Source organism: Ambystoma mexicanum, chromosome 13 (assembly GCF_040938575.1).
Source record: "Ambystoma mexicanum isolate Mex_15411 chromosome 13, UKY_AmexF1_1, whole genome shotgun sequence".
Lineage (NCBI taxonomy): Eukaryota > Metazoa > Chordata > Amphibia > Caudata > Ambystomatidae > Ambystoma > Ambystoma mexicanum.
Window position 1 is genome coordinate 824,099,319 of NC_090938.1, and position 72,089 is coordinate 824,171,407.

Below are 72,089 nucleotides of genomic sequence, written 5' to 3' on the forward strand. Positions count from 1 at the left end.
CCAAGAAACCCTCCAAAAAGCAGGGAAACACGAGAGCTCGGCAATAAAAGGAGTCCAATTGCCGAGCACCTATGTTTCCAAGGACTCCATATTAGTCCAACCTGTTAAAATGGAGGTAAATTTCAGGTTATCACAAGACAGGAGTGTTCAAGCCACAGCAATGATAGATTCTGGAGCTACAGGAAACTATATTGATACCATGCACGCCAAGGATCTGGGCATTCCTATCATTGATAAAGTGAATCCTGTTATTGTGAATACTGTGGATGGATCTACCCTGGTTTCTGGAATGGTGATCCAACAGACAGAGGATTTGGCAATGGAGACTATAATGTGACATTCAGAAAATATTTTCTTTGATCTTATAGCTGCACCTCAGTTCAGGCTAATATTAGGAATTCCGTGGCTACGGTTACATAACCCTTCCATTGATTGGCACACAGGCAGTATCGAATTTATGTCAGAATATTGTGAGAACTGGTGTTGGAAGAACAAGTCCCCAGCGAATAGTCCTTGCCATCCTCTATTGGATATTGCTTCTACTATATGGGCAGTTATAACCAGTGTTTTGCCTACAGAATATTCTGAATTTAAGGATGTGTTTGATGAAGGAGGTGGTTCGGTTTTGTCCCCGCACAGCTCTTACGACTGTCCTATTGATTTGATCCCTGGGGGGAAATTACCATCAGGTAGGATCTATTCCTTAACCCACGAGGAAGATCTCATTCTGAAGAAATAAATTGATCAGTCTCTGAAATCAGGGTTCATGCGCCCCTCACGTTCACCTGCGGCTTCTCCCTTATTTTTTGTGCCCAAAAAAGAAGGGGATCACCGTCCGTGTATTGACTATAGGGCTCTCAATTCCATCACTGTTCGGAATCAATATGCCATTCCTCTCATCTCTGTGCTCTTAGATCAACTGGGATCATCTGTTATCTTTACCAAATTGGACCTACGTGGTGCTTACAATTTAGTAAGAATCCGTAGCGGAGACGGGTGGAAAACGGCCTTTGGGTTGTTTGAATACAGAGTCATGCCGTTTGGGCTCTGTAATGCTCCCGCTGCGTTTAAATATTTCATCAATGATGTTTTTCACGACATAATGGACCAGTTTCTAATTGTTTACTTGGACGACATACTGATATATTCCACATCCTATGAGTTACATGTGAAACACGTTTCTCGCGTCTTACAAAGACTGCGTGAAAATAATTTGTTTGCTAAATTAGAGAAATGTATTTTCCATACTTCGGAAGTGGAATTCCTGGGGTATGAGATAACTTGTAAAGGAATTCAAATGAGCCAGCCTAAGGTTAAGGTGGTTTTGGAGTGGCACACACCCACATCTTTGAAAGCCCTGCAATCCTTTTTGGGGTTTGCAAACATTTATAGGAGGTTTATTAGAGATTTTTCTACTTTGGTCGCCCCATTGACAGCTTTGACAAGCAGTAAAACAGATTTTCTTTGGGACAGTGTTTGTGATCAAGCCTTCCAGAGTCTCAAATCTACATTCACCAGCGCTCCTGTGCTCCAACACCCTAATCCTAATCTACCATTTGTGGTAGAAGCTGATGCTTCGGACATTGCTGTTGGTGCCATTTTGTCTCAAGAATGTCTAGAAACCAAAGGGTTGCATCCGGTGGCATTTCATTCAAGGAAATTGACTTCCTATGAAAGAAACTATACTATCACTGAAAGAGAGCTGTTAGCAGTACGGGACTCTTTCCTGACCTGGCGACATCATTTATGGGGTACAGCATTCCCTGTTCAGGTTTTCACTGACCACAAGAATCTAGTAGCTCTACAGTCAGTTAAGTGTTCTACTGCCCGGCATGCTAGGTGGCATGAGTTCTTTTCGATGTTTAATTTCACCATTACGTACCGGCCCGGTTCATTACACACGAAGGCCGATGCCCTCTCACGCATCCATGGTGAGTCGTCTCCTCCAAGTGCAGACGGTCGTCCTCTATTGCCACATCAAGTGATCTGTGCTTGTACTTTACAACCTACCTTGCGTGATGAGTTACAGGAATGGGTGAGAGAAAATCCTGCAGAATCGACCAGACTTAATCTTGAAGTCATACATGGTTTGCCTCATATCAAGGGGTTGCTATTCCTTCCAGATGATGATACTCGAAAGAAGGCCATCAAGTGGTGCCATGATTCAATGTTAGCAGCACATCCGGGTACTAAGAAGACCATAGATCTCCTACAGCGGTGGTGCTGGTGGCCTTCTATGGCTAAAGATGTTGCCGGACACATTGCTTGTTGTTATGTATGTGCACAATGTAAAAGCTCTCATTCCAAACCTGTAGGCTTGCTTCAGTTTATGCCAGTCCCTGACTATCCGTGGTACATGATTTCCATGGACTTTGTGGTGGGTTTGCCTCCGGTTTCTGGTTTCAACACCATTTGGGTGATCATTTATTATTTTACCAAACTGGCGTTGTTCGTACCTTGTCAAGGTCTACCTACTGACCCAACATTGGCGGAGTTGTTTCTAAAAAGTGTTTTTTGTTTTTTTGGTCTCCTTTGTATTATCATTACGGATAGGGGCTCACAGTTTACTTCTCGTTTCTGGAAATCCCTTACCACTTCTTTTGGAATTGATGAGAGGTATTCATCCCCAAACAGACGGACAGACCCAACGTCTCAATTCAACTATGGAACAATATCTTAGATGTCTTACTCATCAGTATCAGGACACCTGGCTGTCATTGCTTTCTATGGCAGAATTTGCTTATAATAATTCTCTCCATTCATCTACGCGCTCTTCACCATTTTTTGCCTTGTATGGTAGGCATCCTAGGTCTATGCCTCTCTCTCCTGTTCTACCTGCACATCACCCCGCGGCCTCCTCTTGCATTCAGCAACTTGTTTCGATACAGACGCAGGTTAAACTACACCTTGAAAATGCTCAGTCTAGTGCCAGACGCTTCGCTGATGCCCATCGTTCTCCAGCCCCAACGTATGTAGTGGGGGGAAAGGTTTGGCTATCCACGAAGAATTTGCATATTCCTGGTAGAAGAGCGCTTCTCCCATACTACATCAGTCCGTTTGTTATCACGGCAGTAATAAATCCTCTCGCCGTACAGTTGTCTCTTCCTGCCAAGTGGAGAGTACACCCTGTTTTCCATGTATTCCTCGTTAAAGCCTTTCATCCTGGTACCTCTCTCCCTTCACGTCCACCTCCTCTGTCTGTGAAAGGTGAAGATGAGTATGAAGTACACAAGATTCTGGATACCAAGGTATCCAGGGGTGTCAGGATGTATTATGTGGATTGGAAAGGATATGGTCCGGAAGAGAGAACATGGGAACCTGTCAGTCATATACATGCTCCTCGATTAATATCTGAGTTTTGGGCCTCGAGGGGACGGGACCCGTCATTAGGGAGGGTACTGTTATGTGTACAGGTTTTCGTAACGGTCTACGTACGTTTCATGTAACCAAAAAACACAGGAGAACCAACCAAACATCAGGCAGTGGATGGCAGGGCAGATTACTTCAAAACCCGGCTTTCCGAGGCGGCTGGGGGTTGCCATGGAAGTTAGGCAATACGTTGCTAAGGAGACACAACGTTCGTGCTGGATCACGGTGGTGATCATGTGATCCTGGATACTTAACCCCGCCTCCCTGCTTGCTCAGTGCTTCTGATCAAGCATTTTGTGGCACTACTCGTTTCTTGACTTTGTTCTTTGACCACCTGGTAACTTTGATCCCTTGATTTGGACCCGACCTTGATTTTGGATCTTCCTAGTCTGTTTAGGTAACTCTGTGCTGTTCTGGTATTCAACCTCCTCTTTCCGCCCCTGGATTCTGTTTTGCCTACTCCTTTGTCTTGTCTTGCCCATGTGATTTCCGACCCAGCTTTGCTTATAGGATTTCTTTGGATAGCGTTGACTTCACGTAACTCTTGTTCTTCTGTTCGTACTTTCTTGTACTGGTTAACAGCCTCAGCTGCACTGTGGGACAGCCTCTGCTGCGCCGCGGGACAGCATCCGCTGCTCCGTGGGAAAGCATCTGATGCCACGTGACACAGCCACCGCTGCACCGTGGGATAGCATCCGCTTCATCGCGGGAGTTGTAACAACCGTTGTTATACCGCGGATATTCTTGCTTACGTATTCCTTGTAAATCAGACAGAGGTTTGGTTTCCTCGTTTCATCAATAACATTTGCCAGTTATACTTCGTGTTCCACCATTTTGGAATCCCTCTGGTAAGAATTTCAGTGCAGTTACGTATTTGTTGGCAGTCTTGTTTCTTGTACATCAGTGATTGTAAAACCAGAGGGGTTGTTTGTTTTTCAGGATATTCCTACTATATACGCCCGTACTCAGCTCGTGGTAAATCTTCTTAGGATCAGTTCTTTCACTGATCAGGTTAGTCTGGGAGGAGTGTTAGTAGATGCTTGGAGCCAGAAGGTATATTTGGATACTAATTGTGCTTCTTTCCTTCTACAGCTACGTTGGTCTCGGAGGGAAATCCAAACATCTTTCAATTAATTGATCCCTCTGTATGGGTGTTTGTACCATTCAGAAGGGTACATTGGTGGGAAGAATTCTTCTTCTACACTACGGTGTCAACCAGTGAAGAGGAATTCTGACACTGGATTTATCAGGATTCACTTCAGGCCTCTATCAAGCATTGGTTTATCAGGATTCACATCAGGTCTCCCCTAGACATGGGTTTATCAGGGCTAACTTCAGGTCTCTCTCAGACCTTGAAATTATCAGGACTCGCATTAGGTCTCTCTCGGACCTTAGATTTATCAGGATTCACATCAGGTCTCTCTCAGACCTTAGTTTATCAGGATTCACATCAGGTATCTCCCAGACCTTGGATTTATCAAAGTTCACTTCAGGTCTTTCCCAGAGCTTGGATGTATCAGGATTCCCTTCAGGTCTCTCTCAGACATTGGTTTATCAGGATTCACATCAGGTCTCTCTCAGACCTTGGATTTATCAGGATTCACATCAGGTCTCTCTCAGACCTTGGATTTATCAGGATTCACATCAGGTCTCTCTCAGACCTTGGATTTATCAGGATTCACGTTAGGAGTCTCTCAGACCTTAGTTTATCAGGATTCACATCATGTTTCTCCCAGACCTTGGATTCAGCAGGATGCACTTCAGGTCTCTCCCAGAGATTGGATGTATCAGGATTCCCTTCAGATCTCTATCAGACATTAGTTTATCAGGATTCACAACAGGTCTCTCTCAGACCTTGGATTTAGCAGGATTCACTTCAGGTCTCTCCCAGAGCTTGGATTTATCAGGATTCACATCAGGTTTCTCCCAGACCCTGGATTTAGCAGGATTCACTTCAGGTCTCTCCTAGAGCTTGGATTTATCAGGATTCACTTCAGGTCTCTCGCAGGCCTTAGTTTATCAGGATTTACATCAGGCCTTTCACAGACATTGGGTTTATCAAGATTCGCATCAGGTCTCTCCCAGACCTTTTGTTTATCAGGATTCACTTTGGGTCTCTCTGAGACCATGGATTTATCAAGAGTCCCTTCAGGTCTTTCTCAGACCTTGGATTATCAGGATTTACATCAGGTCTTTCACAAACATGTGGTTTATCGAGATTCACAGCAGGTCTCAGCCAGACCCTCGGTTTATCAAGATTCACTTCGGGTCTCTCTGAGACCTTGGATTTAGCAGGATTCACATCAGGTCTCTCTCAGACCTTGGATTTATCAGGATTCACATCAGGTCTCTCTCAGACTTTAGTTTATAAGAACTCACATTAGATCTCTCTGAGACATTGGTTTATCAGGATTCACATCAGGTCCCTCCCAGACCTTCGATTTATCAGGATTCTCTTCAGGTCACTCCCAGACATTGGTTTATCAGGATTCACTTCAGGTCTCTCTCACACCTTGGATTTATCTGGATTCACATCAGATGTCTCTTAGAACTTGGATTTATCAGGATTCACTTCAGGTCTCTCCCAGACCGTGGATTCATCAGGATTCACTTCAGGTCTCTATCAGACATTGTTTTTTCAGGATTCACATCAGTTCTTTCTCAGACCTTAGTTTATCAGGATTCACATCAGTTCTTTCTCAGAGCTTAGTTTATCAGGATTCACATCAGGTCTCTCTCAGAACTTGGATTCGTCAGGATTCACATCAGGTCTCTCCCAGACCTTGGATTTATCAGGACTCACATCAGGTTACTCCCAGAGAAGGGTTTTTGGTGTCCTCTTTTCACTCGTGGGTGTTTTGCTTTGTTTCTTTGCCTGGGGTCCATTTGACTCATTTGTTTGTGAGAGGTTGTTTCGTACATTTTGCTGTAATTTTCAAGCTGTTTAGTATTAATGATACTTTTGACCTCGGTGATACTTTTGACCTAAACTGCAGTTCACTAATGTGCCCAACATTGGGTGAAACACATCAGTGGTTATTGTGAAATATTTGTTTCACCTCACATAAAAATCCACATGACTTTAACCAATGACATCCTTAAGAGCTTTGGCTTGGAATTCTAAAATTGAAAAATAAGTGTCTGGAGTAAGAAGCATCATCATTGGCTTGGGCTCAGGCTCCACCAGTGCCCTGAACCTGCAGGGAATTATATGGTTAACTCCCTGCAAAGTGTTTGTGAGTAAGCAGAGAGCTGTTGGGAAGGCTCTGTGTATGGGGCATGTGACAGAATAGGCCCATCCTTCATGTCAATTACTTGTCATTACCTTGTAATAGTTTTGGGAGACGTTTGTAACTGACAGCAGTGACTCACTTTACAGCAATGTCTTCGATTTCTTTCATATTAGGACTCTCCTCACCTGCGTTCCTCTGGATTGCCTCATTTCCACTCTCTAGCCGGCATGTGCCAGACCCAGATGACTATATAACAAACTATAATGAGGCTTTAATTTGAGCTTGATTTCTGGAATTTAATTGCTCAGGAGTAGCTACCCACTGACTTTAATCTTCTATAAATGCCCATACGGTGCTTGAAAGTGGACACAGCAGCACAACTTGTCTGGGTTCACGCAGTCCGGGAGAGGATCCTTGAAATTGAGTATTTTTTTCCTGTGAGCACCGTGGGCGATCATGGATCGAGGACACAGGATGCTGAGGATGGCACAGAGGGTCAGCCTCATCGTTGTGGTTTTGTGGATCTGCTTGGCAGGTAAGCCCTTTTAGTCTTCACTGGGGCACGGGTGCCCACTTCAGTGGGCGATTATTTGGGCAAAGAGGAAGAGTGCACTTAGGCACCCCCGCATCTTCTGCTTGAGGTTTGATTCAGGGTTTGGGTGAATAGCTCCAGGGTATGAGGGAATGATGATTTCTGTGTATGTGAGAATGTATCCTTTTCGACTCCATGTCAACAAAAAGTAGAACTGTTTAGTAGGCGGGACATGAGGTTGGAACCATTGAAATTCGAGTACATAGGCATAATATTTCAAGCGAAGCGAAGGGCACATGACGGGCAACCTTGAAGAAACCCACTGCTCTGCAGAAATAAAGGGGGTAATTCATGGATTATTTGCACTGAAAAAAACGGGATTTGTGCGCCATTCTGCCCGCAAATCCCCATTTGTTAAACAGGGATTTGTGGGCAGAATGGCGCGAAAATCCCGTTTTTTTCAGCACAAATAATCCATGAATTACCCTGAAAAGCTGTAGGTGGAGATCAGAAGAGATGTCAGACAGGAGTAGGCAAAAATCTCCCTCCCAATGACCAAAGTAGGGTTCCACTACCAGATCCTAGGTGCAACCTTGACACAATACGGCAGGAAAGTATGGCTGCTTATACCAAAATGCACGCAAGGAGATCCAGACCTGTGCCCTGAAGCAAAATTGCTGGGCAGCCTGGCAACACGATTTAGCAGAGGAGCTGCCAGGCAGCTAATTGAGAGCTGTGATGATGACAAGCCCAGAAGACTGAATTATGTGTTTGAAGTGAGTAGGCTGCTTCCATAGTGAGTGTAACATCTGGGCACAGCAAACTCAGGAGTCGGAGTGAGAATGGACGTGTCGCGTCTGTTAGGTGCAATCCGAGCACAAGCACTGATAGACAGCACGGTCAGACCCACTCTAGTGCAGTCTTATGTCTGTGGATATCTTTCAAAATAATGTTCGAGAGACAGCAGTGTCTGCTCAAATGGAAATGAGGGCCTGCAGGTAGCCAGCTAATCCCGATGGTGATAGACTTTTCATGTTGACCTCCAACGCTCTAATGTCCGAAGATCTCTTACATGATAACAGGCATAGAGGCATGGATAGTTTGGCTGAAATGGCCTTCAGGTATGAATCCTGGTTGTCCAGCCATGATAGGAATAATTTCAATACTGTGTCCACATCCCACAGTTGAACGTATTTTTCCTTGGGAGGTCTGGACATTTATTGAAAAATCATTGAGAAAGCGCTTGCGAACCAACACCTTGATCCAATCACCCAACAAGGTCTGCTCCATGCCAATCAATCAGGTTTCAGAACAGTGCCCAGGATGGAAACCACGACCATCCAGACCATAATCAATGCGCTCCACTTAATGGACAAAGGAGACCCCGCCTCCTGGTCCTCCGTGACCTCTCTGCTGCGTTCGACACAGTCAGCCATGACTCACTGAAGAGCCTTACCACTCACAGAATGGGGTTCCAGCACAGTAGCCACCGGTGTACCTCCTGCCTCTCAGAGAGGTATACCCAGAAATACAGATGGGCACCTCCAGGCTGGACCATTGCTCCTCCCAAAAAGTTCAACCTTCGCCCAGTCATTTTCAACCTCTATCTGGAGCTACAGGGGTGACTTCCTGGGGACCCAAACATCTCAGCTCACTAACCCAATGGAACACTAGCTCCTTTACAATGAGGGCAGTCCCAGCACTCGTGCAGTTCTGGAAGGCATTCAAGACCCAGCTCTTGAGGGACCACCAAGGGAACACTAAGGACCCTCAGATCCTCCTTAGGGGAAAAGCACCACTGGGGCCAGTACCTCCCAGACCCACAGCTGAAGTGTGTGCCCTGTGGAGCCAGTTTCCATGTGTGTTGCAATCCTCGCCCGCCATTGTACAGCACCCAGTACAAGCCAAATTGCACATGCAGGGCAGAAAGAAAAGAGAAGGAAGGTGAAAAGAAGTGACAAGGAGAGATAATGGAGCAGGGATAGAGAGTGAAAGGGTGAGGCACAGAGAACATGCAAGCGAGAAGAAGGGAGTAAGGCAGAGAAGAGAAAAGGATTGCATCTGGAGGATGGAAGAATAAAGAGGGAAAAGGGGGAAGGAGGAGGAATGGGCTCAGGATGGAGAGAAAGTGAGCAAAGCATGTCCAGGAAAAGGGAGCACAGCAGGAGTATGGAGAGATGAGGGCCTCCTGCAAGAAAGAGGCAAAGAGGAGGAAGGGTGCTGACAATAAGATGGGGTCAGTAGGATACCCAGAGGGCTGCTGGGTACTCAACTACTTGTACACACAGGACTCCCCCTTTGGAGACGTGCCGCCACCCCCCTCCCAACCCTTCCTTCGTACTGCGCAACAGTAGCTGGCAAGATAGTTCAGTGGGTTAACCCGTTTCTGATGCCGAGAGAACTACTGAGTGTGCAGTGTGTGCTGAGGGAGGTGGGTCTGTCTGCTCAGTGCACTGATGTGCAGTGACTGACGCGGAACAAGTATTGGGGGGGTGGAGATCTGAGCGTCTTGCTCTTTGCCTCTGGTGCAAGCATGCACAGCTTATTCCCAAGGGACTCTGGGTAAATGAGACCCCAGTGACTAATGCCTGCAGGATGTGTAGACCTGCATCGCTCAATGCCCGGTGTACCCACGAGTCCTGAGGGAGACTCAGACCTGTGTGGTGGTCGTAGTTCTCTCCATTATGGATCAGGCTGCCACTGCACCTTAGCCCTCTCTCCCCCCCGGACTGGGTTCTGTTTAGGGGGACACTGTTATTCTCCCAATCGTAGGCAGTCCAGGGAGTTCCTAAAGATCTCCTGTGGAGTAGCAACCCCATTCCCACCCCAAGATGAAGAGGGCCTTTTCATAAACGGAAACTCTCCTCGCCCTCTCCTATGATAGCCTCGGTTCCCACTGTCTGGCCTTTTCCACTGTCCACTGTTCCCGCATTCTCTGCTCTTAGGGCTGGAGTGTTGTTTCCTCTTCCCTAACCCTTCAGGAAAACCTTCTATTGGCCCCACTGATCTGCTGCTATTAAGCAGAAACCTGTGCAGTTCCCTCTGGGACCACTGCAAAAGATTTAGGCCTACAGGTGTTTGGCAGTAAACCCACTTGGTAGCAGTCTGTACCACACAGATTCACTTGGTAGCTGTGGCTGAGCAGTCAGACTTCCCTCAAGAAGAGTTAGGCAGTATGTGGAGTATACAAGATAGGGCAATTTACACAGCAGAACAAGCAGACACGGAACAGAGCTTGGTTGTAAAGATATATAATTATTTATTTATGAAAACACATCTATGAAAAACACACTGGCACTAATACGGCAAACAACTTCAATTACAATTACTATAAGTATATCAGTCCCCTAACAATATTTCGACAAGTCTAGGTTCAACGGCACCACTTATTTCCAGAAAGAGGTGAATGCTTTAACCTAGATGGCACTCTAATATTCGTTAGAACGGGAGAGAAAAGGCAGGGTATGAAACCAACTCGGTACCAACACTTTTTCGAAGCAAATGCAAGGCAAGTAAGGCAGGGTCTACTGTAGATCACAAAGTTCAGAGGCCAGGCCCACTCGGAGAGAGGCAAGGCGATATGTCCCAAAAAGTATCCCAGTGGAAATGCACTTCGAGTCTTTGTAGCAAATTGTCACAGAAAGGTTGGACCAGTTTAGAACAAAAAGTTAAGAAGGTCTGGAGGCGACCCAATGGCAAGGTAAGGATTTAAGACACCTTACGCTAACCGTCACAAGGGAAGCCAGGCGGACACAGTACCTTGTAAGTGAAGAGACTGCTCTGGCGGGGGCAGTTGTTCCTGGTGGTGGATGCAAGTCGGGGCTTTGCCAAGAGATGAAATGGTCTCGTCGTCGAAGGAAAGTTGAAGATCGTTGCACCACCAGGGAAGAGACCAGCCACGGAGTGCTCCGTCACAAGGCACCACCTTTTGGTCGCCGTACGGGTTAGTGGCTATCCGGTTGCCGGGGTGCTTAGCACGGGCAATTCGACCACTACGCCCTGGAAGAGAAGAAAAAGCAAAGGGACTGGTTGTTCCCACCAGTCAGGGGAAGAAGACTCTCCAGCGGGGAGATCTCCTCTATCGTTGGGAAGTGGTGAGTCGGTTCAGCAGGGCTCCACTGGAGGTGTCGTCATTGCAGGTCGGCTCAGCTTTACCCTCGTCGGATTCTTAGGTCCTGTGGCGACTTCTGAAGATCCAGTCCCAAAAGCCCTGCTTTTATGCAGAAAACCCCCATTCATTCAGCCTAGCTGTCAATCAAAACACGCTAAGTGGTGAGCGGGGTGGCTCACCACTTGGGCCAATCACACCAGTGTGCGACTTGAGTTGGTAAGGCAACTCAGTCCCGGGTGCCTAAACCCCCTCCCACACCACCTATGGTACCCAGACAGAATGGCACCACTTTGGAGGGCCTCTGTGCAGAAGCCCGCCAAATGTGGAACAAAGGGCTCAACCTTTGGTTCGGAGTTTCAGAGGCGAACACAGACGCCATTTTAAAAACCGAGTTCTGGCAGAAAATACCATCCGTTAGATTTATTTAAGACAAATAAACCGGCGGTATGTTAGAGACTAATGTGAAAAAGTATTAGCCTCCAACAATGGGAAGAATCCCATAGAAGTATATTCGGGGTCGAATATAACAAGTAGTTTCCACTGCCACCAGCCAAAACTCGACGAAGGGGGACGGCACAGTGCCCCCTCGAACAACAGACCCAGGGGTAGTAAATTACCCCTACCAGTACGTCCACAATAGGATGGTTTGTACTAGTTCTGTTAGTAAATTTAGGTCTAGTAAAGCCAATGGTGACTTTACATGCCCTGGGAGACAGTAGTCAGTCCCAGGGTATGGAGTCTATGATGGGGATCCTCTAGGACACCCCAGTGTTACGGCACGGAGGGTGCGGTGTAACACACATAATAAAACACATGAGACCCTATGGAGTAAAAGACCCCATAGCCCATAGAACACATTGACATTCAAAGGAATTAAGCACATTCATGTCCAATAGTGGGAGAAAAGAGTCTCACTCTTGGCAGGATGGAAAAAAACAAACTCCAGAAATCCAGCAAAGCTGCTGGGGGATTCACTAGGTTAGGAAATTCAGCCTAAACAGAGAATTCTCCCTAACAGCTGCCCCCTGCAGGGTCACTTCAAGCCTTATAATCAAGCATTGCTTTTTTATTTGCCAAGTCCCCTTTAAGAGTTGCTCTCTCACCTCACTGATGCTGCTTCCTCTGCTCTACGTTCTCTGTGATCGATTATGAGTCCTTATTCTTCTCACATATCTGCATGTACTCTCTGACTCTCCACTGTCCAGAATCCCTCCATCTGCAGCCAGGATGTCTGTGCCTCAGGTATACTTGTTGTCCCTTCAGTCCCCCTGGTTCCCCCCCGGTCCTGTGTACAGCCACACTCTGCTCCCATCTTAGCTCCACTCTCCTCCCCACTGGCTCCCATCCCTGCACTGGCCTTCATGCAGGTGCCCACTTACCTCCTGGAGCACCTACCATTTCATGGGCTCTCTTTACCTTTCCAAGTCTTTCATACTTCTCTTCATGTCTCTATCCCCTGCGGTTCACGATTGCTCTGAACACTTTCAATCACTTTTCCTAGCAGAGATTGCAATAAATAAATAAATAAAGGGGTGTTTTTCTTGCACATGGGATCTGCTTCTATATCCCGAATTCTGCACGAGGTTCGTGAATACTAAATGGGTCACTTCCCAGGGCCTTGACTGATCCTTGGTTTTCTTTCTGCAGGTTCTCACGTCTCCAATGCGCAGACAAGTGCCACCACTACTGCCACCACTGCTGCCACCACTGCTGCAACTACTGCAGCAACTACTGCATCAACAACAGCTGCCACCACTGCTGCCACTACTACAACAGCAGCTCCCCTCACCATCTCAATCACCCTCAACCTCCCCACTCTCACACCTACTGCCACAACTACCACTACTACAACAGCAGCTCCTACCACTACTCCCACAACTGCTCCAACAACTGCTGATACTACTACAGCAACAACAGCTATCACCACTGCTGCCACCACTGCTGCCACTACTGCTGCCACCACTGCTGCAGCAATTACTGCAGCAACAACAGCCGCCACCACTGCTGCCACCACTGCTGCCACCACTGCTGCAACTACTGCTGCAACTACTGCAGCAACAACAGGCCCCACCACTGCTGCTACCACTGCAGCAACAACAGCTGCCACCACTGTTGCCACTTCTACTGCCACCGCTGCTGCAACTACTGCTGCAACTACTGCAGCAACTACTGCAGCAACAACAGCCGCCACCACTGCTGCCACCACTGCAGCAACAACAACCGCCACCACTGCTGCCACTACTGCAGCAACAACAGCTGCCACCACTGCTGCCACTACTGCTGCCACCACTGCTGCCACCACTGCTGCAACTACTGCAGCAACAACAGCTGCCACCACTGTTGCCACCACTGCAACAACAACAGCCGCCACCACCACTGCTGCCACTACTGCTGCCACCACTGCTGCTACCACTGCAGCAACAACAGTCGCCACCACTGCAGCAACTACTGCAGCAACAACAGCCTCCACCACAGCTGCCACTACTGCAGCAACAACAGTCGCCAGCACTGCTGCCACCACTGCAACAACAACAGCCGCCACCACTGCTGACACTACTGCTGCCACCACTGCTGACACTACTGCTGCAACTACTGCAGCAACAACAGCCTCCACCACAGCTGCCACTACTGCAGCAACAACAGTCGCCACCACTGCTGCCACCACTGCAACAACAACAGCTACCACCACTGCTACCACCACTGCTGCCACCACTCCTGCCACCACTGCAGCAACAACGGCCACCACCACTGCTTCCACCACTGCTGCCACCACCACTGCAGCAACAACAGCATCCACTACTGCTGCCACCACTGCTGCCACCACTGCAGCAACAGTAGCCACCACCACTGCTGCCACCACTGCTGCCAATACTGCTGCCACCACTGCTGCAACTACTGCAGCAACAACAGCCACCACCACTGCTGCCACCACTGCAGCTACCACTACTGCCACCACTGCTGCCACCATTGCTGCCACCACTGCTTCCACCACTACTTCCACCACTGCTGCCACCACTGCAGCAACAACAGCCGGCACCACTGCTGCCACCACTACTGCCACCACTGCTGCCACCACTGCTACCACCACTGCTGCTACAACAACAGCTCCCACCACTGCAGCCACCACAGCTACTACTACCACAGCAACAACAGCTCCAACCACTGCTGCCACCACTACTACGGCAACAACAGCTCCCACCACTGCTGCCACCACTGCTGCTACAACAATAGCTCCCACCACTGCTGCCACGACTACAGCAACAACAGCTCCCACCACTACAGCAATAACATCTCCCACCACTACAGCAACAATGGCTCCCATCACCACAGCCACCACTACAGCAACAACAGGTCCCACCACTACTGCCACCACTACTACAGAAACAACAGCTCCCACCACTATTGCCACCACTACTACAGCAACAACGGCTCCCACCACGACAACAACAACCGCTCCCACCACTACAGCAACACCGGCTCCATCCACTACTACAGCAACAACAGCTCCCACCACTACAGCAACCATGGATACCACCACTACAGCCACTTCTACAGCAACATCTCCCACCACTACAGCAACAGGAGCTACCACTACTGCTGCCACAACAACAGCTCCCACCACTACTGCCACCACTACTACAGGAACAACAGCTCCCACCAATACTGCCACCACTGCTGCCACAACAACATCTCCCACCACTACTGCCACCACTACTACAGCAACAACAGCTCCCACCACTACTGCCACCACTGCTGCTACTACTACAGCAACATCAGCTCCCACCACTACAGCAACAACAGCTCCCACCACTACAGCAACAATGGCTTCAACCACTACTGCCACCACTGCAGCTACTACTACAGTAACAACAGCTCCCACTACTACTGCCACAACCACAGCAACAACAGCTCCCACCACTACTGCCACCACTGCAGCTACTACTACAGTAACAACAGCTCCCACCACTACTGCCACAACCACAGCAACAACAGCTCCCACCACTACTGCCACCACTGCAGCTACTACTACAGTAACAACAGCTCCCACCACTACTGCCACAACCACAGCAACAACAGCTCCCACCACTGCTGCCACCACTGTCACCACTACTACAGCAACAACAGCTCCTACCACTACTGCCACCACAGCTGCTACTACAACAGAAACACCAATTCCCACCACTACTGCCACAACCACAGCTACAACTACTCCCTCCACTACTGCCACAACCACAGCAACAGCAGCTCCCACCACTACTGCCACAACTACAGCAACAACAGCTCCCACTACTACTGCCACTACTACTACAGCAACAACTGCTCCCACCACTACTGCCACCACTACAGTAACAACAGCTCCCACCACTACTGCCACAACCACAGGAACAACACCTCCCACCACTACTGCCACCACGACCACGGCGACGACAGCTCCCACCACTACTGCCACTACTACAGGAACAACAGCTCCCACCACTGCTGCCACCACTGCTGCCACTACAGCAACAACAGCTTTCACCACTACTGTCACGACTACAGCAACCACTGCAACCACAAGTTTGACCTCTACTGTCAGCACTGCTGGAGCAACAACGTCAAATGGTGGGTCCACCACTACAGCCGGTACCGGTGTTACCACTACTACTAGTGGATCCACCACTGTAACTACAGGAAGCACTACTGCAAGCACTGCTACAAGCAGCTCAGACACCACTACGACCGGTGGTAAGTATGCATACTAGAGCAGGCCGTGATGCAAACCTTAACTACCTCTTGCCACATTGCGAGTTCAGTCTTGAGGCGGAGTGTAAGTACCTGCAAAGTGTTTCTATGCCGAGGGGTCTTTGGGAAATGACCCAAGGTGAGAAGAAATAGCAGGAGTCAGTCTCTATGTGGCATTCAGTCCCAGGGTGGGTGGGAGTCGCTCACAGGATAGGGCCGCCTCTGAGAGCAGTCTCTGTGTCTAATCCTGTGTGGCACTAGTCGAGTGGAGAAGGTGGACTTCAGGGGGTATGCCCTAGAGTACACAGGTGGCTGACACAGGGACACTCTCGTGTCGTCCACCCCAGTGGCTTTCTCTTGCCCATGAGTAAGCACCGGCTTATTTTCTGAAGCATGGATGTGCTGCCATGTTTAGTGTTTGTTCCTCTTACACACTGAGCAGTATTGCTATGATGCAGTGTTGGTCTTGTATGTGATAGGATGAGGGCATGAGTTGGGTGAGTGCTTCCCTACATTGCCTCAATGTAGGAGAGGGTGTGTGCTTCTTATCTGACAATGCTCACCATGGTTTCAATATTACTGTCTTTTTAACATGCTAGAACTTTCCAGATAGACTACATTAAACTACATATGGATGTGTATTGCTACATATAGCAGTGGGGCTGACAGCATGGACACCCATGCCCAGAATGGGCTCAGCCCCACCCAGCAGCAGCCTCACGCTGCTCCAACCAGGGGAGGTCCTTTGCTTCCGCTGTTGGGTTCAGTTTTGAGTGTTGTTTGGGTTCATGCCCTTTCTTAAGCCTCTTTCTCTCATAATCTGAAGCAATAATCCATGCGCGCGGCACACAGCCCACATGAGCCACCGTATGCCACTTCCGTCTTCCTAGGCGCCTCTTGGCTCCCAGCATGCCACTCAGACACGGCACAGAGGTGCCAATCGGATGCCAGCTGGAAGTTCCCAGCAGCCTTTGCAGCTCATTGGCAGGTTGTGTGGGCATGAGACTCCAAGGGAAGCCCTCTGGGCCAGGTGCAGGGAATGCTGGGAAGGGGCGGACAATCAGAGGTGCATGGAAGGGACTAAGATGTGAAATGGGGGGAGAATAGACAGAACCTTTAAACACAAAAGGAATCAGATGCTCTGTGTTCCAGGGTTTCATACTCCGTGCACAGAAGAAAAAGCTCTAATGGAACCTTATACCTGAGTACCATGAGTATCTGCCCCAGTGTGAAATACTAACTGGCTCTTCCTTTCATTCACAGTGTCTGGAATACCTGGCTCAGGGCAGGGTTTGTCCGCCGGGGCTATCGTTGGCATCAGCGTGCTGGCCGCCCTTCTTGCAATTCTCCTACTTTTGGCAGTCCTTGCGGTAAGAAGAGGAAATCTAACTCCTCTTTATCTGTGTACATTCTTGCCCTCATTGACCATAGAGACCTATACAGGAAGGCAAGAGAGAAGACTGCACTTCTGGGAAGCTTGGGGGCGGTAACGAGTCTAGCAGCAGACCTCTGACAGGCGGGGTCATGGAGACAACCAGCTCAGAGATTTAGGAGTACTAGAAAAGGAAAACGTCATTGCATGAAGGAGAAGGGTCTCCAAAGGGTTTAATACTTTGTGTTTCCACAGGCTTCCCCAGGGCTTTAAGTGGGCCGGGGCCTGCCGGGGCTGGGCCCCGGCAGGCTCCGAAATTTCGTTTTGAGGCGGGGCCCTGCCGGGGCCCACTATTCTCCCCTGGCAGGCCCGGCCACTACACGAAAAGGCATTTTTTTCTACAGCCTGAAGCTCTCGCTCGTGTGCGAGAGCTTCAGGCTTCAGAAAAAAATGCCTTTCAGCTATAATGGTGGCGCCGCACCTGCGAGGCATCCCTTTAATCAAGGGATGCACGTGGGCCGGCACCACCATTATGGAGAAACGTGAGGCCGCTGGAAGCAGAGGCCTTGCTTTCCAAATACTGAAGCTCCCACGGATTCGCGGGAGTTTCAGTCTTTAGGAAAAAGGCCTCTGCTTCCAGTGGCCTCACCCTTTCAGCCTTAATGGTGACGCTGGCCCTCCCCAGCTGGCGAAGGGCAGCACCACCATTAAGGCTGAATAGGCGAGGCGCTGTCCCCTGCCAGGCAAGCCTATACAAAATAAATGCAGAGATCAGCACCCTCTCCCCCATAGGGGAGAGGGTGCTAATCTCTACAAAAGGCTGCCTGGCAGGGGTGCCAGTAGCCCATTGAGCCGGGGCTCGTCAAGGGGGCGTGGCCTAACGGCCCATCAAGACCCCGTTGTTAGGCCACGCCCCCTCGATGGGCCCCGGCTCGATTTGTAGTGCCACTTAAGGCACTGGGCTTCCCAGTGTGTCTGGCTACCCAGCATGCACCTCTCCTCAGTCCTCCTTTCTAGCCATGGAAAGTGGCACTTTCATGGGACGAGTGTGCCTGGACACTTCCCTCACTATTCTGCTGCACGAGGCCACTTTGGCTTTGCCACCTAGGACTAAATACCCACCCAGCAGCCAATATATTCTAGCTCTTTTGGCTCGGGATAAGGTGTAAGATCCTGCAACTAATTCTTGTAAACCCCCCTCTGCAGGTCCAGCTGTCCCTTCCTGCAGAGTCCTTGACTGCGTCAAAGGGCTGGTCTGCACAGGAGCGACCTCTCCTTGCCACTCCTGGCATTAGTGTGGAAGGAGTGTCAGACTCTGAAAGGAGGTGCCCATTACCTTGGCACTGGGCTATTTCTCTTCCTCCTCTCACAGATCCAGATGCCCCCCCCCCCCCAGCCCCTCGGGAAGAGCTTCCTCCTGAGGGAGCCCCCGCTTGCTTGAGGTCACTCAGACCACAGCGAACACCTCCATTTTAGGTTATCGGACATAGGCTAACGGTGCAAGCCACAGACAACATGTCTGATTCTTTCCAGCTCCTCCTGGAAGAGATGTCAACAGCGCCAGCATCATTAGTGTCCCCTGTGTACAGCTGCTTCATCACAAGAGAGTGTTAGAGTGCAGCCAATGGAGGAGTTGGGTGGGAGCTGGGGAAAGCACCTCAGAGCTCATCCCGAGATGGACGCAACTAGCAGCTTAACCAGGGAACTGGTTGGGAACCGTGGCACAGAATGGCCCTCTGTCCTGAACAGCAAAAAAAACTAAGGGTTCCTAGAGGTGCCAGAAGGACGGTGTGCCTGAAGCACAGAGAGACTGCTGGAGAGACACTCAGGAACTCTCATGCATGGTTGAGAGGTGCTTGAAGCGCAGAGAAACTGCTGGAGAGAAGCTCAGGAACTCTCACGCATGGTTGAGAGGTGCCTGAAGCACAGGGAGACTGCTGGAGGGAAGCTCGGGGACTCTCTCGCATGGTAGAGAGACTGCTGGAGCCCCAGGTACTATCACACATGGTAGAGAGACTGCTGGATCCATGGGTACTCTCACACATGGTAGAGAGACTGCTGGAGCCCCAGGCACTCTCACACATGGTAGAGAGTGCTGGATCCCTGGGCACTCTCACACATGGTAGAAGGACTGCTGAAGTCTCGAGCACTCTCACACATGTTAGAGAGACTGTTGGAGCCCAGGCAGTCTCTCGCATGGTAGAGAGTTGCCCATATGGTGAGAGTAGCCACATGTGTAGCATCTATACGATTTAGAAGAGAGGTGCCCAGCTCAGACCCACAGAGACATGATATGTACATAGCACGGGTTGCTATCTTTGGTTTTGTGCTTATCTGTATTTTTGAATTTTGTTTGCACAGGCTATCCGTTTCTTCAGAGGAGGGAGGTTTTTAAACCGGTACAACTTCAACAACCAACGCAACCAAAATGTAATCCCCCGGCAGACGAATTGCAGGAGCCTGAACAGACAACAAGATTGCGAGGACCGCTTCTAGCTCGCTTCTGTGGGTGACTAATGCAGCTTGCACCCCTCTGGCATTCCCCTCAGAACGTACCTCCCTACTGGCTGCGAGGCACAGAGCAGACCTGGGCAGGAAATCTGCCCTCCCGCCTCCTCTCTTCCGTCATCTCTGCTCTGAGCAGTGCTGTCCAAACAGACTGAGCAAGAATGGAGCTTGGTGAAATGCTGCTCCTCACCGCTAGGTGGCAATCATGTACGAAGAAACAACAGTGTGAGCAAGAAGACTCTTCTGTCTTATGAAGGAACTCCATACCTTGACAATAAGTGCTCTGGTTTGTCATTTTTAGGTCTGGCACCTGGGACTATAAAGCTTTAGCTCTCCACCAGAGTCCTTGCATCAATGTATGTAGGCTCCAATCAGCGGCTCCGTGATGCATGTCCCAGTAGATCACAGGGATTTCTCTGTTACGGGGTTGGCCATGTTGTAGAAGGTGGGGGGCTACTGTGCAAACTTGTGCCACATGTATATTTATCCGTCTTATTTATTGTAAATGGCAGAGTCTGTGCACACCTGGCACCCGCACACCTTAACGTGGTCATCATTTCATTTGTTAAAAGCTCTTGAAAACATTTATGAATTACAATATCTGTCCATTTTATTTTTGACATCTGAATTTTAAAATGTGTTGGCTTGTGTTTTATATGTTTTTGTTGTATAATTATCCGTACCTACTTTTTTGTGACATTGTCTTACGCTACCGCCTCATCCTAAACAGAAATGGATGATTTCTGAATAAAGAGATATCAAGAACACAAGTATAAGGCGCTTTAATCGCGTTTCATTTTAAACAAAGACATATATAAGTCTGCCCTTTATTTTGAGCATGTGCCAATTAAATGGGGTGAATAAGAAAGGGGCTACAGGCAGAACTATAATAATTCTTTTTTTTTTAATATACATTTCTATCCCTCATTGGATTGATTTGTGTTAACATAGTACAAGACTGTACATAAGGATGAAATGCTGTGGTGTTCGCCCAATGAACATTCCCCCACGGAAAGCAGAGGGAATTGAAGGCCATTGACCCACTGGACTAAAATATCGGTAAATGGTGGAAAACACAAATAAAATGGGGCTACTCTTTTGATACACTTTCTTTCTGGAAATACAAACATAGTTAAAAAATGTGTTTGCACCTTATGAAAACACTTTATCCAAAGGCTTAACCAAGTGGGGCTCCATTTTCCCCTGATTTAGTGTCAGATCTCAAGCCCCCACACCACCCTCATTCAGATTTATATTTGATTACTTCCCAATCTTAAATTGGGTGACCCCCCAAACTATAATTGTTTGATGTCTTAACCCCACCAGCATACAATCTCTGCCTCTGCTATTTGATAAACCCCCAACCCTTTATACCTCAAGTAACTCCACCCATTCCATAAAAAGACGACTCCAAAGGCACTGGCGCTTATACATGAGTTCTGTGGATATTTATTTAATTTTCAATTCTGTCGTCTCTTGTGATTCAGGCACAAACAGCTGATCAAGAAAAGGGGGGTTGAGATTTCAACTAAACAATTGGAGCAATGGAGCAAGAGGAGTTTGTAAAAACGTGGTGTTTTTTAAGTTTCAAACGTGAAAATAAACTTCAACCAGAGCAGTAATTGTGGAAATACATGAACAAAACATACATGATATGTTGCTCCTGTTAAGTAACTGTTTACTGTGTCTTCCACAAAAGCAATAACACACACATCTAACATCAGTTCTCCAAATGAAGACAGAGAACCCCCAAACTTACATGTTTCTGTTCTCCAATAATTCACAGTAACATCTGATATTTAGGGTGTTAGGAACATAAGGACAGAGTGACACACACAGCTCCTGATTCTGTGGGACAGTGTGTACATGGTCTCTTCCTTCCATTTGGTGGCAGTCCAGCTGTCCTCTCGCACTGAGCACAGGGCAGTTACCAGGCTGGCATTTTCTTTCCCCAGCCCATCCCCTCTGTTACAGTTGTTTCTTCTCATATCGCTTTCCTAGCCCCCTCCCACCCAGCTCTTCATCTTCATTACCCCCGTGCCCCCGAGTTGCGGTAGTGGAAGGGGTCATTTGACCAATTTGCCCGGGTGACGCCAACCCAGCAAGCAATCCCCCACATACATTTTAGCTCTTGTTATCCTGTCACCATAGGGAATATCTCCCCATACAAAACCGAGGATGTCTATTTCCCCACCACCCTATGCACGTGGCCTTATATCAGTGCTGTGCAACACATGACGTTTCTCGCCCCAAATCTCGTTGTACTTATTTTCAGAAATAATGGTTTAAGGAGACCCTGAATCATCTAATACTTTTAAGGGACACCCTGCCATAATGATTTCCACTATGGAGGGAAGGTATTCCTCCTCATCGTCCTTTTCAATCTCCCCCACTATGTTAACAATCCTATTTGCCCACTCTCCCTTCTCCTCCCCCACAAGCTGCACATTCCTGGCCCCTTCCTAGGACTTGTTGAATTTGCATAACCTTGCAAAATGTCCCATGTTGCCACACCACCTACATTTAACCCTCATTGCAGGGCACTCTTTTGCGTTCATGGCATGGTTTTCAAATCCGCACCTAGTACATTGGCTCTTGTGGTTGTCACGTGCAGGTGTGTTGTTGCCACTGGTAGTTGTGGCCCATCCCCCACCATTGTTGCCCCTACCAGGCTTGTATGCCTTTTTCATGGCACATACCGTTGTTTCCTCGAGCTCACATGTATTTTCACCCACGTTTTCTACAATGGCTTGTACAGACTCCTTATTGCCTTTTGAATTTACCTCCTTAAGGCACTTGCTAGTTAATTCCATCCCCTTGGCAATCATCAAGGCCTCGAGTAAAGGCGGATCCTTTGCCTGCCATAACTGTTCCTGTATTTTAGGGTTTGACGTGTGCATCATTGATTGGTCTCCAATATACTCCTCCTCATTCCCTGTAAACACGCACAATGCCAATAACACCCGAGGTCAGCCACAAAAGAGTCCACTGCCTCCCCCATACCCTGCTTCCTTCAGAAGAACTTGTACCTTTCCAACACTATTTTGTGCCACATAAACCATCTACATCCCCTCTCCCGCCATCAGCACCGCCAATATCTACTAAAGTGGAAGTTTTTGTGATCATCCTCACTGCTTCTGCGCCCAAACATGACTTTAAGGTAGAACATTTTCACTCATCAGAATACCTTTCACCGCCAGATGCCACAAAGTAAAGTTTAAATACATCTCTCAAATTGTGCCACGGAATTGGTGGTTCCCCTGGTGTTGCCAGAAACCGGGGTGGTGGTTCTAAATTGTGCATGGTGTATCACTCCTCCAGAAGATATGCCACGTGTCCCAGCAATCTTCAGACAGGAGTATCTCCCGCTGTCCGTTCCGGATGGAGCTGGGAGAGTATCGCCCTGTGTACCACTGTCGTGAAGTTCAACCGCTCTGACAAACAATACTTTCCTTACATTAGTCTCAGCAAAAGAGTGTACACCTCATGTAGCAGAATGTTTGTGGTGGGTACAAGGATATACCAACTAATACAATGTTACTGTAAGGCCAGAGCTTACCGCCAAAAATAAAATTCACATGTCCTAGCAATCTTCAGACAGGAGTACCTCCCACCGTCATTTCCAGATGGAGCAAGTACAGTCTCACTCAATGTGCCACAGGTAGTTCAGAACAACCCCTCTGCCATACTGTATGGCCAAAGCACCAACAATTGAGCTGATCCCGTAACACTTTCTTTTAGACTTCCCAAAGTACATGGAATAAAGGGGGCCCATAATGCCTTAGACCACCAAAGGAGGGTGCATCTCATAGCTTCTGACAGGGAATACATCCCGAAAAGCTTTTTTCTTGACATGCTATAATCCACAAGAAACAACACCTCCCACACGTTAATTAACGGGACGCACTATCTCCGCCACACTGAAGCGTGCCGGCAAACCGTGACCCTTGCTTGCCGGAACTACCGTTGGTGGCTACCAGAGGTGACATATCGCTTAGGAACTGCCAAGGAATGAGGGACTGGGGCCAAAACAAGCAGCATGTGTGATGTGGAGCCATAGCTGTAGTGACACCACACCGGCTCTGACTGCAGTCCGGGTGCTAGTTCCAGTCACAGCCGCTCATACACCTCCAAGAGCCACTTACTGGAATCTATCTTGCGCGGTAAAACATTTGTATCAGCATATAGATCAAATGTTTTCTGTAACGATTCTACCGCAGCATCGCAGTATCAGCTGTCTGCCCATTTGGTTGTCCTTCCTCGTTGCCACAATTGAAGTAATACGGGATGAATGGGTAAGTGATGTCATCTTCTTTATTGGATAAACATATTAGTATAACAGTAGTAAGACCCCAGAGGTGTTAGCGAAGCCAGCATGAAGTGACAGTTTATTGGCAGCATAAATTACAGTTGATGACCCTCACGCCACAGTTACGTCATATCCTCGGTACGCGAGGTGAGGCAGTGACGTTCGCCTCGCGCACCCGAGGCGCATGCTGAGGATACCATACTCTCTTCCCTAACATTGAACTCACAAGAGGTCTTGATCTCCCTAGTGCGCATGCTGGTCCTGGGTCCTGTCCTCACATCTCACTCCACATTGCCTATATGTGGCAAAGATGGACATAGAATGAGATTGTGATGATACCAAATGTGGATTTGTCGCTATTTGAACAAGAATTCTGCTTGCACAGGATGTACTAATTCTCTATAACCTTCATGATATTTACTGGCTCCATTGTCACCATTGGGAAGGCACCCCTTGTTGGTTTCTTTACTTTCTTTGCCTGGCGAACGGTCCCGGTTAATTGTTAGAATAGAAGATGACTACATGGAATCGATGCATTTTGCTTTCCTCAACACTCTGCCAAACAGGTGAATTGCAACGCATTTGCATATAATTGCAATTCAATATACACACAATGTTGTACAGGTTCTGATACATAGTTTCTGTTTACCTTGTAGATTGAGATGGAGTTTTGAAGAATTACCATTGAATTGACTGAATTTGAAGCTTACTTGCTCCTGGTGAAGGGATATAATTTTCCTGAGACGCGTTGAGCTAGATATAATGTTTTATAGGTTGATGTTTAATAAAATATTGTTTGTAACATATTATTGATTTACATTTTCACAAGAAGCATTAACTTGATTCAAAACCATGAGGTCACCTTCATACAGAAATTGAGTTACCACGAAAACATTATTTTGAATTTCTGACTGATTTTACAAGTAAGTAAGGCGTGCAGGGGGTGGGAGTGTCCGTCAATTGAGGACCCTAGGGGCCTCATTCCGAGATTGGAGGTAGCCATGGCGCTAATAGCGCCATGGCTGCCTCCAATAATGGTACCGAGTCCGCCCTCATTCAATGGGGACTTACCGGTCTAGTCGGACCTTTGCGGGACCAGTAAGTCCCCATTGAAAATACCATTCCCCAATCCCATTTGAGCCCCCATAGGGCTCAATGGGAATGGGAAAGGTGCAAATAACGGTACTGCAATTTGCAGTACCGTTATTTGCTCCCTGGACCCGCAAAGGGACCTCGGAATAGGGCGCAAAGGGATTACCGGCACCGGTGTCCTTACCGGTGCCCGTAATCCCTTTGTGCCAGCCTCAGAATGAAGCCCTATATCTTTTGCATGTTAATCCCTATGGCCATTTTCACCTGCTTTCTGCTCTTCTCAACCCAAAACACGTCCTCCTGGGATGTTTGTGAGATAACTTAATCAAGCCTTACCCTCAAACGTTGTGCTTAAAGTGCCTGCCAGTGTAATAACTCCTGGGCTTCAAAGGTTTTTGTTCCAAGTTAATGCACCGTTAATGAGGAAACCTGACCTTAAAGGTAATTTCTGCTGGATGTGTTATATGCATCACTGCAGTTCAGATCTCTCTTGCAACATTTCTTTATATTTTTAACTGAAGCTGCAGGCCTGTTTCCTGGATGAACCCAGCCAAAAGGTCTGCGGGGGTCGCAGTTCCAGATAGAGCCAGTTCATTTACATGCACAATTCTGAGAAATAGCATTTACATTTAGAAAACATATCTACACATGACATTTTGTATTGCATCCAAGTTTGCTGCCAATAAATAAACTCTTTCTTTACAGAATGCTTGAACAGAACTAAGTCCGCTCTTGGTATATTTACACAGATAGGTCATAGTTACATAGGAAGCCAGTGTTCACCGCAACAAAAACAAAATAGGCCTATCTCTTTACAGGCTGTCATTTTATATGATGACAATTACATCTGTTTATTCCTGATGAACACAATCTGTCACTTGACTTTATTTCTCAAATGTCAACCATCATTTCTCCTTCTCTTCCAAATATGCAGTGTTTCAAATGTATCTTTTCTTTCCACGTGCACTGCTGCAGTTTTCCATCTGTCAAAGGTGCCTTTTCCCAGTATACACAAAGTCAGTATTTGCAGCACACAGGTAATTTTACCCATTCATTGGGCATATCGAGCAGTTTGAAGCTCTCAGGTAGATTCCGCTTCACTTGTGCCTTTGTCCATTTCAGTGGAGTTCACCAGGCCCATTTCTTTCCATTTTACTAGGCCTTATGTGGAAATCACTGTTTTGTACTGGCTTTTATATTTCAGTGGCCAGCTTCACTTTTACAATAGGGGCCTAGCATGGCCTCTCTATCTCTGTCAGTCTGGGGCTGTCTTTTTACTTCACAACATATCAACACATATGCACATTTGGCCATCCAATTTCTTTTGGGCACAGCAAAAACAGTTGTGATCCATGGTGTTGACCCACTCGTTGTCTGTTGTGGACTCTTTTCTCATCATTCAGGTCAGATCTACCTAATCATGTGAAGGTGGTGAGATCACACAAATTAAAGGGACTTTGAATTTGCAGGGAGGTAGAATGTCCAAAGGTCCTTGGGTTTCACACACCTCACGGCATGTGTTGAATTTGGCACAGTAGTAATTTGGGATACCACCTTTGATGCTTACGGAGAACAGTGAGACAGACCTACAGTTGGCAAGTATGAAATCAATGGAGGTGAGCTGCAGAGGCCATCCTTTTGGATATGGGTTAGGCACAGTAAGCATCAACCAGATGTGAGTAGCACCTTCTTCCTGAAATCTTTGGGTAATTTGGGGAGTGATGTCGATTATGTCTTCTATAGTGGCAGGCGACAGATGAACTTGTACCAAAGCATCTTGCAGCGCAAGCCAGTGATTTGGGACTCTTCAGACCAATGTACAATGGGGTCCTGTTTCTGGAAATGACCAATGCATGTGACCAAATCCTGCTGACCCTGCTTTAATGTCAGCATATCCAAACCTATGGACTGGCTAGCATAATAACTCTTGAATCTCCTCCTAAGGCAGAGCTAAACACTGCACAATTGCAAAGAACCCAACTACCTGACTTTATGGAGGGAGTACCCCACATTATGCCATCTGCTGACCAACATTTCATATGATAAAGATGGCTTTGCATTGGTCACTCTAGAACTGCATGGACTTCCTAAGAAATGCAACCAACATTGGTCTTGGAAATGAGCATATTGACTGTGGGTATCAAGGAACTGTTCAGTTGGAGTGTGATTATAGGCTGGGTTTTGAGTGAAAGGATGAGGGGTACTATCCAGAGCAGGGCAGATGCAGCACCACCTGTGACAAGGCCGAGCAATGCCTCATGTGACACAGAGTAGTGTGGTTCAAAGTAAGGCTTTTTTCAGTATTTGTTCAAGGAAGAGGTTGGACCAAACACCTAACTGAACTAAGGAAATGTACACACGTAAGAAAGAGATTCCCAAAGCAAACAGTGTCAAGGAGAGGACAGCACAAAGTGCTCCCTTTCTCCAGGTCTTCCATAACTCGAGGAAGTGCCTCCAAATATTAAAGTTCCTAAGCTTAATGAGTCCTTGACCCTGCAGGGACAGCATAGTCCATACATTAATGTCCAACAAAGAGGTCAACAAAAAGTTCCAAATCCTAATCTTAGCAAGTCCTCAGCCACTTGGCTATCACTAGGATAAAACACAGCATTTTAAAATGCCCAGCCCTAGTTTTAAAAAAAAAAAAACAGACAGGGTCTCTTGGTAAGGTTCTTCTTGTGTGACTCACATTCAGGTCCATTATTTGTTCTTCCTGCTTTCTTGATGGATCTTCCAGATCTTGCTAAAGTTGCCAGGCATCACATCTCAGGCTTTGCTCCATCTCATAGCATTAGTCTTAGGTTTTTGGTTTCCGCATCATTCACATGAGGTCTCTTCCAGAACTTCAGTTTGTTACCATTCACTTTAGGACTCTCCGAGACCTTGAGCTTATCAGGATTCCCTTCCAGTCTCACCCAGACCTTGGACATATCAGGATTCACATCTGGTCTCTCCCAGACATTGGTTTATCAGGAGTCACATCAGGTCTCTCCCAGACAATGGGCATATCAGGACTCACATCAGGTCTCTCCCAGACCTTGGATCGATTAGGATTCCCATCAGGTCTCTCCCAGACCTTGGGTTTATCAGGATTCACACAAGGTCACTCCCAGACCTTGGATTTGTCAGGATTCACTTCAGGTCTCACTTAGACCTTGGATTTATCATCATCATCATCATCATCATAACTTTATTCGGCCATCAGACCATCAAAGTACATCCTGTCACAATGTTATACCAGTAATCCAAAACATAATACAACGCATCGGAAATCACTGAGTAGGGAAAAAAGAGACAATCAAAAGAATGCAGCCCCATTCAGGGTGTCCCCAACTCCATTGGCCCAACCACATTATGCCCCACTGTGCCTTGTCCCAAAGGTGTAAGGGTTGCACCAGTTAGGGGAATGTTGAACATAGTTACTCTATGTGGGCCATCGAGGCTGCGGTATGGAAACTGACTGATTTAAATCCCACTCCTGGGCGACCGACCAACCTCTCTTTTCTTTCCAGGACCCATTTGGCCACTCTCCAGTCCCAAAAAGCCAATTCTACTGTGTCATCGAAATTGTTGCCCTAGCTTGAAACTCTGCAGCATCCTGCGATGGCTTCAATGGAGACAAAAGCACAGCCTCTTATGGTCTGCAGCCAATGTAGGCTCTTGTTCAAGAGGGCGTCCCTTGATTCCCGCTTGTCCATCAGCAGTTTGGATTTACCAGGACTCACATCAGGTCTCCCTCAGACATTGGTTTATCAAATTCACATCAGGTTTCTCCCACACTTTAGTTTATCAGGACTCACATCAGGTTTCTCCCAGACTTTAGTTAATCAGGACTCACATCAGGTCTCTCCCAGACATTGGTTTATCAGGACTCACATCAGGTCTGTCCCAGACTTTGGTTTATCAGGACTCACATCAGGTTTCTCCCAGATTTTAGTTTATCAGGGCTCACATCAGGTTTCTCCAAGAGAAGGATTGTTGGTTTCCTTTTCACTCGTGGGTGTTTTGCTCTGTATCTTTGCCAGGGGACATTTGTCTCATTGGTTGTGTAATGTTCAAGCTGTTTAGTATTAATGATACTTTTGACCTCGAATATAGTACATTAATGTGCCCAAAATTGGGTGAAAAACATCAGTGGCTATTGTGAAATATTTGTTTCAGCTCACATAAAATGCCACATGACGTCAACCATGACTTTAACCAATGACATCATTCAGAGCCTTGGCTTGGAATTCCTTAAGCTGAAAAATAAGTGTCTGGAGTAAGAAGCATCATCATTGGCTTGGGCTCAGGCTCCACCAGTGCCCTGAACCTGCAGGGAATTATTTGGTTAACACCCTGCAAGGTGTTTGTTAGTAAGCAGACGGCTGTTGGGAAGGCTCTGTGTATGGGGCACGTGACAGAATAGGCCCATCCTCCATGTCAATTACTTGTCATTACCTTGGCATAGTTTTGGGAGAGGTTTGTAACTGACAGCAGTGACTCACTTATCAGCAATGTCGTGGATTCTTTTGTATTAGGACTCTCCTCACCTGCGTTCCTCTGGATTGCATCATTTCCACTCTCTAGTAGGCATGTGCCAGACCCAGATGACTCTATTCTCTCCTTGCAAACTATAATGAGGCTTTAATTTGAGCTTAATTACAGCCTTTCTGAAATTTAATTGTTCATGAGTAGCTGCCCACTGACTTTAATCCTCTATAAATGCTCGTACTGTTCTTGAAAGAGGACACAGCAGCGCAACTTGTCTGGATTCAAGCAGTCCAGTGAGTCGATCCTTGAATTTTTTTCCTTTGAGGACCGCGGCCGATCATGGAGCGAGGACACAGGATGCTGGGGATGGCGCGGAGGGTCAGCCTCATAGTTGTGGTTTTGTGGATCTGCTTGGCAGGTAAGCCCTTTTAGGCTTCACTACGGCACGGCTGCCCAGTTGAGTGGGCAATGACTTGGGCAAAGAGGAAGAGTGCACTTAGGTACCCCCGCATCTTCTGCTTGAGGTTTGATTCAGAGTTTGGGTAAATAGCTCCAGGGTGTGAGGGAATGAGGAATGCTGTGTATGTGAGAATGTATCCTTTTCGACAACAGGTCAACAAAAAGTAGAACTGTTTAGTAGGCTGGACATGAGGTGGGAACCATTGAAATTCGAGAACATAGGCATAATATTTCAAGGGAAGCGAAGGGCACATGACGGGCAACCTTGAAGAAACCCACTGCTCTGCAGAAATAAAAGCTGTTAGTGGAGATCAGAAGAGATATCAGAGAGGAGTAGCCAAAATCTCCCTTCCAATGACCAAAGTAGGGTTCCACCAACCAGATCCTAGGTGGAACCTTGACGCAATACGCCAGGAAAGTATGGCTGCTTATACCAAAATACACGCAAGGGGATCCAGACCTGTGCCCTGAAGCACCACTGCTCGGCAGCCTGGAAACATGACTTACCAGAGGAGCTGCCAGGCAGCTAATGGGGAGCTGTGATGATGACGGGCCCAGAAGACTGAATGATGTGTTTGAAGTGAGTGGACTGCTTCCATAGTGAGTGTAACATCTGGCACAGCAAACTCAGGAGTCGGAGGGAGAAGATGGACGTGCCGCGTCTGTTAGGTGCAATCTGAGCACATGCACTGATAGACAGCACGGTCAGACCCACTCTAGTGCAGTCTTATGTCTGTGGATATCTTTCAAGATAATGTTAGAGAGACAGTAGTGTCTGCTGAAATGGAAATGAGGGCCTGCAGGTGGCCAGCTAATCCCGATGGTGATATACTTTTCATGTTGACCTCCAACGCTCTAATGTCCAAAGATCTCTTATATGATAACAGGCATAGAGGCATGGATAGTTTGGCTGAAATGCCCTTCCTGGATGAATCCTGGTTGTCCAGCCATGATAGGAATAATTTCTATACTGTGTCCACAGCCCACAGTTGAGAGAATATTTGCTTGTGAGATCTGGACATTTATTGAAAAATCATTCAGAAAGCACTGGCATACCAACGCCTTGATCAAATCACCCAATAAGGTCTGCTCCATGACAACCAATCAGGATTCAGAACAGTGAGTAGGGTGGAAACCTAGACAATCAGGCCATAAACAATGCTCTCAACTTCATGGACAAAGGAGACCCCGCCTCCTAGTCATCCATGACCTCTCTGCTGCGTTCGACACAGTCGGCCATGACACACTGAAGAGCCTTACCACTCACAGAATGGGGTTCAGCACAGTCGCCACCCGGTGTACCTCCTGCCTCTCAGAGAGGAAAACCCTGATGTACAGATGGGCACCTCCAGGCTGGACCATTGCTCCTTCCAAAAGGTTCAACCATCGCCCAGTGATTTTCAATCTCTATCTGGAGCCACAGGGGTGACTTCCTGGGGACCCAAACATCTCAGCTCACAAGCCCAATGGAACACTAGCTCCTTTGAAATGAGGGCAGCCGCAGCACTCGTGCAGTTCTGGAAGGCATTCAAGACCCATCTCTTGAGGAATCACAAAGGAAACACTAAGGACCCTCAGACATAGCTCTCAACTCACACGCTTTTGGCGGGTGTCACCCGCCTTGTAAAGGGCTGACTCACACGCCAAGCCTCCTGCACGCCCATTCATTTCAATGGGCGTCTCACCCGCCAAAAACAAAATCGGGTGATTTCACCCGCCTTTCCTACACAAATTGTTGAGAGCTATGTTCAGATCCTCCTTAGGAGAAAAGCTCCACTGGGGCCAGTACCTCCCAGACCCACAGCTGAAGTGAGTGCCCTGTGGGGCCAGTTCAATGTGTGTTGCAATCCTCGCCGGCCATTGAACAACACCCAGTATAAGCCCAATTGCACATGCACGGCAGAAAGAAAAGAGAAGGAAGGTGAAAAGAAGTGACAAGGAGAGATAATGGAGCAGGGAAAGAGAGAGAAAGGGTGAGACACAGAGAACATGTAAGCGAGAATGAAGGGAGTAAGGCAGAGAAGAGAAAAAGATTACATTGGGAAGATGAAAGAATACAGAAAGAAAAATATAGCGTTAAGACGCGATCAGGCGGGATGAATTGGGTCTTATGACCACAAGGCCAGAGTTAAAGGCCCAAGCAAAGCGAGGGCTTTTAACAAGGGTCCCCGGGCCGATAAGACCAAATCCGGCCCACTGCCGGCCCACCGGAGTGGGTCTCAAGGCCATTAGCAGCCTGCGTTTCCATTCCAGAAACCTAGAGTGTTAAAACAAAGTATTTTCATCAACTGAACAGGACAGGCGTGGCTTCCCATTCAATGAATGAAATCACTGCCTAAAGATGGCCGACATGTTATGGAAGGTGGCGCTCCAAACAGCCCCTCTTCCATTTCCATGGCAGCAGAGTCTCAGCGGCAGAGAGGCGGCTGCCAGATGAAAAGAGGTAAGTGGGGTGGGGGCGGGAAGTAGGGAAGGTTAAAAAAAGGGAGGGTGGGAGAAAGATGGCATCGCAGAGCAGGGGACACAGCCTCCAGTTTCCATGAAACACAGGTTTAGATTGGCAATTTCATCCTGAAATTTGGGGAACCGATTGGCCGCTCCCCCGCACCCCCGCACCGGGTGCTAAGGGAAAGAGGAAGGAGAAGGTAAGGGCTCAGGGGGGAGAGAACTTGAGCAAATCATTTGCAGGAAAAGGGAGAACAGCAGGAGTGTGGAGAGATGAGGGCCTGCTGCAAGAAAGAGGCAAAGAGGAGGAAGGGTGCTGACAATAAGATGGGGTCAGAAGGATACCAAGAGGGCTGCTGGGTACTCAACTACTTGTACACACAAGACTCCCCCTTTGGAGAAGGGCCGCCACCCCCCTCCCAACCCTTCCTTCCTACTACGCTATAGTAGCTGGCAAGATAGCTCAGTGGGTTACCCCATTTCTGATTCCAAGAGAACTACTGAGTGTGCAGTGTGTGCTGGGGGAGGTGAGTCACTCTGCTCAGTGCACTGTTGTGCAGTGACTGACCCGGAACAAGTCTTTGGGGGGTGGGCATCTGAGCGTCTTGCTCTTTGCCTCTGGTGCAAGCATGCACAGCTTATTCCCAAGGGACTCTGGGTAAATGAGACCCCAGTGACTAATGCCAGCAGGATGTGTAGACCTGCATCGCTCAATGCCCGGTGGTCCCAGGAGTCCTGAGGGAGCCTCAGATCTGTGTGGTGGTCGTAGTTCTCTCCATTATGGATCAGGCTGCCACTGCACCTGGGCCCTCTCTCCCCCCCTGGACTAGGTTCTGTTTAGGGGGACCCTGTTATTCTCCCAATCGTAGGCAGTCCAGGGAGTTCCTAAAGATCTCCTGTGGAGTAGCAACCCCATTCCCACCCCAAGATGAAGAGGGCCTTTTCATGAACGAAAACCCTCCTTGTCCTCTCCTCTGATAGCCTCAGTTCCCACTGCCTCATCTCTTTCCACTGTCCACTGTTAGTCCCGTCTTCTCTGCTCTTAGGGCCGGTGTGTTGTTTCTGCTTCCCTAACCCTTCAGGAAGACCTTCTATTGGCCCCACTGATCTGCTGCCCCCTGCAGGGTCACTTCAAGCCTTATAATCAAGCATTGCTTTTTTATTTACCAAACCCCCTTTAAGGGTTGCTCTCTCGCCTCACTGATGCTGCTTCCTCTGCTCTACGTTCTCTGCGATCGATTATCAGTCCTTATTCTTCTCACATATCTGCATGTACTCTCTGACTCTCCACTGTCCAGAATCCCTCCATCTGCAGCCAGGATGTCTGTGCCTCAGGTATACATGTTGTCCCTTCAGTCCCCCTGGTTCCCCCTAGTCCTGTGTACAGCCACACTCTGCTCCCATCTTAGGTCCACTCTCCATCCCACTGGCTCCCATCCTCTGCACTGGCCTTCATTCAGGTGCCCACTTACCTCCTGGAGCACCTACCATTTCATGGGCTCTCTTTACCTTTCCAGGTCTTTCATATTTCTCTTTATGTCTCTATCCCCTGCGGTTCACGATTGCTCTGAACGTTTTCAATCACTAGTGCTAGCAGAGATTGCAATAAATAAATAAATAAAGAGGAGTTTCTCTTGCACATGGGATCTGCTTCTCCACCTTGAATCCTGCACAAGGATCGTGATTATCAACTGGGACACTTCCCAGGGCCTTGACTGATCCTTGGTTTTTCTTTCTGCAGGTTCTCATGTCTCCAATGCGCAGACAAGTGCCAACACTACTGCCACCTCTACTGCCACCACCACTACAGCAACAACAGCTCCCACCACTACTGCCACGACTACAACAGCAACAACAGTTCCCACCACTACTGCCACGACTACAACAGCAACAGCTCCCTCCACTACTGCCACAACCACAGCAACAACATCTCCCGTCACTACTGCAACCACTACCACCACAACAACAGCTCCCACCACTACTGCCACAACCACAGCAACTCCAACTCCCACCACTACTGCCACAACCACAGCAACAACATCTCCCGTCACTACTGCAACCACTACCACCACAACAACAGCTCCCACCACTACTGCCACAACCACAGCAACTCCAACTCCCACCACTACTGCCACAACCACTGCAACAACAGCTCCCACCACTACTGCCACCACTACCACTGCAACAACAGCTCCCAACACTACTGCAACCACTACCACCACAACAACAGCTCCCACCACTACTGCCACAACCACAGCAACTCCAACTCCCACCACTACTGCCACAACCACTGCAACAACAGCTCCCACCACTACTGCCACGACTACAACAGCAACAACAGCTCCCATCACTACTGCCACCACTACCACCACAGCAACAACAGCTCCCACCACTACGGCCACCATTACGACAGCAACAACAGCTCCCACCACTACTGCCACAACCACAGCAACAGCTCCTACCACTACTGCCACCACTACTACAGCAACAACATCTCCCACCACTACAACAACTACTACTACAGTAACAACAACTCCCACCACTACTGCCACCACTACTACAGCAACAACAGCTCCCACCACTACTGCCACCACTACCACAACCACAGCAACAACAACTCCCACCACTACTTCCACCACTACTACAAGCAGCTCAGATACGACTACGGCTGGTGGTAAGTATGCTTGCTACAGCAGGCCGTGATGCAAACCTTAAATACCTCTCACCACATTGTGAGCTCAGTCTTGAGGCGGAGTGTAAGTGCCGGCAAAGTGTGTGTGCCGAGGGCTCTTTGGGGAATGCAGGGAGTCAGTCTCTTTGTGGCATTCAGTCCCACGGTGGGTGGGGGTCACTCACAGTTTAGGGCCGCCTTTGAGAGCAGTCTCTTTGTCTAATCCTGTGTGGGACTCATCGAGTGGAGAAGGTGGGATTCAGGGGGTCTCATTATGAACCACTATATCGCACACGTTGAAGTCCCTAAGTTCACCTGAAGCCCCCCCCTTCCACACACTGCACTTTGAAGGTGTAGAATATTCCTAAATATCCTTGGGAATGTGATAAGCTATGAAGTGACAGAGGGACCCTCACGTGTCGTCCATCCCAGTGGCGTTCTCTTGCCCATGAGTAAGCACCCTTTTATATTCTGAAGCATGGATGCACTGCCATGTTTAATGTGTTCCTCTTACAACTGAGCAATATTGCTATGATGCAGTGTTGGTCATGTATGTGATAGGGTGATGGCATGAGTTGGGTGAGTGCTCCCCTACATTGCCTCGAAGTAGGAAAGGGTGTGTGCTTCTTATCTGACAATGCTCACCATGGGTTCAATATTACTGTCTTTTTAACATGCCAGAACTTTCCAGATAGACTACATATAGCTATTTATTGCTACATGTGGCAGTGGGGCTGACAGTATGGCCACCTGTGCCCAAAATGGGCTCAGTCCCACCCAGCAGCAGCTTCATGCTGCTCCAACCAGGGGAGGACCCCTACTTCCGCTGTTGGGTTCAGTTTTGAGTGTTGTTTGGGTTCATGCCCTTTCTTAAGTCTCTTTCTCTCATAATTTGAAGCAATAACCCTTGCGCGCGGCACACAGCCCACATGAGCCACCGTATGCCACTTCCGTCTTCCCAGGCGCCTCTTGGCTCCCAGCATGCCACTCAGACACGGCACAGAGGCGCCAATCGGATGCCAGCTGGAAGTTCCCAGCAGCCTTTGCAGCTCATTGGCAGGTTGTGGGCTTGAGACACTAAGGGAAGCTCTCTGGGCCAGGTGCAGGGAATGCTGGGAAGGGGCGGACAATCAAAGGTGCATGGAAGGGTCTAAGACGTGAAATGGGGGGAGAATAGACAGACCCTTTATACACAAAAGGGATCAGATGCTCCGTGTTCCAGGGTTTCATACTCCGTGCACAGAAGAAAAAACTCTAATGGAACCTTATACCTGAGTACCATGAGTCTCTGCCCCAGTGTGAAATACTAACTGTCTCTTCTTTTCATTCACAGTGTCTGGAGTACTTGGCGCAGGGCAGGGCATGCCCGTCGGGGCAATCATTGGCATCAGCGTGCTGGCCGCCCTTTGTGCAATTCTCCTCATTTTGGCAGTCCTTGCGGTAAGAAGAGGAAATCTAACTCCTCTTTATCTGTGTACATTCTTTCCCTCATTGACCATAGAGACCTATACAGGAAGGCAAGAGAGAAGACTGCACTTCCGGGAAGCTTGGGGGAGGTAACGAGTCTAACAGCAGACACCTGGCAGGCGGGGTCATGGAGACAAGCAGCTCACAGATTTAGGAGTACTAGAAAAAGACAACTTCATGCATGAAGGGGAAGGGTCTCCAAAGGGTTTAATACTTTATGTGTTACCACAGGCTTCCCAGTGTGGCTGACTACCCAGCATGCACCTCTCCTCAGCCCTCCTTTCTAGCCATGGAAAATGGCACTTTCAGGGGAGGAGTGTGCCTGGACACTTCCCTCACTATTCTGCTGCACGAGGCCACTTTGTCCTTGCCACCTGGGACTACATTCCCACCCAGCACCCAATATATTCTAGCTCTTTTGGCTCGGGATAAGGTGTAAGAGCCTGCAACTAATTCTTGTAAACCCCCCTCTGCAGCTCCAGCTGTCCCTTACTGCAGAGTCCTTGACTGCGTCAAAGGGCTGGTCTGCACAGGAGCGGCCTCTCCTTGCCACTCCTGGCATTAGTGTGGAAGGAGTGTCAGACTCTGAAAAGAGGTGCCCACAACCTTGGCACTGGGCTATTTCCCTTCCTCCTCCCTCAGACTCATACCTGCCTAACCTCTGGGTTTTCCCCCAGAGACTCTGGGTTTTTAGCCTCTTCTCCGGGTCTCTGGGGAAGACCCTGGAGTCTCCGGTTTTCGCTGCAGTTTCCGGGTTCGGACCAATCCTCCATCTGTTTGGCTGCAGAAGACCACTGCCGGTAGCCAATCGGGTGGAAGTGTGGGCGGGACCAAAAAGAATACAGACTGGAGGAAAATAAACGTAGTATACTGCTTTCAATTCGATGTCATTAATGAAAACGGATTGAAAGCAGTGTTACGCGTTTCTCATTTTTTCAGCTTTCATTCTTTTTGGCCCGTTTGCCAGGGATCAAGCCGAGGGTACACGCAGGTGAACTGAGTCCACTCACTTTTTTGAGAGGGTGGACTACGTCCCACCCCAGCTAAAGTGAGTAACATTGAAGGTCCTCTTTGAATTCATGAATTAAAGCCGACCTCAGGGATTGAACCGCAGCCATCAAGTTTGCAGGCAGGACACCTCACCACCCCACTATATAACCTCATGAAAAATAACACACATCTAAGGTGAAATGTCCCATTTCGGTACTGCAAGTTCCAGGGAAAACCTTTGTATTGCTTCTTGGAGTTTAAAACATGCGCACATTTTAAGGTTTTCAAAAACACTATTTGAAGAAAATATCCTCTCTTGGTTTCGTGTGTCTGTTGATTTTATGGAGGGCAAATGCCATTCGTTCTGCGCAATTTGCGTGGTTATGAATGCCAGTGTAATGGCATTCATTGCATTCCACTGTAAAGTGCAAACTGTACATTTTGACATGTGGGCGGAGCCGTGTGCAAAGGGGCAGAGTCTTGTGTGGCTGTGGGCAGGGCATACATCTCAGGGTGTTTGATTTTCAAATGTAGGCAGGTATGCCCTACGACCGAGATGCCCCCCCTCAGGAACAGCTTCGTGCTGAGGTGGCCCGCACTTGTTTGATGTCACTCAGACCACAGCGAACGCCACCATTTTAGGTAATCACACATAGGCTAACGGTGCAAGCCACTGACAACATGTCTGATTCTTTCCAGCTCCTCCTGGAAGAGATGTCAACAGTGGCAGGCATAATTAGTGGCCCCTGTGCACCGCTGCATCATCACAAGAGAGCGTTAGAGTGCAGCCGATGGAGGACTTGGGTAGGAGCTGGGGAAAGCACCTCAGAGCTCATCCCAAGATGGACCCCAGCAGCAGCTTAACCAGGGAACTGTGTGGGAACCGTTGCACATAATGGCCCTCTGTCCTGAACAGCAAAAAAAATAGGGGGTCCTAGAGGCGGCAGAAGGAGAGTGTGCCTGAAGCACAGAGAGACTGCTGGAGAGACACTCAGGAACTCTCACGCATGGTTGAGAGGTGCCTGAAGTGCAGGGAGACTGCTGGAGAGACAATCAGGAACTCTCACGCGATGTTGAGAGGTGCTTGAAGCGAAGAAAGACTGCTGGAGAGAAGCTTGGGAACTCTCATCCATGGTTGAGAGGTGCCTGAAGAGTAGAGAGACTGCTGGAGGGAAGCTGAGGAACTCTCTCACATGGTTGAGAGGTGCCTTTAGAGCAGAGAGACTGATGGAAGGAAGCTCAGGAACTCTCACGCATGCTTGAGAGGCGCCTGTACCTGAAGAGCAGAGAGACTGCTATGCTGGAGTCTCAGGCACTGTCTCACATGGTAGAGAGACTTTTGGAGCCCAGGCAGTCTCTCGCATGGTAGAGAGTTCCCATATGGTGAGAGTAGCCACATGTGTAGCATCTATACGATTTAGGAGAGTGGTGCCCAGCTCAGACCCACAGGGACATGATATGTACATAGCATGGGTGGTTTTCTACGGTTTTGTGCTTATCTGTATTTTTGTATTTTGTTTGCACAGGCTATCAGTTTCTTCAGAGGAGGAAGGTTTTCAAACCTGTACATTTTCAACAACCAACGCAACCAAAATGTAATTCCCCGGCAGACGAATTGCACGAGCCCGAACAGACAACAAGATTGCGAGGACCGCTTCTAGCTCGCTTCTGTGGGTGACTAATGCAGCTTGCACCCCTCTGGCATTCCCCTCAGAACGCACCTCCCTACTGGCTGCGAGGCACAGAGCAGACCTGGGCAGGAAATCTGCTCTCCTGCCTCCTCTCTTCCGTCATCTCTGCTCTGAGCAGTGCTGTCCAAACAGACTGAGCAAGAATGTAGCTTGTTGCAATGCTGCTCCTCACCGCTAGGTGGCAATCATGTACGAAGAAACAACAGTGTGAGCAAGAAGACTCTTCTGTCTTATGAAGGAACTCTCTACCTTGACAAGCAATGCTCTGGTTTGTCATTTTTAGGTCTGGCACCTGGGACTATAAAGCTTTAGCTCTCCAACAGATTCCTTGCATCAATGTATGTAGGCTCCAATCAGCGGCTCCGTGATGCATGTCCCAGTAGATCACAGGGATTTCTCTGTTATGGGGTTGGCCATGTTGTAGAAGGTGGGGGGCTACTGTGCAAACTTGTGCCACATGTATATTTATCCGTCTTATTTATAGCAAATGGCAGAGTCTGTGCACACCTGGCACCCAGACTCCTTAATGTGGTCATCATTTCATTTGTTAAAAGCTCTTGCAAACACGTATTAAATACAATATCTGTCCATTTTATTTTTGACATCTGGAATTTTAAAATGTGTGGGCTTGTGTTTCATACATTTTTGTTGTATAATTATCCGTACCTACTTTTTTGTGACATTGTCTTACGCTACCGCCTCATCCTAAACAGAAATGGATGATTTCTGAATAAAGAGATATCAAGAACACAAGTATAAGGCGCTTTAATCGCGTTTCATTTTAAACAAAGACATATGTAAGTCTGCCCTCTATTTTGAGCATGTGCCAATTAAATAGTGGAATAAGAAAGGGACTATAAGCAGAAATAGTATCTTTTTTTTTAATATACAATTCTATCCGTCATCGGATTTATTTGTGTTAACATAGTACAAGACTGTATATAAGAATGAAATGCTGTGGTGTTCGCCCAATGAACATTCCCCCAGGGATGCCAGAGGAAATTTAAGGCCATGTACCCACTGGACTAAAATACTGGTAAATGGTGGAAAGCAAAAATAACATGGGGCTACACTTTTCATACACTTTTTTTCTGTAAATACAAAAATTATTTTAAAAATGTGTTTGCACCTTATGAAAACACTTTATCCAAAGGCTTAACCACGTGGGACTCCATTTTCCCCTGATTTAGTGTCAGATCTCAAACCCCCACACCATCCTCATTCAGATTTATATTTGATTACTTCTCAATCGTAAATTGGGTGACCCCCCAAACTATAATTGTTTGAAGTCTTAACCTCACCAGCATACAATCTCTGCCTCTGCTATTTGATAACCCCCAACCCTTTATACCTCAAGTAACTCCACCCATTCCATAAAAAGACGACTCCAAAGGCACTGGCGCTTATACATGAGTTCTGTGGATATTTCTTTATTTTTCAATTCTGTCGTCTCTTGTGATTCAGGTACAAACAGCCGATCAAGAAAAAGGGGTTCGACCTTTCCAACTACACAATTGGAGCAATCGACCAAGATGAGTTTGTAAAAATGTGTTTTTTAAGCTCGAAACGTGAAAATAAACATCAACCAAAGCAGTAATTGCAGAAAGACATGAACAAAACATACAGGATATGTTGCTCCTGTTAAGTAACTGTGTATTGTGTCTTACACAAACACAATAACACACACATCTAACATCGCTTCCCCAAATGAAGACAGAGAACCCCCAAAATTACATGTTTCTGTTCTCCAATAATTCAAAGAACCATCTCATATTTAGGGTGTTAGGAACATAATGGCAGAGTGACACACACAGCTCCTGATCCTGTGGGACAGGGTGTGTATATGGTCTCTTCCTTGCATCTGGTGTCAGTACAGCTGGCACCAAAGTCCCAGCAGCTCCCAGAATCCCAAATCACACTGAGCACAGGGCAGTTACCAGGATGGCATTTTCTTTCCCCAGCCCATCCCCTCTGTTACAGTTGTTTCTTCTCATATCGCTTTCCCGGCCCCCTCCCACCCATCTCTTCATCTTCATTGCCCCCGTGCCCCCGAGTTGGCGGTAGTGGAAGGAGTAATTTGCCCAATTTGCCTGGGTGACGCCAACCCAGCAAGCAATCCCCCACATACATTTTAGCTCTTGTTATCCTGTCACCATAGGGAATATCTCCCCATACAAAACCCAGGATGTCTATTTTCCCACCATCCTATGCACGTGGCCTTATATCAGTGCTGTGCAACACATGACGTTTCTCACCCCAAATCTCTTTGTACTTATTTTCAGAAATAATGGTTTAAGGAGACCCCGAATCATCGTATACTCTTAAGGGACACCCTGCCATATTGATGTATTGCCTTTTGAATTTACCTCCTTAAGGCACTTGCTAGTTAATTCCATCCCCTTGGCAATCATCAAGGCCTCGAGTAAAGGCGGATCCTTTGCCTGCCATAACTGTTCCTGTATTTTAGGGTTTGACACGTGCATCATTGATTGGTCTCCAATATACTCCTCCTCATTCCCTGTAAACTTGCACAATGCCAATAATACCCTGAGGTCAGCCACAAAAGAGTCCACTGCCTCCCCCACACCCTGCTTCCTTGAGAAGAACTTGTACCTTTCCAACACTATTTTGTGCCACATAAACCATCTCCATCCCCTCTCCCGCCATCAGCACCGCCATCATCTACTAAAGTGGAAGTTTTTGTGATCATCCTCACTGCTTCTGCGCCCAAACAGCACTTTAAGGTAGTACATTTTCACTCATCAGAATACCTTTCACCATCAGATGCCACAAAGTAAAGTTTAAATACATCTCTCAAATTGTGCCACGGAATTGGTGGTTCCCCTGGTGTTGCCAGAAACGGGGGTGGTGGCTCTAAATTGTGCATGGTGTATCACTCCTCCAGAAGATATGCCACGTGTCCCAGCAATCTTCAGACAGGAGTATCTCCCACTGTCCGTTCCGGATGGAGCTGGGAGAGTATCGCCCTGTGTACCACTGTTGTGAAGTTCAACTGCTCGGACAAAGAATACTTTCCTTACATTAGTCTCAGCAAAAGAGTGTACACCTCATGTAGCAGAATGTTTGCGGTGGGTACAAGGATATACCAACTAATACAATGTTACTGTAAGGCCAGAGCTTGATGCTAAAAATAAAACGCACGTGTCTTAGCAATCTTCAGACAGGAGTACCTCCCACCGTCATTTCCAGATGGAGCTGGGACAGTCTCACTCAATGTCCCGCAGGTAGTACAGAACAAACCCTCTGCCAAAGGTGTGGAATACTTGATTGCAGTATTTGTGGTGAGTGGAACGATATATCACAAATAATACTAACCAGACAGTATGGCCAAAGCACAGAAGAATTGAGCTGATCCCCTAACCCTTTCTATTAGACTTCCAAAAGTAGATGGAATAAGGGGGGTCTGTAATGCCCAAGACCACCACAGAATGGCGCATCTTGTAGCTTCTAACAGGGAATAAACCCTTAAAAGCTTTTCTCTTGACGTGCTCTAATCCACAAGAAATGACACCTCCCACATGTTGATTAACGGGACGCACTGTCTGCGCCACACTGAAGCGTGCAGGCAAACCCTGACCCTAGCCTGCCGGAACTACCGTTGGTGGCTACCAGAGGAGACATACCGCTTAGGATCCCAGATGAGGGACTGGGGCCAAAACCAGCAGCATGTGTGATGTGGAGCCATAGCTGTAGTGACACCACACCGGCTCTGACTGCAGTCCGGGTGCTAGTTCCAGTCACAGCCGCTCATACACCTCCAAGAGCCAATTACTGGAATCTATCTTGCGCGGTAAAAACTTTCGGCATCAGCGTCGCAGTGTCAGCTGTCTGCCTCTGCCTGACACATATCCCACGGAGCTCCCCCCACACCTTGATACTCCCCCGTCCTTCCTCGTTGCCACAATTGAAGTAATACCGGATGAATGGGTAAGTGATGTCATCTGCTTTATTGGATAAACATATTAGTATAACAGTAGTAAGACCCCAGAGGTGTTAGCGAAGCCAGCATGAAGTGACAGTTGATGACCCTCATGCCACAGTTACGTCATAGCCTCGGGTACGCGAGGTGAGGCAGTGACGTTCGCCTCGCGCACCCGAGGTGCATGCTGAGGATACCATACTCTCTTCCCTAACATTGAACTTACCCGGCCTCTCAGACCTATGCAGCCCCTTTCCCACCAGAGGCCTTGATCTCCCTAGTGCATGCTGGTCCAGGGTCCTTTCCTCTCATCTCTTGTCTGAGAGGGCAGGATGTTTGGGGGTCTATCCCCAAGCAACACAGAGAAGGCTCCAGAGGGGTCTTCAAAAAGGGGATGGGGCGGCGCATCTGGTTCTGTACAAAGCCTCTCTTCACCTCAGTCCTCAGAGTGAGGCCTGGCCGTCTGCTGCAGCTCTTCTGAAAGTCTTTCTGTCTGTAGCTGGAAACACAGAAACAATCCCTGTCTCTGCCAGGACTGCCTTATGGGTCCTCCTACCTTATAGGCTGTCTCCTGGGCAACCAGCCCCTCACAGGTTCTACCTACCTGCCACCTGGAGCAGAAAGACCCACTCTGAAATGTTCTCCTTCAAGGACGTGGCAAGGATTCAACCCTCTGGCAATACCTGATTACAAACCCGAGGAGTAAACTGGTTCTGCACCAACAGCCCCTCACCCTCACTTTAGTAGCATGAACTCTGTGTACAAAGGGGACAGAAAAGCTGCTTGCCACCCAAAATAAATCACCTAGAAGTGTAAGTGCAGCGCTTAGATTTCCATTCCTGTTTCAGGTGTGGAAGTGTAAATGAAGTGATAGAGATGCTCATGCTTTGCATGGACATTTCTATTTGGGGCTTGGGATGTGGCCGAGGTCTGAACCAGCTAAAATGATGCTTTCCCCCGAACCTGTCCTGCGACAGTGGAGACCAGGCACTGGGAATGCCCAAGTAGTGTACTGAAAATAACATAGCTTCCTGCGTACCAAGAGAGGAACTCACTACATTGGAAGGGAGGATGAAACGATAGGCAGTTAAGGGCGTGGCATACACCGGCAGGGAAACCAACGTATGGCACAGATGTTCAATGTGAATGTGAAGGAATCAGACTCCAAATAGGTGGCCAACATGGAGGCGAAAGTGCAGAAGAACAGCCATTTTCAAGAACATTCTTAGAATTAGCAAAAGTATTGTAATCCAAGATGCTTAAATTCACGACAACGCATCTATTTTAGAAGTTTCTAAGGCTGAACAGACAGTAATTCACAGTGAGCACCAAGATCGAAATGCCTGGGAGGCAGTAATGGGTGAGCAGAACCCAGAAAAAAGATAACTGTTCTGAGGACAAGAAACAGCAGCCTCCCAAGTTAGTTAAATTGGTAAGAACACAGAGAGCCATTAATGTCCAGGTGCATGAGAATAGTATGTCAAAATGACGTTATAGAGAAAGACGAAGGGCTTCCCAAGTGGTGACATCATTTACAGTGTACTCTAGAATTAGCTGAAAAGCCCAATTAATAGGAAGAAATGAATTCTCCAACATGGTCCTCTAACATGTGAGAAAGGCACTAAGAACACTGGCTATTCATTATGAGCTGAGAACAGATAAGACACCTGCCGAACTCCCTAGCACGCAGACAGACAAAAGATGATACACAAGGCCATGTACAAAGACCAGGGTAGGCCTCATTGCCTGGGAATGACGAGGGGCTGTAATTGGAATTATGGCGGGACATCGACTTCTCTCCCCTACATTATGTCTCTCTCTCGTATCTTGACATCTGTCGGGATGTCTAAGGTTGGTGAGCAAATTGCCAACCAAAAGAAATCCCTTGTATTATACCACCTATGATAAACCATGCCAACTAATTAGGTATAAAGATTATAATGTTATTGGATGTATTATCTGAAGTAGGTTGTGCCCACGAGTAGCCTTCAGATTGTCTAACCCAAACAAGGAACTAACACCTACATAGTCTCTATGTAGTTTACGATGTTAACCAACCAAATATATTGAAAAGTATTTTGGAGGGCCCAATTTAAAGCAATAGCATAAAAAACAGTACTCAATAATGGAATATTCAAAGTGCACGGTAAAACTATGCTTTATTCAAAACACAGAATCAGTGCTGGACGGGCCCACGGACACCGGGACATTCCCAGGTAGGCCTCGGGTCATAGGGCCTCTTTTCTTCCTTGGGGTATTGGGGGAAGGATACATAAATTATTGGGTACGAATCATCCGGGCCAGACTGACCCAGCTTGGGTGGTTCGCTCTTCACTGACTGCTGCTTTGTCTGCCCAGGGCGGTGCTGGCCTATGGCGCGCACGAGTCACGCCTGTGCATTTGTTGGGGGCACCAACCAGGGCCAGGCTTCCAACGCATGTATTCGCTGCTCGAGTTGCTCACATGATCACATCACATGTGCAGGTGCTGGCAGCCTGGGCGCAGTCTACCGACCTCTATGCTGACTGCTGAGAGTGCTTCATGCAACGACGAGGCATGCTCTGGCGCTGACTGCTACTACCATTTCAGGTGCATGCAAAATTCTGGCCTGGTTATTTCGTGAACCCGTGTACAAGTTCTCCCTAACACCACCCCCACCCGACCCCTTGCTTGGATGTGGTGGTTCTGCTCTTTCTTTGACACTTTCCTGGTGTTTTGCTCACATCGATTTCACAAGGCTTCGAGAATGGATTTACAGTGTCAGCTGGCTTTCAAAGTCAATCATTTTTGCTTTACTGCTCAAGGTTCACAAAAGCTACCTTGACAGCTGTGGAAATCATTTAGGGTATGGGTAATAAAAGGGCGAGATAAGGATTCAGAGGGCTGTTGGGGGGTGGGGGTGTAGCCCACAGAAGCAAGAAAAACAACTAGCTACCAAAAGATGTCCCCCATGTTAGAAGTCAAATGAATCCTACCAGGCCAGCTCCTCGCCCACTCTCATCTCTGATTGCCATCCAAGATTGGTGTGCCGCCAATGATCTTTGTCTGAATGCCAGCAAGACGGAGATCCTCCTCATCGGCACACCTCACCATCCTTTCCCCTCACTCACTCTCTGGCCGGTCTCCCTTGGCCCTCCTCATACTGCCACCTGCGAGGCTAAGAACCTCAGGGTCATCTTTGACTCCACACTTTCCTTCTCCGCCCACATCTCTGATGTCTCCAAAAAGTCAAGCTTCCTACTGCTCCTCCTCAGAGGTACTCTACCTTTCCTCTCCTTCCCCCAGAAGTTCATGGTCCCCCAAACTCTGGTGGTTCTCTCTAGCTTGGACTATTGTAACAGCCCCTTTCTAAATCTACCTGCCTCTACTCTCCACCCTCTGCAACTTTTCCAGAACAGGACTGCGAGACTGTCCTTGGCCTCAAGCCCTGGGATCCTATCTTTCCAGGTCTGAAATCTCTCCATTGGCTCCCAGTGGATGCAAGGATTAAATTCAAAACCCTCTGCATTGTCCACAAGGCTTTCTGGGACCTGGGTCCAAAATACCTTCAGCTATCCCTCTGCAAATACCTCCCCTCTCGAGCTCTCGCTCCTCTGCCTCTAACTCCCTCAGGGTCAGTTGTTTTGTTAAAGAAACAAGCTGGGGGAGATCTCTGTCTTCGGCTGGTTCCTCCCTCTGGAACTGCCTCCCTACCACTCTAAAACTTGAGGAGAACCATCTCTGGTTCCAGAAGCACCTCAAGACCTTCCTCTTTGCTTCTGCCTTCGCTCCCCCTCTCCCCTGCTGATCTGTTCTCTCTTGGCACTGTGCACCTGGCTACCCTCTATCCTTTTGGCCCAGGTACCTGCTCACCCTGCCACCCTCCCGCACTGCCTCCGGGCCACCCCTGGGACTGGGGTGTGCATCTATACCCATATAGTCCCCTCCCTTTTTTCATCCTGCACTTATCAGACCTACCCTGTCTGCTGGCATAAACCCAGTACATCCCAATTGCTGGCTGCACCACCACTGTTTGTTGCCTTTATTATTTATTTATTTATTATTATTTATCTGTTTCTCCTTTGCTCCACACTCTCCTCTTCTCCCCCCTTCCATGCACTTTTCCTTTGCCCCTCTCCCATGCACTTGCACGTTCTCAATGTCACTGGGCCTAGTAAGATCGTTGTTTTGTTCTCCCCTGTTCCCCTCCCTTGCCTTGTCGCGCTCTGAAACACTTGTATACGAGCGCAATAGAAATAAAATATCAATATCAATAAAAGACCAACAATCCAGAAATGCATCTGAGCTACAGTCTCCCGTCCCCCTCATGCCCACACCCCCACTTCAGAAGTTTAGAAGGGTATTTATACCGGATGACTAATGCATGTGTGTTTCACAGTAATGAATGCAAGACGCAAACCAGCAATTCACAAATATGGCCATTCACACTCTGAAAAGTGATGAACACTGCTCACTGTAGTTCCGTATAAGTGCTCGAAATCTACATAACACATGGGCATGGTAAAAATATTGATGCACGATTTCCTGTGACTTTTAACACGACATTTCGTTATGCATTTTCCACATTGGCACTGTTGAGTGGAAAGTTGGAAGTTGCATGATGTGGTATGATATGATATGATATGATATGGCATGATATGATATGATATGATATGATATGGCATTTATAACGCACCTACATACAAGTGTTTCAAGGGTTGATGAGGCGAGGGAGGAGGAACAGAGGGAAGACAAAAAATAATAATCTTACCAGGCCATGTGCCATTGAGATCGCGCAATTACAGGGGAGTGGGCAGGGGAGAAGTGCCCGGGGGTGGGAGAGGATGGGCAAGTGCAGGACATGGAATCAATGCAACAAGTAGTGCAGCCAACAGGTGGCAAGTGTGAGTGTTAAAAGTGCAGAACACAGGTGTCTAATAAGTGCAGGAAAGTTGTCTGTAGGGATACAGATACAGACCACAAATGCAGGGGCTGGCAGGGGGCAGTGCGGGTGTGTGACTGGGCAGGCAGGGACCTGGGCCTCAATTCAGAGGGTAGCCAGGTGACCAATTCTGTGTCAGACACGAGATCAGCAGGGGAGAAGAAGAGAGAAGGCGGAAGCAAAGAGGAGGGTCTTGAGGTGCTTCCGGAACCAGATGGTTCTGCTCAAGTTTCAGAGGGGCGGGGAGGCTGTTCCAAAGGGAGGCACCAGCGGAAGAAACAGATCTGCCCCCAACTGGAGAAGCAACTGACCCTCAAGGAGTTGGAGGTGGAAGAGCGAAGAGCTTGATTAGGAAGATATTTCCGGAGAGAGAGTTGGAGGTATTGCGGTCCCAGGCCCCAGAAAGCTTTGTGGACAATGCAGAGGGTCTTGAACTTGATTCTTGCTGCCACTGGGAGCCAATGGAGAGATTTCAGGGCTGGAGAGATACAATCCCTGCACTTGAGGTCAGGGACAAGTCTCGTAGTCCTGTTCTGGATGAGTTGTAGAGGACAGAGAGTAGCGGCAGGTCGATTTAGAAAAAGGCTGTTGCAGTAGTCCAGCCTAGAGAGAACCAGAGCTCTGGAGACAGTGAGCTTCTGGGGGAAGGTGAGGAATGGAAGAATACCTCTGAGGAGGTGCCGCTGGTAGTTTCATCTCTTATAGACGTCGGAGAAGTGAGCAGAGAAGGAGAGTATGGAGTTGAAGATGAACCGAGGTTCTTAGCCTCACAGGTGGGCGCAGGAAGAGGCCCCAGAGTGGGCGGCCAGAGAGTGACAGGAAAAGAAGGTGCAGGTGTGCCAATGAGAGGATCCCTGTCTTACTGGCAGTAAGTCAGAGATCATTTGCGGTATAGCACTCCTGAATTGCAGACAAACAATCCGGAAAGAGAGAGGGAGAAGAGGCAGCTGAGGGGAGCCTAAAAGCAAGTTGAATGCCATCTGCATAGCAGTGAAAGTTGGAGCAGAGAGCAGCAATGTGGTGGGCAAGAGGTGCCAGGTATTGGTTGAATAGCCGGGGAGAAAGATTAGACCCCTGTGGGACACCACAGGTAGAGAGTGAGATAGAGGTGAGGAAGGACCCAAGTTGAACCTGGGGGGTCATCAGAGAGAAAAGAGGTCAGCCAGGTAAGGGCCGGATCAGTGATACCCAGGTTATCACAGAGCCGTTTGATCAGGGTGGCATGGTTGACCATGTCAAAAGCAGAAGAGAGATTGAGTTGGATGAGAACAGAGGGGTGGTTAGCATCAAAGTTAGAGAGCAAGTCTTCACGGATGTTCAGGAGAGCAGTTTCCGTGTTTCTGGATGCACTGAAGCCAGACTGATGGTCATGGAGACAGCCAACAGATTCAGTGTGAAGATTAAGATGGGAGATGGCCAGCTTTTCCAAGAGTTTGCCCAGGAAAGGAGTAATGGATATTGGGCGATAGGTTGCCAGACAGGGGGATCGGCATGGGTTTCTTAAGAAGAGGGTGCACAAAACAATGCTTCGGGGGGGGGGTCACAGTGGCAAAAGAGTGGTTGCAAAAGTTGGCCAAGGCTGGAGCGAGGGTGTCAGTGTGGTCCTTGTTGGTTTGAGATGAACAGGGAAGAACTTGTTTTGAGGAGACTTTCATAGATCGAACTTGTCTAGAAACCTTGTTAGGGGTGAACCAAGGAAAGGAAGAGAAGGTAGGAGGAGAGGTGGCCGCAGGGAAGCCAGAGGTTGCGCAGAAAGTAGAGGAAGTAGAGGAAGAAGGAGGAGAGGAAGAGAGGGGGGACAGGATGTTCTGGGTTTTAGAGATAAAATCTGATGCCAAGGCCATGCAGAGGGCCTGGGAGGGAACAGGAGAGGTACAGCCTGTAGCAGTTTTTAAAGAGTTTGGCTGAGTTGTTAGATGCCACAGAGACGCGTGCTTGGGTGAGGGCTCTCTTCTTAGTGTGGACAGAGAGTCAGTACTGCCCTTGGAGCAGGCGGCAGGCCAGTTTGTCAGAGGATGCACAAGATGGCAGTCTTTTTCTCTCAGTCACCCTACACTTGCGTTTAAGGGATACGAGGTCTGAGTCGTACAAAGAGTTGCACTTGGCTTTTGGCTTCAAGCGGATCCTCGTGTATTTATTTGTGCTGAAGACCTAAGTCAAATAAAGGCAAATTTAAATAAATGAATTACCTGATCATTTCATCTCTAACATTACTTATCGGATGCATTGGTACTTGATTTGGTACCTCATTGGACGTCTGTGTCATGTGACTTGGATGACCCCAGTTGATATGTGGCTGGGCGTTGCTGCCATCCTTGTGAACTCCTATGAGTCTCCTGCTGTCAGCTCCTGGGCTGCTCTTGATAAAGGGCCTGGTCCCAAGCAGCACCATCTAACAATATACAAAGGAAAGGCTGCAAACCTAATTACTAAGATCTATCAACGTGTCCTCTCTAATAAACTCATACGGGGTCCTGAAAAAATTGACATCCTTGTTCCGTATACAAAATTATAGAACCTTTCATTAAAAAACAATTAAAAACATATACAAATATTACAATTATACAGGATGCATTTTTCCACATTTAACAGTGTCAAGTGTTGTAAGTTATGTCACGCTATACCCATTCTAACAAGACCTCAAAGAGAATTTCTGACTGTGCTTGGATAAATACAGTTATGTACACATACAGTAGTCTGTATTTTTCATTGCCCCACATGTTTCTGTCGTATCTCGACATCTCAATGCTGGACATTCCTCAGGGGCTGATAGAGATGAAAAAGCCTGAGTTCAAACTCCTGACCAGATAGCATGATTCAAATCTTTCCCATAGGATCGAGTTCCAAAAACAATTGCACCAATAAATGCTTAGTAGTATATAACATCCTACACAAACTTAGTCTTGTGAGTTGTGTTTCACAATTTTTAGAAAAACATAGCTAATAATAATCCCCAAAATTCAAACTAAATATGGTGAGTACCTTTAAAAGTTAATATCGTTGTCACTTCAAATGTGACGTCTAGTTCATGGCGAGCTGACAATGGCTCATCTGCAAGAAAATCTCAGGAGAGGGAGCCTGTAACGTTTCACATCCTGACTGGCAGATATAGGTCAAGCACCAGTCTATATCCATATATTACATTCATTTTCGATGCATGTGTGTGTCCTTCTTCTCCTTTGTCTGTCTGATGGAAGGAGATTGTTCTATTCAAGAAGATCTTACTTCTGATCTCTTAGGAAACACACCAATGGTGACTGTTGAAGTATTAGATGGCATCTTAATATCACTTGTATGTTGTAAATGGAATTCCGTAGTTCTAATATTGGATAAAACAACTCCAATGCTGATCAAACAATTCTTACCTGCAAGAAGTGAGACTTGGCGTGCTACTAGCTCCATGTAGCAAAAAGTGTGATCTAGTATTTTAAAATGGCCGCCGTTATGAAGTGATGCGTAGCATGATGTGAAGAGGTCATCGCGCACAATTTACCGCGATAACGTAAGCACAGCATCACAATGCCACTGTCGAATGCTATCCAATTGGTGTTGTGATGGTTCTGGCGTGATACTTAAAAGGCTCCTTATTGTTCTCTTCAATTATAATATATCAAATTTCAAAAATGAACACATGGATATTTAGGTGCCTAACCACTAATGTATAAACACATACATAGGATACATAGTCGTCATGTGAGGGACTGTAATGTCTGAAAATAAAAGTGAAACATTCATATTCCGATACGGCAAGTACATGGAGGTCAACATAAACAGCAGAACATCACAGTGATCCTACCTAGTGGTACAATAATGAGAAGTAAGTCACAAACGCCACAAACTATAAGAATACGTGTAGATATTATAGAAATGATCTGAAGACACATATAGCTAGGCCATAAATGACGGCCACTCCCATATTAGGTAAACGATTTGATATGAATACATATGAAAACAGAGAAACAGGGCATAGTTATCCATAATGATTATATACACTTTAAGCAATGGACCCTTGCCTTCACACGGGAACCCCATTTCATTGAAAAAGGTGCTGATATCAAGAAATAGTGTATCTAAGACACAGTGGGGGTCATTCCGAGTTTGGAGGCAGCCATTGTGCTATTAGCACCATGGCTGGCTCCAAACCCGGGTCCGGGTCCGGTCTGGCTGAATGGGGACTTACCGAGACATTCCAACCTGTGCAGACCCGGTAAACCCCCATTCAGTAGACCATTTCCCATTCCCATTTGAGCCCCAATAGGGCTCAATGGGAATGGGGAAGGCGCTAATAACGGACCCGCAAATTGCGGGCCCATTATTAGCTCCAAGGTCCCTTAACGGACCCGCAGAGAACGGGTGGTCAGACCAGCCGTTCCTGCTGGGACCCGCTAAGGGACTTCGGAATAGGGCGGTAAGGGTTTTCCAGCACCGGCATTCTTACTGGTGCCCGTAAACCCTTTCGGCCCGACTCAGAATGACCCCCAGTGTTCCATTCAACACTGTCATTCAAACCAATAACGTGGCTCCTAGTTCAATAAATCTATTTCTGTTCAATATGTACGTTTCTTATTAAAGATTTCTTGACTATTACCTCTGATTTTCTTGAGAATAACCCACTGAATATCACAAAAAGTATGGGAGTGATTGATGTAATGTTTAACCAATGGCACTTGTTCAATCCTGTTATTGATACAGCTGCAATGTTGGATGACCCGTGTTTCACATTTTCTGTTGGTTTTTCCAATATAATGTATTGCACATGGTCAGGTGATTAGGTTTGCAGCCTTTCCTTTGTATATTGATACATAATTGAGTAACCAGGGAGTAGGAAAGACTCATTGACCCCCATGGATAGTGTAGGGGTGTCACTGTTTTGAAATGCCCATGGAGCATCCACCATCCATGTCCCCAATCCATCCCAGTAGATCCTGGGCCCCCAGTACACAGAGGTGGTGACGCAGCCTGATTGGACGCCTGCATCACGTGACCAGGCCTCGCCCTGAATATTTGTGTTGTACAGAGTGGCCAAGCAGAGGGCAGCTTGTGTAAGGATAACACCTGTTGGCTTAGCTCACGCTTCTGACCCCTAATCAACATGTCTTATATCTCTTGGCTGGTTTTGGATTCCCCCATTCTCTCCTACCAACACCTGGTCTGGTTTGGGTTCCCACGCCCCCTGTCCTCCCTTCCGCCCATGGCCTGGATTTGTGTTCTTACTTCACACATCCTCACATGATGTTTTCCTCTGCTTTCATACTTTAGTCTAATATCCAGGCAAGTTTACCTCCACCTCACTCCCATAACCACACTTAACTTGATTAAGCCCTCAGCAATGTTTTTCCTATTATCATGCTTTGTCAAATTTATTTTTGTCCAAAAATACAAACTATATTGACTATATTTTCCAATATTTAGCATCAGGTGCATCTTGTGTACTCGTACCTCCAGGAGTCCTCGGCCACTTGGCCCAGTCTTCCTGCTTCCTCTAGCTTTTTCTCGGGTTTGCTCATAGACTTCCATTGCCGGTGGCTTCTCGGGACACATGGCTCATCTTTCCAGCTCTCACAGGACCTCTCATGCATCTCGTGGTGGCGTCACCAGTGCGCGTTGCTCCTCCTGGAATCTTTGCCGTCTTCCTGCTCTGACCTCCAGGAAAAACAGGTCAACGTCCCTTTTCTGCCTTCAGATATGGCCCATTGGGAATTCCTCTTGGCATAGGACATGATGTTTCCGGAAGCGTCTCACTAATTTGACTCCTAACTCCACAGAGCTGGCCTTCCACAGTCACTGGAGGGCACGCGGTGGGGTCAAATTAGGCTATGGAGGGCTGCCCGGGATGACCAAGGTCTGCATCGGCAGACGGGTAGCTGAAACAGCGAGTTACGCAGGGTGCTGCTGGGGGCAATCAGATGATCCTTGGGCGGTTACGGTTTGGCTCTGGAGCAGGCGTTGCCCACTTAATACTCTAGCGCATCAGGATTCTGCGGCATCCCGGGCATGGAGAGCCCATAGGAGCAGGGCAACCAGGCAAATGAGAGGGGCGGAGTGCACAGCCCACCGGATTGCATGTGCCAGCATTGCTTCCATGTAGATGGTTGAGAAAACCCCCCACGCCGGGATCCTGAGTTTCGGAAGCAACGGTGGGTGTAGTCCAAAAATTGCTGGATTATTGCAGTAGCCAAGTGTCTCCTTGCCCCCGTTCCCCTAACGTAAATCAGTTATCCCGGAGTCACCTCCCAGCAGCTCTCCCCATCCAGTTTCAAGCAAAGCAGAGCTCTGCAGCTGCCCCCTCTATCCTACTAAATTCCTACTACAGAGTGTTCCCCAATCATTTTTTACTGGCCTTCTGCTCTGCATATTCTGGTGAACATCTCCACCAAATTAGGCTGCCTAGCGGCCAACTGGAGGAAGATCGACCAAAGTACATTCTAGGCTGGAAGCAGTTAGGGCTTTAAGAGTGAAAAGAACCTGCTTTGTTTGAACACAAGTTATTGCCTTCTTACAACTTGGCAGGGAATACTGTGGCCAACTGCATCTCTGGTCATATATCATTTACACCATCAGGGTTCATGCAGCTGCCTTCTTTGGTGCTCCAGCCCTTCAGTCCTCCTCTGCCTTCAGGCGGATCCCTCCTGAACTCCTGCATCTCCTCCGGCCTGACTGGGGTGCCGCAGCCGCCTTCTTTGTTGCTCCAGCCCTTCAGTCCTTCTCTGCCCGCAGGTGGCTCACTCCTGGACTCCCACACCTCCTCCCACTCCTTTAGGTGTTCCGCGGCTGACTTCTTTGGTGCTCCAGCCCTTCAGTCCTCCTCTGCCAGCAAGCGGCTCCCTCCCGGACTCAGTACTATTGACCTTACTTCCAACGGCTGGTCACCCCTGCTCCGGCTGAGTCTTTTCGGTGCCCTGGCCCTTCAGTTTGCCTCTGCCTGTCTCCTGCTGTCCCCTCCCAAACCCTCCTGTTCTACCCCCACCTACTGCCTCCTAGGTCCCCCCTTTTCTCACCCCGCCTCTTCACTGGTCCTTCTCCCTCTCTCCAACCATCTCCACCTCACCCTCGGACCTCTTCCCTCTCCACTCTCTTACCCTTCGCTATCTCTCCCCTCTCTGTCATGCGCATCGCTAGATTCCTCCCTTCTTTTCAACCTTTCTTACCTTCTCCTTCCCGCCCCCTCCTCCTTCCTATCTTCCTAGTCTTTTCCCTTTTCCTTATGTCCATCCCCCTGCTGAACCCTCTCCCCCGCTCACCCCCTTCCCCTGCTCCCCTCCCTTATCATCTTAACCTCATCTACCGCCAAATCCAACCTTCCAACTTAATTAATATTGCTCTATGGAATGTCAGATCCCTCTGTAATAAGACCGCAGCCATCCTGGACATGTTCGTTGGTCTCAACCTTCACATCCTCTTTCTAAGTGAAACTTGGATCCCACCTCACAACTCAACTCCCTGCCTCTCTTACTACCCCTTCCTCATCCTTTTCTCATATCTCTCGTTCCACTGGTTGTGGCGGTGAGTGGGCATCCTCTTCCATCCTAAATACCTTTCATCTACTTCTTCACTGTCCCTTCCTACTTTCTCTTCATTTGAATGCTTATACAAATCCTTTACTCATCCTCACCCCATCTCCTTCCTAATCATCTACAGACCTCCTGGCCCCCTCACCCCTGTTTATGATGACCTTGACCACCTCCTCTCTCTTATCTCCCCCTCCTCTTTTCCCCTCACTTTACTTGTTGATTTCAACCTCCACCTTCCTACTTCCCCTCAACCCTCGCCTCTTCTCTCGATACTTGACTCCTACCTTTTCTCTCTGCTTCCCTCTTCTGCGACTCACTCCTCTGGCTCCACCCTTGATCTCATCTTTATTTCCACCTACTCTTCCTCTCCTGTCTCCTCCTTACCCAGCCATCTATCTTATCACGCTCTGCTCTCTTTCTCCCTTACGCCCAGCACTCCACCTCCCTCTCCTTTACCCTCCTCCTCATTTTTTACTCAACGCGACCTCTGGAACTTTTGCCCTTCACTCTTCCTTAATACCTGCTCTTCTTCTCTCCCTCCCCTTTCTGATTTCTCCTCCCTCCCGGCTGACCTTGCCTTATCCTCTCTATCCTCCTCTATCTCATCTAGTCTCGACCAACTCTACCCACTCTCCTCTTTCCGCCCTTCTCGTAAACCTTCCCAACCCTGGCTCTCTCCTCAATTCTTACCCATGCATCGTCTCCTTCGTCGCCTTGAGCGTAGCTGGTTGAAATCCCCCACTCTTCCTAACCAAACCTCCTACTTCTCTTATCACTCTCTATATGACTCCTGCCTTAACTCTGCCAAACTTGCATACTTTTCTAACCTCCTTCACTCCCAAGCCTCTCATCCTTGTTGTACATTTCAAACCTTCTCTCGTCTCGTCTCCCCTCCCGCTCCTGACCCCTCTTCTACTTCTCCTCTTTCTTCTTCTGACTTTGCGAACTTCTTCTCTGAAAAAATTCTTTCTCTTCGCCAAAAAATGGTCTGTTCACCTTCTTTTCCCCCTCGCCCCCTCTCCTTTCTCTCCCCCTCAGCTCACATGTCTAACTGTCCTCCTATCACTCCCTCTGATGCCTCTCTCTTCTTAACTAAATCCCATCCTACTGCCGCCCCTTCTGACCCCATTTCAACCCTTCTTATTCCCAATATTTACCCCCTCTCATTCCCTACCTTACCTCCTTCTTCACCACTTGTCTCTCCACGGCCACCTTCCCCCCCTGCCTTCAAGCACGCCACTATCATCCCTATACTAAAAAAAACCTTCTGATAATCCTCTTCTCACCTCCAACTTTCGTCCAATGTCACTTCTTCCTTTTCTCTCCAAATTACTCAAACGCTTAGCTTAATCTCATCTCTCAACTTTTGTCACTACCCACTCTCTCCTTCCCCCCTCTCAATCTGGCTTCCGCCCAAAACACTCCACTGAGTCCGCTCTTACCTATGTCCTTAACTCCCTCCTTACTGCTCGCTACGCTAAGCAATCCTCAATCCTTTTCCTCTTTGACCTTTCTGCTGCTTTTGACACTGTCGATCACCTCTTTCTTCTCAACACTCTTTCCTCCTTTGGATTCAAAGGCTCTGTCCTTAATTGGCTCTCTTCTTACCTCTCCCACCACTCTTTCACCATATCTTGGGAAGGACAAACCTCTACTACCTTCCCTCTCGAGTACGGCGTCCCCCAGGTCTCTGCCCTCTGACCCTTCTTATTCTCTCTTTACACCTCACTTCTTGCTCCTATCATCTCTTCCTTCGGGATTTCTCACCATTTCTATGCCGATGACACCCAACTGTTCCTCTCCTTTTCTTCCTTCCCCTCTGACTTACACCTTAACCTCACTTCCTGTCTTACTGCCATTAAAGACTGGATGTCATCTCACTATCTCTCTCTTAACACTGACAAAACTGAAGTCTTGTTCTTTCCTTGTAACACCCTGCCCTCTCCATCTCCCCCTGCTTCCATCCATTTTCCCCCTTCTAATCTTCCTCTTTCCAGCCATGCTCGTAATCTAGGTATTTACTTTGACTCTTCCCTCTCCTTCTCTCATCATATCTCCCTCACTTCTCGGGCATGTCGCTATCATCTCTTTAACATCCGTAAAGTCTGTCCCTCTCTCACCTTCCATGCTACCAAACTCTTAATCTCCTCCCTCATCTTTTCTCGCCTTTTCTATTGTTCTCTCTTTTTCGGTCCCCCTGCTTCCCATCTTGCCCCCTTCAAATCCCTTTATCACTCTGCCATCTGTACCCCCTGTTTACTCTCTCCCCATGACTCCAACTCACGTTCTTACCTAGGATGGGTTCCTTTCCACTCCCAACTTAAATTTCACTTTCTTTGTCTTGTCTTTAAATCTCTTCATGATCTTGCCCCCCTTACCTCTCTTCTCTCCTCTCATTCTATACCCCCTCTCACACCCTTCGTTCTGCTGATCTCTTCTTACTTTCTGTTCACCCACCTCCATGTGCCTCTTCTCGTTTCCCCTCCTTTCAGCTCCTTGCCCCCTTACACTGGAACTCCCTACCTCTCTCTATCCGTTCCCCCCCACCTACTCCTCCTTCCGCCCCTCATTGAAAGAACTTCTTCTTCACTCCTCTCCCTGACACCTGTCCCCCTCTCTCCATTCTCTCCTTCCTTCTAATACCCTCTCCCTGTTCTCCTTATTTTTATCTTTTCCTTTCTCTCCTGTGATCTCCACTCTTTTGTTGCTCACTTCACTCATTACTCTCTCCTTCTCTTTCCTTCTCTACCCCCCTCCTCTCCTCCCCTCTCCTTTCTTACATGCAAATTGTTCTAAATACCTATTTTATGGTTTGATTCATGTATACTGTTATTGCTTCTACTGTTCCATGTTTGATGTGTTTTGTTGTTACATGTAAAGCGCCTTGGATTAAGGTGCTATATAAAACAATAAATACAAATACGAATACAAATGTATGATGGCCCTGTGTTTGATTCTTGCCAGGTACGGATTTCTCGTGAAGACAGACCACTGAAGGCAATTAGAGCTGGCATGTTCCTGTGCTGTTTTTCTCTGTGCAGTCTATGGGTGCCTCCCTGGACCTGAAGCTTGGTCACTGGTCTTCCTTCCTGTGGGTGGTCGCTCTACACTTCTTTAGAATACTGCACTCCTTATGCACTTTACAAATGCCCTCTCAGCAGCTCACCCCAGTTCGAGCCATCGAAGCCCGTGAGTTTAAAGTTGCCATTAATGCAATCACAAGAAGGGCCTAGAGACAGATTATTTAAGGCACCTTCCTCGTATTCCGTAGAAGGGTTCATCTGATCGGAGTTGCCTTCCTTCCTCCTCTGCTGCTGGAGCAGCGCACCCCCCCGTTTCGGCGACTTTTTTGACCTTGTGCACCAGATTCATCTGGGCCTATCTTGCTGCTAGGCCACCTGGTGAGTTCTTCATGCATTGTGCAGTTTTTCTGTCACTCTCTCTCGCTCTCACCCGCTTCCATCTCTCTGCTCTCTCACACCATGGTGCTCTCTATCTCCCCTATCTACTCTAACTGCTACTCTATCACCTATACGACTTCCCTTTCGAAGCTTGGAAGGAAAAAGCTCAAGAAAGAACTCCTGGTCTCCAACCCAGGCCTGTCCATCGCGGACACCTACGTCAATGCTTCCTGCAGGCAGACTGTCAATGACATCCTCTTTGTGTCTCCCTGTTGGATATTTTGTGTAGATTTGGGGTCTGGCTGTATTTTCTTACCACCAAAAATAATGGTAATTTGGTGATGACTACTCCTTGCATTTAGATTGGGTTTGGCCTTATTTCCTTTCAGTGACCATTCCTTATTACATTATATGGGATCAGTTAGTGGTATACATTATTGTTGGTGGTATTTTGGTGAACATAATTTTTCTGTTTTATTTGTGGCCCCAATATACACAAACTCTTCTTTTTCTTAGACTGTTCTTGTGATCTATAGAGGCCTCGGACTTACATTCAGAAACACCACAGCTTCACATATAGCATTCTCAACACCTGTGGTATTATCACTAATTTATATACATTAGTGAACTGTGCTTCCATAGGCCTCTTTGCTGGTTCATGTACGCCCAGCAATGTCTATAGTATTAAATTCCACTCAGACACCACACACTGAGTGGAAACACACACACAGCTATTTATATTTGCTAGTGCTATTATTCCATCTGCATGGGAAACATGACACATGTATTACCTAAAAATCTTACCCCTCTCCCGAAATATTATCCTAAATGCAACAAGAAAAGACAAAAGCAAAAACACTCTACACGGTTCGTGTCCATAGCATTTGTATTATAAACATTTGCATTTCAAAATAACACCTTACCCTTCTTGCTACCACCTTATCTAACAGACAGAAGAGAAAACAAATGCAGCAATAAAACGAAATTCACTCCACATTATTTGTGACAATAAGAAGGAAAAATTACAGCGATAGAACAATATTAACTTTGCAACATTATGGTGTGGCAATTAAACACAGGGGAGTCCCTATTGCTACTCTCCCTGCCTGATATTTATGGATGGTCATCTGTACAGCACACAACCTCAATTCACTTGGATAATTACCAGCTATCTGTCGCTCTCCCACACGCGACTTCCCTTGGCTCGCCGCCTCCAAGGAATGGGCCGAGGGTTGTCCTCGTAATCTTGAAGTTTGGAGTGCACAGCGAGAACATGCAGTTCATCTGCAGTTCTCAAGCCGGTGCTAAGGGAGACTAGGAATGCCCAGTCTCTGATGGTCCATGTCAGCAGCTCAGCAAAAACAAACTGAACTTTTTTTCTGTCAGACTCTTCCAGCAAACCTCTGTCTCATCCCCCTATGCTTACGTGGAATCACTGCAGACACTCTGCACCAATCAAATTACAAAAAACGTATCATCCTTCCTTGCACAATAGCTCAATTTTTACAGTAAGAAACTGTAGCTAAACTCATTTCCTTGCATGCAGATTTTGCTTCCTGCAAACACAGTGAAGAGAGAGAAAAAATAATCCAAGTGCACTTTTAAAATTTATCTCAGAGCATGTCTTTCTGCCTCTTTTCCACATAGAGGTTACATTATAATGTTATTGAGTTAGTATTAGTATTTGTTAATTAAGTCAGTCAATCAGACAGCTAATGTAGTCTCCTGTGAATGAGGCATTTCAAGTGAGAGAAAAAGGAAAAAAAAAGATTCTGGTGTACTTTTAAACCTGCAGCTGTCTCCATTTGCATACCCATATGTTATGCTAACAACATAGGGCTGGCTATATGTGCCACATTATTGCTGTCAATAATGTTATCACATTCAGTGGCGCTGTACTCCAAAACACAATAAATTATACTACATTATTCCTCCTTTTCTGACAATTTGGCAGTGGTCCAAGCCACAACTGGAAGAAACTCAAAACACGCTCCTTTTCTTCTTTTAAATCATAGCAATTCAACAAAATGAATATTCACACATTTCACAATAAATCACTGTTCAACCACTGTAATATCGAAATTCATCTCTGAGTCCATCAGACTTCATAAAATAGTTTACATATCTTCCCAATCGAGGTGTTTATAGTCCAGAGTCTTGTTCTTATACTTGAAGTCAATCATAAAACAATAAAATAAAATAAATAATTAAAACAAAGAATTAACATAACAAATTAAAATAATTAATTAAAACAAAAAAGATGTGGAACTCCATACTCAAGGACATATCGGAATTCATGCTCCAACAATGCTGCAAGTTCATTGTTCTTCTACCGTTGTCTGCCACTGAGACGTCCCGATCAGCCACATCCCATCATCTGGTTCAATTGGGGCACTCTTTCATCCTGGTTCTCTTGGATGTTTTTTCCATAGGAGTCATCTCTTTTGGCATCGCGGTTACTTTGTCTTCACCTCCACCCAGAGGTAGGTATCACTTGAATTTCATCCAGGGGACTCCAGGACTCCACCGTCTCCCGTGTCCTCCGGTCCCTTGACCTCTGACTAAAGGTTTGTTAGTATTCTAAATCAAATAGAAAAGAAACGAATGAAGTATATAGCACAATACTAATTTTACCCTTTTACTTCAAAAAAAAAAAATCCATGCACTTTGTAAAACATTTTGCCCTTTTCCTCTTGCCTTCTGAAATTAAGCACATGTTAGAGAGAAAACAAACATACATAAAGCATCATTGATCATTCAACATATTTCAACTTTATAAAAATAAAACCAGTTTCAACCCTCTTTTAATGATCATCACATATAGTCTTTTTGTTCACATCTATTCTATTACAACAATCACTTCCATTTGTATTTCTCTGTCACTGCCCTATTAATAGACTCATGTATCTTCTTTCATGTATTTAAGGGGCTTTATCTGTTTCTACACGCTCAAGCCTCTTTACCTCATGTTTGGGATGCCAGGGTTTAATTTGATTTACGTGAACAAACTGTTATGTTACTGTTTCACCTTCAGTTGTCAAAATCTTGTACACCATGGGAGAAATCTCATCTATAATTCGAAATGGCCCCTGCCAAGCTGCCAGAAATTTCAAATTTTTCTGTTTACCTTTTCCAAAATGAAATTTGTACACCTGATCCCCCACACAATACTCTTTCACCGATGTCTTTTTATCATAATATGACTTTGCACTGTCAGCAGCTCTTTCTAGATTACGCTGCACAAAAGCAAAGGCATGTTGTAAATGCTTCTTCAGCTCATCCATGTATTCATGAACTGTAGATGCGCTTACAAGTGTCTGTTCATGTGATCTGTATAGCAGGTGTTGCGGCAATACCATTTTCCTACCTGTCAATACTTCATGGGGGCTAATACCTGTTGCTTTGGCAGGAGTTGATCTGATTGCCATCAAAACCAAAGGTAAACGTAAATCCCAGCTGGTACCTGCCTCTGCTACAAACTTCTTTAATATATCCACAACAGACCTATTACAGCGTTCAACTTCCCCAGAAGAAGCGGGCCTATATGTAATGTTAATTTTCTTTTCACTCCCAGTATTTGCCATACCTTACTCATTAGAGCGCTTGTGAAATGACTTCCTCTGTCTGATTCTATTCTTTGTGGCAACCCAAACCTTGAAAACAAATGGTTCACCAGTAATGTAGCTGCTGTTTGTGCACTACAATCTGGTGCAGGAATACACTCTATCCATTTTGACATCAAACAGACCACACTCAAAATATACCAGTTCCCCCTGCTCGACCTCTTTACAGGCCCTACATAGTCTATTTGCAAATCTGACCATGGAAGAGTTAAGCCTCTTTTCATCAATGGTGCTCTATGCATTGATGAAGCAGGTTTAAATTTGGCACATACTAGACATCCTCTAGTATATAATTCCACATCTTGGGACATATGTGGCCAGTTAGCACAATCTTTTAGTATCTCTAATGTTTTTTGTGAACCTCTGTGTCCTGCAGTTATGGCATCATGTGCATGGTGTAGCATTAGCCCTCTGAATGAAAGGGGTACCACCCACTGTATCTGTCCTGTTATGGAATCTCTAATCATGAGTCCATCCTGTAGTCTAATTTGTTTTTTATTCCTTAATAGCACCCTCAACTCTTCTTTTCCCACACAATCATTTTCTGCTAAAGGGTTTTATTCAGAGTCTATCAAATGATTATAATATATTCCCAAAATTGGATCATCCTTTTGTGCCTTCATAAGATCTTGATTTGGTGTATCGTAACTCCATTGTACCACTGATTGTTCTGTCTCCTTTGGTGCTTTAGAACGTGTTAGTGCATCAATTTGTATTTCACCAAGTAAATGTTCAATAGGTAGCAATTCTCCCATCACAGCCCCAATTTTAGCCAGGTGGTCTGCCCTATCATTCCCCTCCTTATCCTCTACTGGAGTTTTTAAATGTCCACACATTTTTCTCCAGTATATTGTCAAATCATTCTCTGACACCAATTTGTCTATGGCTTTTATTATTTTTCCATGTTTAAGTGGCTTTTTATTGGATGTAATCATGCCTCTCGCTTTCCAGCCAGGCAAATATTCCACAAAGCTATTTCGTGCATAATCAGAATCAGTCACAAGGACAATTTCACTAAATGTATTATCAACTGCAGTAATAATTGCTTTACAAATGGCTGCCAATTCAGCCACCTGACTGCTCCTAGCTCCAATTCTCATCCCTATACTGGGGATGTCTTCACAATTCAACCAGACGTTTCCTATTCCTGACACTAATTGTTTATTACTGTCATTTTCAATGTGAAAAGGACAACCGTAAACATATACAGTCGACAAATCCTTGCATGTCTTTTCATCAAAAGCTTTGTGTGGTGATTGCCCAAATTCCTGTAAACTAGATTCCACTTCTACTTCGTTTGATACATGTTCAGCTGCACAGTCATGTAGATCTGCCAAACCTTGAGCAACTGGGCTCATTTTATTTTGGCCATATCTCACTTCTACAGGAAAACCCTGTAATGCCAGCGTCCATGAAGTGATTCTGGACTGTGCTAGGTTACCTGACCTAATTCATTTACTCTCTAAAAACTGCAAAGGTTGATGATGTGTCTCAATAATCACCTTTTCTCCCTGAACAATGGGGTGGAAATGCTGTAGCGCCCACACACTGGTCAAAAGGGCCTTTTCACATTCATTGAATTTAATTTCAACTTGGGAAAACACCTTACTTGCATAGGAAATGCTTTTGTGACTCAAATCATGTTTTTGTGATAACACTGCTGACACACAATGTTCAGAGAAACCTATTTCTCTAAAGAAATCCCTATCCTTTATGGGGTATGCTAAACATGGTACCTTCACAAGACATTCCTTTAATTTAGCAACTGCCTCAGACAGCTCTTTTTCCCATTTCCAGGGTGTATTCAGCTTTAACAGTTTAGTCAATGGTTGAGTAAGTTCAGCATAATTTTCAATGAACTTCCTGTTATAGCCCGTCATTCCTAATAAACTTGTTACCCCTTTCACACTTTTAGGGTCTTTTAGTTTTTGTATGGTCTCTACCTTTTTCTTTTGTGGGTTTAGTCCATGTTCATTCACTTCATGGCCTAGAAAATTCACTTTTTTCTTGCACCATTGTGCTTTTTGTAAAGATACGTTGGCTCCTGCTTTCTGCAATTGGCCAAGAACATGTCTTATTTCATCATAATGTTTTTTTAAGCTTTCATTTTTTATCAGTACATCATCCACATAAACTATGGTTCCTCGTTCCGCTGCATCTGGCATGGCCTTTCTCAAAAATATTCCAAATTCACTCCCACTATTGACATATCCGAATGGAACTCTAACCCATGCGTATTGGGTCTTATCAAATGAAATTGAAAATAAATTCTGAATCTCCTCTGCCAATGGCATCACCAATATCCAGAAGTGAGATCTAACGTGGTAAACACTTTTGAGCCATGAACTTGAGCCAGGCCTTGATCAATGAATGGCAGTGGCCATCTGGATACTGGCACTCTTTTGTTTAATACCCTCAAATCTGCACATAGCCGCCATAGACCATTTGGCTTTAACACACCTAAAATAGGTGTGTTGGATGTACTATGAATAGGCCTGATCATTCCCTGAGACTCCACATTTTTAATTATCTCTGCCAATGACTCTAAACATGCCAGTGGTAACCTATACTGGCGCACAAATACTGGGCTTCTACTACACCCTTCCGGTAGCGTGGCCACATGTACATTAGTTAGACCGCAATCATAAGTATCTTTAGCGAAGACATCTTTAATCTCCATAAATATTCTCCTCAATTCATTTCTTTCCTCATCGCTGTCGCATGCATCTGCTGATAAAATCTGCTCCTCTACCATTTTGGAAAATTCTGGAAAATCTTCCAGTAGAGGAATCTCTGTGCTTTCCTCTAACTGTGTGGCTGTGTCTCTCTGTAATGCTGCCACTTTTAAATATTTTGGTATATCAGCTTCCACTTCAATGGGCTGATTTTCTGTTTCATTTTCATTTAAGTTAAATGTTATACAATCCTCTTGATGACAGCACACTGTCTCATTTGAATCATAAGGGTACACAGAATTAATTTTAAATATTCCTTTGGGCTGAGGCTCGAGGTATTCTGGCAACTCACCCCTGGCATCCACATACTTTTTAGGGATATTTCCAATCACCATGTTATTTAGATCTGCAGTATAATGTGATTTTTGTATGGCCATTCCTAATGAGGAATTTTCCTCTAAATGAATATCTTGACACCCTTTATTATTCACCATAATTGTTACAGACCCTTCAACAACATCTATCAATGGAATGTATTCATAATCCAGGCCTTGCTGTCTTATGGATTCATTCAAACAAACAAATGCATCAGGATCCTTCATCTGCTGTCCATTTTTGCACTTCAGCGTTATTGCAAACTGCTTGGTGAATGCAGGGATAGTAGTATCCTCAGCTGTAATTCAATTGCATAAGGGACCAGTTGTGCGCAAATGATAAGCCCTTTTTCTGTCTTCAAATTCAGGTGCCAGCCCACCTAGGCGTAACCATATTTTTTGATTACGGAAATCTAACACCATGCACATTCTGTGCATGATATCATTGTCCATGTAAAATTCATTTTGTGTCCCACTCACTATCCAAACATTATGGTGAATTGTCTTTTGTCCAATACTAATCTTCAGCATGCATCTGCCTGCAATTCAATTTTCAAAGTCTGGACTGTCCAAACCAGAGACATATTGGTTTTTAATTCTAAATTTTGGGATCTCCTCCCTCTCCATTATTTTTTGCAACAATTTCTCATTAATGAAGCTCCTCTCCTGTTCAAGCGCTAACGTGGCTTTTATTGTTTTAGAATAGTCATTTATCCCAACATTAACCCATGGTTGTTCATCTTCCATGTGTATTTCAGCAAGAGTGGTGATGTGTTTTTCTGTATCTGTTTTAGGAGCAGTATTCTGTTTGCATGTCTTCTCTTTTAAATAAAAACATAATGTGTGCTCATCTATGGCAGTTTGCCATTTTTTCCTTGGGTCTAAATATATTTGTACAGATTGTTTCTCATCTTCACTCTGCATTTTATATTGACACATCAAGATAACAGTGACACTAGGTATACAGCTATTCTGGAGATATACCTCCACTGCATCATTTGTTTTGGCAACGGTGTGACATTAATTTATATTGCTGTTTTGTGATTTTAGTTTCTTAGGTCTCAATGGTTTTTTGGTTAAGGACCACAGTACTCCATTCACCCCATCTATGAGCGGATATAATCTTTTCAGGCAAGCTGTTCCCATCAGAAATGGAATTTCACAAATAGATATGATCAATACCTCTTGTTTCATTCTGTGTTTTCCTATCTTCATGTCAACCTCTGTGACACCTATAATAGGCACCTCCGCCCCATTAAAATTATGCACTGGACCTTGATTTTCCTTCACTTTGATCTGATTTTGTGGGGATTTTCCTTCATTGATACTCTTTACCAATTCTTTAGACATAATTATGGCCTGTGCGCCAGTGTCAATCATTGCAAATGTATGGCATTTTTCTTCTACAGTGATGGGAGCATAATACCTGTCTTCCACTTCCTCTAACACACATAGGAAATGTGAATTCTTACTGATTTCAGGGCTCACCTTTCTCAGGCCTTTTTCACTTTTGGCTAAGCACATTGGTAAATGGAAAGACATTTTTACCTCCTTTTTGCCCATTTCTGTGTGAGAGACTTTATTCATTTCTCCATGTTCAGAGGTTTTTTGGAGTGTGGCCACCATTCGCCCATCCATCTGGGTATCATCAGGGACCACATTACAACCTTCCAACTGAACATGTCTAACAACATCATTTAGTAATTTGTCATTGTCTAACTCTGTGCATTTGTGATCATTTAGTATGGTACCAGTCCTTTTAACTTCTTCAAAAATATGTGGCTCAAAGAATTCTTCAGGTGATTGACCTGTAGCCTCCTTTTGAATATTTCTTTTTTCTGCCTGTGTTTGGTCATTGTTCTGATTGCCCAGGGAAGGAGTTATAGCATCGCCACTTACTCCCTTTTCACTGGTATTCCCCATGCATGAGTCATTTTTCTTAAATCTGTCTCTTTGTTCCTTTGGAATTTCAGGTTTTCCTTTTGTATTTGTACAAATCTCCAATGTTTGATTTAGCTCTAATTTAAACCGAACTTCTTTCATAAGGATATTTGCACTCTCTGTCACATGTTCATTTACCGGTACCTTTATTTTTGAATCCTTATACATCTCAGAGTCATTATGGAAAATCACATCAGAGCAATCTGTTTTCTTGGCACTGCAGGTATTATAAGTACTTAGTCACTTGTCAGAAACCACCCGGTCATTGCTATGGCCTTCTGCCCCCTCCTTTGATGACTGTTTGTGTGCTGTACAGAGCTTTCCTATTTGCTCAGCTAACATTTTCACATGGGCCTCGAGACACTGGAATCTTTCCATTTCTCTAGAATCCTCTCTCTGTGGCCTAGATCGATATTGGTTGTTTTCCCCCTGATTGGATCTATTCTGATACCTCTCAGGGGAATGATTTCTATTGGCATTGTTCCTGAACTCTTGATTCATATGTGTAGGGGACCGGGGTGCACCCATCCTTTGGTTGTAGTCCCCTGGTGGGGAATCATAATACTGACGTGGAACGTAATTCATATTCTGCCTCATGTCCTGTCTCTCATGTTATGGGTACTGACCCCTATGTTGATTCCCATTATCAGTAAATCGATCCACATATCAGGGTCTATCCTGATTACCATATATCATGGTGGTGAGATCAAACCTGCTCTGTATCCCCAATGTCTGGTAGGGACCATTATTTCTTTGATCCTGATTTTGTCTCTGGTTATTGTTCATACCTTACATATCAGGCCGATAGCCTTCCCGGTGCCTATCTCCTAAGTACCTGGGGCTGATGTAGTTCTCCCTATTACTAGGGTCATGTGATTGAAACATTGGTACAGGAAGTGACAACCTTTGTTGATTACCCCTTTGTTCAGGTGTCAAATTATTTTGACCTGGACTTTGAGCAGACTCAAGGGATATTTTGGCTGACCTGATTTCTATCACTGTTGCTGAGGGTTCTTTAGCTTTTGGTCTAGTGTCCTTCATTTTATCACTTTCTCTACCCTCACAATAGAGTACTTCATATAGTTTTGTGCTTTGGTGTACAATACACTCAAGGGACTTGTCACAATCAAATTCACGGACCAACTGTGCTATGATGTCTTTCTGTAGCCCATAGAAGTAGGCAGTTTTAAATTTAGAATTGGGGTCAAAAGATACATCAAAGCGAGAAAATGCTCTTTTTAAGTCTTGTAAAAACTGGTGAGGGGATGTATTAGGCCCAGCAGTGATTGTGTAAGCAACTTTCTTTGCCTCCTGCAATGACTGCAAAGGAGAAAAATGATGCCTAATCTCTTTTTCAAACTCTGCCCATGTCATACTCTGCTGTTAATTCAATCCCCTTATGATACTGGCTGTGGGAGCATCTAGAGTTAAATGAAAAGACTGTCTGTATTGTTCCTTAGGTATCTGGAGGGCTTTACATATGTCATGCACTGCCTCTAAGTGATCCTCTATGCAGCATTTCCCTCCCTTTTTAAATGGTTTGATCAGGGCTTTGATGGATTTCATTATCTTTATGGGGCTACTTGTTGCAATGCATGGAGTTGCACTACTTGGTGATTCAACCCTGGTTCCAGGTGTATGGGATTGGTGGCACCCCCCAATGGGTGTATCAAATCCCCCAAGGGCGCTGCAACCAAGTTCAGTCACCGGCCCAATCACTGAGGCACTAGCTCTTTGGGTAGAAATAGAATTCACCTCAACTCTATTGAATGTGGTGCCCTGCCGTCTATCCTGGGACCTGGAAATGCATATCTGCTGTTCCAAATCCTTACACTTCTTAAGGAGCCTGTCTGCCTCATTTTGCAAATAGTTGTTTTCATGACTCATTTTATTAATAACCTCCTGCATGTCGCACATTTGTATTTGGCATTCATTGAATTCTTTGTTTATCTTGTTTCTTTCTTGAAACATTTTAACCATTTCCTGTTCTGCATTTTGGAGATCACTTTCCTTTTCATAATGTTCTTTTTGTAAAATCTGCATTTCTGAAACAATCTCATCTTTATCTTGTCTAATGTGGTCCACCAATGCTTTTAAGTGTACCAATTCTTGTTCACTGTCCTCAAACTGTTCTGTTTCTTGCTTTTGGACAACTGAATATCAAAATCTCTGCATTTTAATGGCATGTCTTTTTGACATCCTTCTACTTCTGCTCTTAACATTTCCTCCTTCTTACTTGCCCCATCTAGGTCGGCTTTTAACCTGTTAATCAGCTTAGTATCATTTTCTTGCATTCGCATGGACCTATTCAAAATAAACCAGGTCTTGGCGCATAGCCCTATCACACAATCTTTCTCTGCATGTTTATCAGTTGCATTTAATAATCTCAGAAGGCAGACCTGAATTATGCTGCCTTCTGCAAAATTCTTGTCTAGTGGTTCTTTCTGCACTTCACCATAAATGTGATCATGCCATTCTGTGGCATTATTCGATGACCACGTCCCATGTGCATATAACTTTGCCTCTAAATATTGTACTAATTCTGAGAATGTGGCTTCCATTTGAGACATTCTGAAATTCACATTTAGTGACACACTGCTATCATGAAATGGGTTCCCTCTAATGTACAGATGGTAGTGTGAGACATACTTGCCACGCCCAGCAGGTGCTCTATGATCACTTTCCCGGCCTGCAACGGACCATAAATATGTTGGATATTTTGTGTATATTTGGGGTCTGGCGGTATTTTCTTACCACCAAAAATAATGGTAATTTGGTGATGACTACTCCTTGCATTTAGATTGGGTTTGGCCTTATTTCCTTTCAGTGACCATTCCTTATTACATTATATGGGATCAGTTAGTGGTATACATTATTGTTGGTGGTATTTTGGTGAGCATAATTTTTCTGTTTTATTTGTGGCCCCAATATACACAAACTCTTCTTTTTCTTAGACTGTTCTTGTGATCTATAGAGGCCTCGGACTTACATTCAGAAACACCACAGCTTCACATATAGCATTCTCAATAACCTGTGGTATTATCACTAATTTATATACATTAGTGAACTATGTTTCCATAGGCCTCTTTGCTGGTTCATGTACGCCCAGCAATGTCTATAGTATTAAATTCCACTCAGACACCACACACTGAGTGGAAACACGCACACAGCTATTTATAATTGCTAGTGCTATAATCTGCATGGGACACATGACACATGTATTGCCTAACAATCTTCCCCCTCTCCAGAAATATTATCCTTAATGCACCAAGAAAAGACAAAAGCAAAAACACTCTACACAGTTTGTGTCCATAGCATTTGTATTATAAACAGTTGCATTTCAGAATAACACCTTACCCTTCTTGCTGCCACCTTATCTAATAAACAGAAGAGAAAATAAAAAATGCAGCAATAAAACGAAATTCACTCCACATTATTTGTAACAATAAGAAGGAAAAATTGCAGTGATAGAACAATATTCCCTATTGCTACTCTCCCTGCTTGATATTTATAGAAGGTCATCTGTACAGCACACAACCTCAATTCACTTGGATAATTACCAGCTATCTGTAGCTCTCCCAAACGCGACCTCCCTTTGCTCGCCTCCTCCGAGGAATGGGCCGAGGGTTGTCCTCGTAATCTTGAAGTTCGAAGTGCACAGCGAGAACATGCAGTTCATCTGCAGTTCTAATCCGGTGTTAAGTGAGACTAGGAATGCCCAGTCTCTAATGGTTCATGTCAGCAGCTCATCAAAAACAAACTGAAACTTTTTTTCTGTCAGACTTAACCAGCAAACCTCTGTCTCATCCCCCTATTCTTACATAGAATCACTGCAGACACTCTGCACCAATCAAATTCAAAAGACTGTATCCTCCTTCCTTCCACAATAGCTCAATTTTTACAGTAAGAAACTGTAGCTAAACTCATTTCCTTGCATGCAGATTTTGCTTCCTGCAAACACAGTGAAGAGAGAGAAAAAATAATCCAAGTGCACTTTTAAAATTTATCTCAGAGCATGTCTTTCTGCCTCTTTTCCACAAAGAGGTTACATTATAATGTTATTGAGTTAGTATTAGTATTTGTTAATTAAGTCAGTCAATCAGACAGCTAATGTAGTCTCCTGAGAATGAGGCATTTCAAGTAAGAGAAAAAAAATATTCTGGTGTACTTTTAAATCTGCAGCCTGTTTGCACTTGCATACCCATATGTTATGCTAACAACATAAGGCTGGCTATCTGTGCCACATTATTGCTGTCAAT